This window comes from Cervus elaphus, chromosome 32, assembly GCF_910594005.1.
Source record: "Cervus elaphus chromosome 32, mCerEla1.1, whole genome shotgun sequence".
NCBI classification, from domain to species: domain Eukaryota; kingdom Metazoa; phylum Chordata; class Mammalia; order Artiodactyla; family Cervidae; genus Cervus; species Cervus elaphus.
In genome coordinates this window covers 6,796,971-6,869,059 of record NC_057846.1, presented here as the reverse complement: position 1 = coordinate 6,869,059, position 72,089 = coordinate 6,796,971, and positions in this window count along the sequence as shown.

The following is a 72,089-nucleotide window of genomic DNA, read 5'->3' as shown; positions in this document are numbered from 1 at the left end:
AGGTTAGTCCCTGGCTTCGACTCCAGAGGAATTCCACCTTACCACAAGCACCTCAAGAGGAGGCTTCTCTCAGCTCTAGGTATGTGAGAGGGACCCTGAGTTTGCGGCCTCAAGTGGAATGGACACCGCGATGCCCTGACTCGAAATAAGGCCGGATATCCATACAGTGACTAGAATGCAGATTCGTCTTGCGTCTCCCAAGACGAAAGGTTGTCTGAATCCCCAGTGGAGACCACAGAGAAAGACCTAGTTCCCCACCTCATCGCGACCGGAGGCCTCACATCCTTTGAAAACTCCAGTGGTACGCGTAGATCAGTGCCTCCAAAGGAGACGATGCCTGACTCCTCGTGAACCTTGATATGAGTCCCAGGATTCCTGTGGCACGTGGAAAGGGACCCTTGGTCTCCCGCCTCAGCTGGAGAGGCGTCCCAATTGCCCTGCCAAGCCTCGAGGAGAATCCCGAGTTGTCCCTCGCAAATAGGCAGGAGTCCTGACGTCGCTGAACAAACACGTGGGTGGAAGGGCCATCCCCATCGTAACTCGAGAATATACCCCATTTTCCCGCCGCAACTCGAGAAAAACCATGAGACTTCCCCCTCGCCGCGAGATGAGGCCCGATTCCCCTGCACTGCGTGCAGAGCAATTCCGTGTTGCACATCACACATGAAAGGAACCTTGATTTCCTTGATGGCACTCCAGAGAAAGCCCAAGAACACTGTTTCCAGGCTAGAGGGATCCTGAGGTCACTGTAGCAACATGAAAGAGCTCCGTGGACCAAAAATCAACTCGAGATGAGAGGGTAGTCCCAGGCTTCGACTCCAGAGGAATTCCACCTTACCACAAGCACCTCAAGAGGAGGCTTCTCTCAGCTCTAGGTATGTGAGAGGGACCCTGAGTTTGCGGCCTCAAGTGGAATGGACATCACGATGCCCTGACTCGAAATAAGGCCGGATATCCCTGCAGTGACTTGAATGCAGGCTCGTCTTGCATCTCCCAAGATGAAAGGATGTCTGAATCCCCTGTGGAGACCACAGAGAAAGACCTATTTCCCCACCTCACCGCGACCGGAGGCCTTACATCCTTTGAAAACTCCAGAAGTAGGCGGAGATCAGTGCCTCCAAAGGAGACGATGCCTGACTCCTCGTGAAAGTTGATAGGAGCCCCAGGATTCCTTTGGCACGTGGAAAGGGACCCTTGGTCTCCCGCCTCAGCTGGAGAGGCGTTCCAATTGCCCTGCCAAGCCTCGAGGAGAATCCCGAGTTGTCCCTCGCAACTAGGCAGGAGTCCTGACGTCGCTGAACAAACACGTAGGTGGAAGGGCCATTCCCGTCGTAACTCGAGAATATACACCAGGTTCCCGCCGCAACTCGAGAAAAACCATGAGATTTCCCCCTCGTCGCAAAATGAGGCCCGATACCCTGCACTGCATGCAGAGCAATTCCGTGTTGCACATCACACATGAAAGGAGCCTTGATTTCCTTGATGGCACTCCAGAGAAACCCCAAGAACACTGTTTCAAGGCTAGAGGGATCCTGAGGTCACTGTAGCAACACAAAAGAGCTCCGTGGACCAAAAATCAACTCGAGATGAGAGGTTAGTCCCTGTATTCGACTCCAGAGGAATACCACCTCACCACAAGCACCTCAAGACTAGGCTTCTCTCAGCTCTAGGTATGTGAGAGGGACCCTGAGTTTGCGGCCTCAAGTGGAATGGACACCGCGATGCCCTGACTCGAAATAAGGCCGGATATCCCTGCAGTGACTTGAATGCAGACTCGTCTTGCATCTCCCAAGACGAAAGGATGTCTGCATCCCCTGTGGAGACCACAGAGAAAGACCTAGTTCCCCACCTCATCGCGACCGGAGGCCTCACATCCTTTGAAAACTCCAGGTATGCAGAGATCAGTGCCTCCAAAGGAGACGATGCCTGACTCCACGTGAAACTTGATAGGAGTCCCAGGATTCCTGTGGCACGTGGAAAGGGACCCTTGGTCTCCCGCCTCAGCTGGAGAGGCGTCCCAATTCCCCTGCCAAGCCTCGAGGAGAATCCCGAGTTGTCCCTTGCAACTAGGCAGGAGTCCTGACGTCGCTGAACAAACACGTAGGTGGAAGGGCCATCCCCGTCGTAACTCGAGAATATACACCAGGTTCCCGCCGCAACTCGAGAAAAACCATGAGACTTCCCCCTCGCCGCGAGATGAGACCCGATTCCCCTGCACTGCGTGCAGAGCAATTCCGTGTTGCACATCACACATGAAAGGAGCCTTGATTTCCTTGATGGCACTCCAGAGAAACCTCAAGAACACTGCTTCAAGGCTAGAGGGATCCTGAGGTCACTGTAGCAACACAAAAGAGCTCCGTGGACCAAAAATCAACTCGAGATGAGAGGTTAGTCCCTGGCTTCGACTCCAGAGGAATACCACCTTACCACAAGCACCTCAAGAGGAGGCTTCTCTCAGCTCTAGGTATGTGATAGGGACCCTGAGTTTGTGGCCTCAAGTGGAATGGACACCGCGATGCCCTGACTCGAAATAAGGCCGGATATCCCTGCAGTGACTTGAATGCAGGCTCGTCTTGCATCTCCCAAGATGAAAGGATGTCTGAATCCCCTGTGGAGACCACAGAGAAAGACCTAGTTCCCCACCTCATCGCGACCGGAGGCCTCACATCCTTTGAAAACTCCAGAGGTACCCGGAGATCAGTGCATCCAAAGGAGACGATGCCTGACTCCTCGTGAAACTTGATAGGAGTCCTAGGATTCCTGTGGCACGTGGAAAGGGACACTTGGTCTCCCGCCTCAGCTGGAGAGGCGTTCCAATTCCCCTGCCAAACCTCGAGGAGAATCCCAGGTTGTTCCTCGCAACTAGGCAGGAGTCCTGACGTCGCTGAATAAACACGTGGGTGGAAGGGCCATCCCCGTCGTAACTCGAGAAGATACCCCAGGTTCTCGCCGCAACTCGAGAAAAACCATGAGACTTCCCACTCGCCGTGAGATGAGGCCCGATTTCCCTGCACTGCATGCAGAGCAATTCCGTGTTGCACATCAAACATGAAAGGAGCCTTGATTTCCTTGATGGCACTCCAGAGAAACCCCAAGAACACTGTTTCAAGGCTACAGGGATCCCGAGGTCACTGTAGCAAGAAGAAAGAGCTCCGTGGACCAAAAATCAACTCGAGATGAGAGGTTAGTCCCTGGCTTCGGCTCCAGAGGAATTCCACCTTACCACAAGCACCTCAAGAGGAGGCTTCTCTCAGCTCTAGCTATGTGAGAGGGACCCTGAGTTTGCAGCCTCAAGTGGAATGGACACCGCGATGCCCTGACTCGAAATAAGGCCGGATATCCCTGCAGTGACTTGAATGCAGGCTCGTCTTGCATCTCCCAAGACGAAAGGATGTCTGAATCCCCTGTGGAGACCACAGAGAAAGACCTAGTTCCCCACCTCATCGCGACCGGAGGCCTCACATCCTTTGAAAACTCCAGAGATACGCGGAGATCAATGCCTCAAAAGGAGACGATGCCTGACTCCTCGTGAAACTTGATAGGATTCCCAGGTTTCCTGTGGCACGTGGAAAGGGACCCTTGGTCTCCCGCCTCAGCTGCAGAGGCATCCCAATTGCCCTGGCAAGCCTCGAGGAGAATCCCGAGTTGTCCCTCGCAACTAGGCAGGAGTCCTGACGTCGCTGAACAAACACGTGGGTGGAAGGGCCATCCCCGTCGTAACTCGAGAATATACCCCAGGTTCCCGCCGCAACTAGAGAAAAACCATGAGACTTCCCCCTCGCCGCAAGATGACGCCCGATTCCCCTGCACTGCATGCAGAGCAATCCGTGTTGCACATCAAACATGAAAGGAGCCTTGATTTCCTTGATGGCACTCCAGAGAAACCCCAAGAACACTGTTTCAAGGCTAGAGGGATCCTAAGGTCACTGTAGCAACACGAAACAGCTCCGTGGACCAAAAATCAACTCGAGATGAGAGGTTAGTCCCTGGCTTCGACTCCAAAGGAATACCACCTTACCACAAGCACCACAAGAGGAGGCTTCTCTCAGCTCTAGGTATGTGAGAGGGACCCTGATATTGCGGCCTCAAGTGGAATGGACACCGCGATGCCCTGACGCGAAATAAGGCCGGATATCCCTGCAGTGACTTGCATGCAGGCTTGTCTTGCATCTCCAAAGATGAAAGGATGTCTGAATCCCCTGTGGAGACCACAGAGAAAGACCTAGTTCCCCACCTCATCGCGACCGGAGTCCTCTCATCCTTTGAAAACTCCAGAGGTACGCGGAGATCAGTGCCTCCAAAGGAGACGATGCCTGACTCCTCGTGAAACTTGATAGGAGTCCCAGGATTCCTGTGGCACGTGGAAAGAGACCCTTGGTCTCCCGCCTCAGCTGGAGAGGTGTCCCAATTGCCCTGCCAAGCCTCGAGGAGAATCCCGAGTTGTCCCTCGTAACTAGGCAGGAGTCCTGACATGGCTGAACAAACACGTGGGTGGAAGGGCCCTCCCCGTCGTAACTCGAGAATATACCCCAGGTTCCCGCCGCAACTCGAGAAAAACCATGAGACTTCTCCCTCGCCGCAAAATGAGGCCCGATTCCCCTGCACTGCATGCAGAGTAATTCCGTGTTGCACATCACACATGAAAGGAGCCTTGATTTCCTTGATGGCACTCCAGAGAAACCCAAAGAACACTGTTTCAGGGCTAGAGGGATCCTGAGGTCACTGTAGCAACACGAAAGATCTCCGTGGACCAAAAATCAACTCGAGATGAGAGGTTAGTCCCTGGCTTCGACTCCAGAGGAATTCCACCTTACCACAAGCACCTCATGAGGAGGCTTCTCTCAGCTCTAGGTATGTGAGAGGGACCCTGAGTTTGCGGCCTCAAGTGGAATGGACAGCGCGATGCCCTGACTCGAAATAAGGCCGGATATCCCTACAGTGACTAGAATGCAGATTCGTCTTGCGTCTCCCAAGACGAAAGGTTGTCTGAATCCCCAGTGGAGACCACAGAGAAAGACCTAGTTCCCCACCTCATCGCGACCGGAGGCCTCACATCCTTTGAAAACTCCAGTGGTACGCGTAGATCAGTGCCTCCAAAGGAGACGATGCCTGACTCCTCGTGAACCTTGATATGAGTCCCAGGATTCCTGTGGCACGTGGAAAGGGACCCTTGGTCTCCCGCCTCAGCTGGAGAGGCGTCCCAATTGCCCTGCCAAGCCTCGAGGAGAATCCCGAGTTGTCCCTCGCAACTAGGCAGGAGTCCTGACGTCGCTGAACAAACACGTGGGTGGAAGGGCCTTCCCCATCGTAACTCGAGAATATACCCCATTTTCCCGCCGCAACTCGAGAAAAACCATGAGACTTCCCCCTCGCCACGAGATGAGGCCCGATTCCGCTGCACTGCATGCAGAGCAATTCCGTGTTGCACATCACACATGAAAGGAACCTTGATTTCCTTGATGGCACTCCAGAGAAACCCCAAGAACACTGTTTCCAGGCTAGAGGGATCCTGAGGTCACTGTAGCAACATGAAAGAGCTCCGTGGACCAAAAATCAACTCGAGATGAGAGGTTAGTCCCAGGCTTCGACTCCAGAGGAATTCCACCTTACCACAAGCACCTCAAGAGGAGGCTTCTCTCAGCTCTAGGTATGTGAGAGGGACCCTGAGTTTGCGGCCTCAAGTGGAATGGACATCACGATGCCCTGACTCGAAATAAGGCCGGATATCCCTGCAGTGACTTGAATGCAGGCTCGTCTTGCATCTCCCAAGATGAAAGGATGTCTGAATCCCCTGTGGAGACCACAGAGAAAGACCTAGTTCCCCACCTCACCGCGACCGGAGGCCTTACATCCTTTGAAAACTCCAGAAGTAGGCGGAGATCAGTGCCTCCAAAGGAGACGATGCCTGACTCCTCGTGAAAGTTGATAGGAGCCCCAGGATTCCTTTGGCACGTGGAAAGGGACCCTTGGTCTCCCGCCTCAGCTGGAGAGGCGTTCCAATTGCCCTGCCAAGCCTCGAGGAGAATCCCGAGTTGTCCCTCGCAACTAGGCAGGAGTCCTGACGTCGCTGAACAAACACGTAGGTGGAAGGGCCATTCCCGTCGTAACTCGAGAATATACACCAGGTTCCCGCCGCAACTCGAGAAAAACCATGAGACTTCCCCCTCGTCGCAAAATGAGGCCCGATACCCTGCACTGCATGCAGAGCAATTCCGTGTTGCACATCACACATGAAAGGAGCCTTGATTTCCTTGATGGCACTCCAGAGAAACCACAAGAACACTGTTTCAAGGCTAGAGGGATCCTGAGGTCACTGTAGCAACACAAAAGAGCTCCGTGGACCAAAAATCAACTCGAGATGAGAGGTTAGTCCCTGTATTCGACTCCAGAGGAATACCACCTTACCACAAGCACCTCAAGACTAGGCTTCTCTCAGCTCTAGGTATGTGAGAGGGACCCTGAGTTTGCAGCCTCAAGTGGAATGGACACCGCGATGCCCTGACTCGAAATAAGGCCGGATATCCCTGCAGTGACTTGAATGCAGGCTCGTCTTGCATCTCCCAAGACGAAAGGATGTCTGCATCCCCTGTGGAGACCACAGAGAAAGACCTAGTTCCCCACCTCATCGCGACCGGAGGCCTCACATCCTTTGAAAACTCCAGAGGTATGCAGAGATCAGTGCCTCCAAAGGAGACGATGCCTGACTCCTCGTGAAACTTGATAGGAGTCCCAGGATTCCTGTGGCACGTGGAAAGGGACCCTTGGTCTCCCGCCTCAGCTGGAGAGGCGTCCCAATTGCCCTGCCAAGCCTCGAGGAGAATCCCGAGTTGTCCCTTGCAACTAGGCAGGAGTCCTGACGTCGCTGAACAAACACGTAGGTGGAAGGGCCATCCCCGTCGTAACTCGAGAATATACACCAGGTTCCCGCCGCAACTCGAGAAAAACCATGAGACTTCCCCCTCGCCGCGAGATGAGACCCGATTCCCCTGCACTGCGTGCAGAGCAATTCCGTGTTGCACATCACACATGAAAGGAGCCTTGATTTCCTTGATGGCACTCCAGAGAAACCTCAAGAACACTGCTTCAAGGCTAGAGGGATCCTGAGGTCACTGTAGCAACACAAAAGAGCTCCGTGGACCAAAAATCAACTCGAGATGAGAGGTTAGTCCCTGGCTTCGACTCCAGAGGAATACCACCTTACCACAAGCACCTCAAGAGGAGGCTTCTTTCAGCTCTAGGTATGTGATAGGGACCCTGAGTTTGCGGCCTCAAGTGGAATGGACACCGCGATGCCCTGACTCGAAATAAGGCCGGATATCCCTGCAGTGACTTGAATGCAGGCTCGTCTTGCATCTCCCAAGATGAAAGGATGTCTGAATCCCCTGTGGAGACCACAGAGAAAGACCTAGTTCCCCACCTCATCGCGACCGGAGGCCTCACATCCTTTGAAAACTCCAGAGGTACCCGGAGATCAGTGCCTCCAAAGGAGACGATGCCTGACTCCTCGTGAAACTTGATAGGAGTCCTAGGATTCCTGTGGCACGTGGAAAGGGACCCTTGGTCTCCCGCCTCAGCTGGAGAGGCGTTCCAATTCCCCTGCCAAGCCTCGAGGAGAATCCCAGGTTGTTCCTCGCAACTAGGCAGGAGTCCTGACGTCGCTGAATAAACACGTGGGTGGAAGGGCCATCCCCGTCGTAACTCGAGAAGATACCCCAGGTTCTCGCCGCAACTCGAGAAAAACCATGAGACTTCCCACTCGCCGTGAGATGAGGCCCGATTTCCCTGCACTGCATGCAGAGCAATTCCGTGTTGCACATCAAACATGAAAGGAGCCTTGATTTCCTTGATGGCACTCCAGAGAAACCCCAAGAACACTGATTCAAGGCTAGAGGGATCCTGAGGTCACTGTAGCCACACGAAAGTGCTCCGTGGACCAAAAATCAACTCGAGATGAGAGGTTAGTCCCTGGATTCGACTCCAGAGGAATACCACCTTACCACAGGCACCTCAAGACGAGACTTCTCTCAGCTCTAGCTATGTGAGAGGGACCCTAGGTTTGCGGCCTCAAGTGGAATGGACACCGCGATGCCCTGACTCGATATAAGGCCGGATATCCCTGCAGTGACTTGAATGCAGGCTCGTCTTGCATCTCCCAAGATGAAAGGATGTCTGAATCCCCTGTGGAGACCACAGAGAAAGACGTAGTTCCCCACCTCATCTCGACCGGAGGCCTTACATCCTTTGAAAACTCCAGAGGTACGTGGAGATCAGTGCCTCCAAAGGAGACGATGCCTGTCTCCTCGTGAAACTTGATAGGAGTCCCAGGATTCCTGTGGCACGTGGAAAGGGACCCTTGGTCTCCCGCCTCAGCTGGAGAGGCGTCCCAATTGCCCTGCCAAGCCTCGAGGTGAATCCCGAGTTGTCCCTCGCAACTAGGCAGGAATCCTGACATGGCTGAACAAACACGTGGGTGGAAAGGCCATCCCCGTTGTAACTCGAAAATATACCCCAGGTTCCCGCCGCAACTCGAGAAAAACCATGAGACTTCCCCCTCGCCGCAAAATGAGGCCCGAAGCCCCTGCACTGCATGCAGGGTAATTCCGTGTTGCACATCAAACATGAAAGGAGCCTTATTTTCCTTGATGGCACTCCAGAGAAACCCCAAGACCACTGTTTCAAGGCTAGAGGTATCCTGAGGTCACTGTAGCCACACTAAAGAGCTCCGTGGACCAAAAATCAACTCGAGATGAGAGGTTAGTCCCTGGCTTAAACTCCAGAGGAATACCACCTTACCACAAGCACCTCAAGAGGACGCTTCTCTCAGCTCTAGGTATCTGAGAGGGACCCTGAGTTTGCAGCTTCAAGTGGAATGGACACCGTGATGTCCTGACTCGAAATAAGGCAAGATATCCTTGCAGTGACTTGAATGCAGGCTCGTCTTGCATCTCCCAAGACGAAAGTATCTCTGAATCCCCTGTGGAGACCTTAGAAAAAGACCTAGCTCCCCACCTCATCACGACCCGAGGCCTCACATCCTTTGAAAACTCCAGAGGTACGCGGAGATCAGTGCCTCCAAAGGAGACGATGGCTGACTCCTCGTGAAACTTGATAGGAGTCCCAGGTTTCCTGTGGCACGTGGAAAGGGACCCTTGGTCTCCCGCCTCAGCTGCAGAGGCATCCCAATTGCCCTGGCAAGCCTCGAGGAGAATCCCGAGTTGTCCCTCGCAACTAGGCAGGAGTCCTGACGTCGCTGAACAAACACGTGGGTGGAAGGGCCATCCCCGTCGTAACTCGAGAATATACCCCAGGTTCCCGCTGCAACTAGAGAAAAACCATGAGACTTCCCCCTCGCCGCAAGATGACGCCCGATTCCCCTGCACTGCATGCAGAGCAATCCGTGTTGCACATCAAACATGAAAGGAGCCTTGATTTCCTTGATGGCACTCCAGAGAAACCCCAAGAACACTGTTTCAAGGCTAGAGGGATCCTGAGGTCACTGTAGCAACACGAAACAGCTCCGTGGACCAAAAATCAACTCGAGATGAGAGGTTAGTCCCTGGCTTCGACTCCAGAGGAATACCACCTTACCACAAGCACCTCAAGAGGAGGCTTCTCTCAGCTCTAGGTATGTGAGAGGGACCCTGATATTGCGGCCTCAAGTGGAATGGACACCGCGATGCCCTGACGTGAAATAAGGCCGGATATCCCTGCAGTGACTTGCATGCAGGCTTGTCTTGCATCTCCAAAGATGAAAGGATGTCTGAATCCCCTGTGGAGACCACAGAGAAAGACCTAGTTCCCCACCTCATCGCGACCGGAGTCCTCTCATCCTTTGAAAACTCCAGAGGTACGCGGAGATCAGTGCCTCCAAAGGAGACGATGCCTGACTCCTCGTGAAACTTGATAGGAGTCCCAGGATTCCTGTGGCACGTGGAAAGGGACCCTTGGTCTTCCGCCTCAGCTGGAGAGGTGTCCCAATTTCCCTGCCAAGCCTCGAGGAGAATACCGAGTTGTCCCTCGTAACTAGGCAGGAGTCCTGACATGGCTGAACAAACACGTGGGTGGAAGGGCCCTCCCCGTCGTAACTCGAGAATATACCCCAGGTTCCCGCCGCAACTCGAGAAAAACCATGAGACTTCTCCCTCGCCGCAAAATGAGGCCCGATTCCCCTGCACTGCATGCAGAGTAATTCCGTGTTGCACATCACACATGAACGGAGCCTTGATTTCCTTGATGGCACTCCAGAGAAACCCAAAGAACACTGTTTCAGGGCTAGAGGGATCCTGAGGTCACTGTAGCAACACGAAAGATCTCCGTGGACCAAAAATCAACTCGAGATGAGAGGTTAGTCCCTGGCTTCGACTCCAGAGGAATTCCACCTTACCACAAGCACCTCAAGAGGAGGCTTCTCTCAGCTCTAGGTATGTGAGAGGGACCCTGAGTTTGCGGCCTCAAGTGGAATGGACACCGCGATGCCCTGACTCGAAATAAGGCCGGATATCCCTACAGTGACTAGAATGCAGATTCGTCTTGCGTCTCCCAAGACGAAAGGTTGTCTGAATCCCCAGTGGAGACCACAGAGAAAGACCTAGTTCCCCACCTCATTGCGACCGGATGCCTCACATCCTTTGAAAATTCCAGTGGTACGCGTAGATCAGTGCCTCCAAAGGAGACGATGCCTGACTCCTCGTGAACCTTGATATGAGTCCCAGGATTCCTGTGGCACGTGGAAAGGGACCCTTGGTCTCCCGCCTCAGCTGGAGAGGCGTCCCAATTGCCCTGCCAAGCCTCGAGGAGAATCCCGAGTTGTCCCTCGCAACTAGGCAGGAGTCCTGACGTCGCTGAACAAACACGTGGGTGGAAGGGCCATCCCCATCGTAACTCGAGAATATACCCCATTTTCCCGCCGCAACTCGAGAAAAACCATGAGACTTCCCCCTCGCCGCGAGATGAGGCCCGATTCCCCTGCACTGCGTGCAGAGCAATTCCGTGTTGCACATCAAACATGAAAGGAACCTTGATTTCCTTGATGGCACTCCAGAGAAACCCCAAGAACACTGTTTCCAGGCTAGAGGGATCCTGAGGTCACTGTAGCAACATGAAAGAGCTCCGTGGACCAAAAATCAACTCGAGATGAGAGGTTAGTCCCTGGCTTCGACTCCAGAGGAATACCACCTTACCACAAGCAACTCAAGAGGAGGCTTCTCTCAGCTCTAGGTATGTGAGAGGGACCCTGAGTTTGCGGCCTCAAGTGGAATGGACACCAAGATGCCCTGACGTGAAATAAGGCCGGATATCCCTGCAGTGACTTGAATGCAGGCTCGTCTTGCATCTCCCAAGATGAAAGGATGTCTGAATCCCCTGTGGAGACCACAGAGAAAGACCTAGTTCCCCACCTCACCGCGACCGGAGGCCTTACATCCTTTGAAAACTCCAGAAGAAGGCGGAGATCAGTGCCTCCAAAGGAGACGATGCCTGACTCCTCGTGAAAGTTGATAGGAGCCCCAGGATTCCTTTGGCACGTGGAAAGGGACCCTTGGTCTCCCGCCTCAGCTGGAGAGGCGTTCCAATTGCCCTGCCAAGCCTCGAGGAGAATCCCGAGTTGTCCCTCGCAACTAGGCAGGGGTCCTGACGTCGCTGAACAAACACGTAGGTGGAAGGGCCATCCCCGTCGTAACTCGAGAATATACCCCAGGTTCCCGCCGCAACTCGAGAAAAACCATGAGACTTCCCCCTCGCCGCGAGATGAGGCCCGATTCCCCTGCACTGCGTGCAGAGCAATTCCGTGTTGCACATCACACATGAAAGGGACCTTGATTTCCTTGATGGCACTCCAGAGAAACCCCAAGAACACTGATTCAAGGCTAGAGGGATCCTGAGGTCACTGTAGCCACACGAAAGAGCTCCGTGGACCAAAAATCAACTCGAGATGAGAGGTTAGTCCCTGGCTTCGACTCCAGAGGAATACCACCTTACCACAAGCACCTCAAGACGAGACTTCTCTCAGTTCTAGCTATGTGAGAGGGACCCTGATTTTGCGGCCTCAAGTGGAATGGACACCGCCATGCCCTTACTCAAAATAAGGCCGGATATCCCTGCAGTGACTTGAATGCAGGCTCGTCTTGCATCTCCCAAGACGAAAGGATGTCTGAATAACCTGTGGAGACCACGGAGAAAGACCTAGTTCCCCACCTCATCGCGACCGGAGGCCTCACATCCTTTGAAAACTCCAGAGGTACGCGGAGATCAGTGCCTCCAAAGGAGACGATGCCTGACTCCTCGTGAACCTTGATAGGAGTCCTAGGATTCCTGTGGCACGTGGAAAGGGACCCTTGGTCTCCCGCCTCAGCTGGAGAGGCGTTCCAATTCCCTTGCCAAGCCTCGAGGAGAATCCCAGGTTGTCCCTCGCAACTAGGCAGGAGTCCTGACGTCGCTGAATAAACACGTGGGTGGAAGGGCCATCCCCGTCGTAACTCGAGAAGATACCCCAGGTTCTCGCCGCAACTCGAGAAAAACCATGAGACTTCCCACTCGCCGTGAGATGAGGCCCGATTTCTCTGCACTGCATGCAGAGCAATTCCGTGTTGCACATCAAACATGAAAGGAGCCTTGATTTCCTTGATGGCACTCCAGAGAAACCCCAAGAACACTGTTTCAAGGCTACAGGGATCCTGAGGTCACTGTAGCAACACGAAAGAGCTCCGTGGACCAAAAATCAACTCGAGATGAGAGGTTAGTCCCTGGCTTCGACTCCAGAGGAATACCACCTTACCACAAGCACCTCAAGAGCAGGCTTCTCTTAGCTCTAGGTATGTGAGTGGGACCCTGAGTTTGCGGCCTCAAGTGGAATGGACACCGCGATACCCTGACTCGAAATAAGGCCGGTTATCCCTGCAGTGTCTTGAATGCAGGCTCGTCTTGCATCTCCCAAGACGAAAGGATGTCTGAATCCCCTGTGGAGACCACAGAGAAAGACCTAGTTCCCCACCTCATCGCGACTGGAGGCCTCACATCCTTTGAAAACTCCAGAGGTACGCGGAGATCAGGGCCTCCACAGGAGATGATGCCTGACTTCACGTGAAACTTGATAGGAGTCCCAGGATTCCTGTGGCACTTGGAAAGGGACCCTTGGTCTCCCGCCTCAGCTGGAGAGGCGTCCCAATTGCCCTGCCAAGCCTCGAGGAGAATCCCGAGTTGTCCCTCACAACTAGGCAGGGGTCCTGACGTCGCTGAACAAACACGTAGGTGGAAGGGCCATCCCCGTCGTAACTCGAGAATATACCCCAGGTTCCCGCCGCAACTCGAGAAAAAGCATGAGACTTCCCCCTCGCCGCGAGATGAGGCCCGATTCCCCTGCACTGCGTGCAGAGCAATTCCGTGTTGCACATCACACATGAAAGGGACCTTGATTTCCTTGATGGCACTCCAGAGAAACCCCAAGAACACTGATTCAAGGCTAGAGGGATCCTGAGGTCACTGTAGCCACACGAAAGAGCTCCGTGGACCAAAAATCAACTCGAGATGAGAGGTTAGTCCCTGGCTTCGACTCCAGAGGAATACCACCTTACCACAAGCACCTCAAGACGAGACTTCTCTCAGCTCTAGGTATGTGAGAGGGACCCTGATTTTGCGGCCTCAAGTGGAATGGACACCGCCATGCCCTTACTCGAAATAAGGCCGGATATCCCTGCAGTGACTTGAATGCAGGCTCGTCTTGCAACTCCCAAGACGAAAGGATGTCTGAATCCCCTGTGGAGACCACAGAGAAAGACCTAGTTCCCCACCTCATCGCGACCGGAAGCCTCACATCCTTTGAAAACTCCAGAGGTACGCGGAGATCAGTGCCTCCAAAGGAGACGATGCCTGACTCCTCGTGAAACTTGATAGGAGTCCCAGGATTCCTGTGGCACGTGAAAAGGGTCACTTGGTCTCCCGTCTCAGCTGGAGAGGCGTTCCAATTGCCCTGCCAAGCCTCGAGGAGAATCCCGAGCTGTCCCTCCCAACTAGGCAGGAGTCCTGACGTCGCTGAACAAACACGTGTGTGGAAGGGCCATCCCCATCGTAACTCGAGAATATACCCCAGGTTCTCGACGCAACTCGAGAAAAATCATGAGACTTCCCCCTCGCCGTGAGATGAGGCCCGATTCCCCTGCACTGCATGCAGAGCAATCCCGTGTTGCACATCAAACATGAAAGGAGCCTTGATTTCCTTGATGGCACTCCAGAGAAACCCCAAGAACACTGCTTCAAGGCTAGAGGGATCCTGAGTTCACTGTAGCAACACGAAAGAGCTCCGTGGACCAAAAATCAACTCGAGATGAGAGGTTAGTCCCTGGCTTCCACTCCAGAGGAATACCACCTTACCACAAGCACCTCAAGAGCAGGCTTATCTCACCTCTAGGTATGTGAGAAGGACCCTGAGTTTGCGGCCTCAAGTGGAATCTAGACCGCGATACCCTGACTCGAAATAAGGCCGGTTATCCCTGCAGTGACTTGAATGCAGGCTCGTATTGCATCTCCCAAGATGAAAGGATGTCTGAATCCCCTGTGGAGACCACAGTGAAAGTCCAATTCCCCACCTCATCACGACGGATGCCTCACATCCTTTGAAAACTCCAGAGGTACGCGGAGATCAGTGCCTCCAAAGGAGACGATGCCTGACTCCTCGTGAAACTTGATAGGAGTCCCAGGATTCCTGTGGCATGTGGAAAGGGACCCTTGGTCTCCCGCCTCAGCTGGAGAGGCGTCCCAATTGCCCTGCCAAGCCTCGAGGAGAATCCCGAGTTGTCCCTCGCAACTAGGCAGGAGTCTGACGGCGCTGAACAAACACGTGGGTGGAAGGGCCATCCCCGTCGTAACTCGAGAATATACCCCAGGTTCCCATCGCAACTCGAGAAAAACCATGAGACTTCCCCCTCGCCGCGAGATGAGGCCCGATTCCCCTGCACTGCGTGCAGAGCAATTCCGTGTTGCACATCACACATGAAAGGAGCCTTGATTTCCTTGATGGCACTCCAGAGAAACCCCAAGAACACTGTTTCAAGGCTAGAGGGATCCTGAGGTCACTGTAGTAACACGAAAGAGCTCCGTGGGCCAAAAATCAACTCGAGATGAGAGGTTAGTCCCTGGCTTCGTCTCCAGAGGAATACCACCTTACCACAAGCACCTCAAGAGCAGGCTTCTCTCAGCTCTAGGTATGTGAGTGGGACCCTGAGTTTGCGGCCTCAAGTGGAATGGACACCGCGATACCCTGACTCGAAATAAGGCCGGTTATCCCTGCAGTGACTTGAATGCAGGCTCGTCTTGCATCTCCCAAGACGAAAGGATGTCTGAATCCCCTGTGGAGACCACAGAGAAAGACCTAGTTCCCCACCTCATCGCGACCGGAGGCCTCACATCCTTTGAAAACTCCAGAGGTACGCGGAGATCAGTGTCTCCACAGGAGACGATGCCTGACTCCTCGTGAAACTTGATAGGAGTCCCAGGATTCCTGTGGCACGTGGAAAGGGACACTTCGTCTCCCGCCTCAGCTGGAGAGGCGTCCCAATTGCCGTGCCAAGCCTCGAGGAGAATCCCGAGTTGTCCCTCGCAACTAGGCAGGAGTCCTGACGTCGCTGAACAAACACGTAGGTGGAAGGGCCATCCCCGTCGTAACTCGAGAATATACCCCAGGTTCCCGCCGCAACTCGAGAAAAACCATGAGACTTCCCCCTCGCCACGAGATGAGGCCCGATTCCCCTGCACTGCGTGCAGAGCAATTCCGTGTTGCACATCACAAAAAGGAGCCTTGATTTCCTTGATGGCACTCCAGAGAAACCCCAAGAACACTGATTCAAGGCTAGAGGGATCCTGAGGTCACTGTAGCCACACGAAAGAGCTCCGTGGACCAAAAATCAACTCGAGATGAGAGGTTAGTCCCTGGCTTCGACTCCAGAGGAATACCACCTTACCACAAGCACCTCAAGAAGAGACTTCTCTCAGCTCTAGCTATGTGAGAGGGACCCTGATTTTGCGGCCTCAAGTGGAATGGACACCGCCATGCCCTTACTCGAAATAAGGCCGGATATCCCTGCAGTGACTTGAATGCAGGCTCGTCTTGCATCTCCCAAGACGAAAGGATGTCTGAATCCCCTGTGGAGACCACAGAGAAAGATCTAGTTCCCCTCGTCATCGCGACCGGCGGCCTCACATCCTTTGAAAACTCGAGAGGTACGCGGAGATCAGTGCCTCCAAAGGAGACGATGCCTGACTCCTCGTGAAACTTGATAGGAGTCCCAGGATTCCTGTGGCACGTGGAAAGGGACCCTTGGTCTACCGCCTCAGCTGAAGAGGCATCCTAATTGCCCTGCTAAGCCTCGAAGAGAATCCCGAGCTGTCCCTCCCAACTAGGCAGGAGTCCTGACGTCGCTGAACAAACACGTGTGTGGAAGGGCCATCCCCGTCGTAACTCGAGAATATACCCCAAGTTCTCGACGCAACTCGAGAAAAATCATGAGACTTCCCCCTCGCCGTGAGATGAGGCCCGATTCCCCTGCACTGCATGCAGAGCAATTCCGTGTTGCACATCAAACATGAAAGGAGCCTTGATTTCCTTGATGGCACTCCAGAGAAACCCCAAGAACACTGTTTCAAGGCTAGAGGGATCCTGAGGTCACTGTAGCAACACGAAAGAGCTCCGTGGACCAAAAATCAACTCGAGATGAGAGGTTAGTCCCTGGCTTCGACTCCAGAGGAATACCACCTTACCACAAGCACCTCAAGAGCAGGCTTATCTCAGCTTTAGGTATGTGAGAAGGACCCTGAGTTTGCGGCCTCAAGTGGAATGGAGACCGCGATACCCTGACTCGAAATAAGGCCGGTTATCCCTGCAGTGACTTGAATGCAGGCTCGTCTTGCATCTCCCAAGATGAAAGGATGTCTGAATCCCCTGTGCAGACCACAGTGAAAGTCCAATTCCCCACCTCATCACGACGGATGCCTCACATCCTTTGAAAACTCCAGAGGTACGCGGAGATCAGTGCCTCCAAAGGAGACGATGCCTGACTCCTCGTGAAACTTGATAGGAGTCCCAGGATTCCTGTGGCACGTGAAAAGGGTCACTTGGTCTCCCGTCTCAGCTGGAGAGGCGTTCCAATTGCCCTGCCAAGCCTCGAGGAGAATCCCGAGCTGTCCCTCCCAACTAGGCAGGAGTCCTGACGTCGCTGAACAAACACGTGTGTGGAAGGGTCATCCCCGCCGTAACTCGAGAATATACCCCAAGTTCTCGACGCAACTCGAGAAAAATCATGAGACTTCCCCCTCGCCGTGAGATGAGGCCCGATTCCCCTGCACTGCATGCAGAGCAATTCCGTGTTGCACATCAAACATGAAAGGAGCCTTGATTTCCTTGATGGCACTCCAGAGAAACCCCAAGAACACTGTTTCAAGGCTAGAGGGATCCTGAGGTCACTGTAGCAACACGAAAGAGCTCCGTGGACCAAAAATCAACTCGAGATGAGAGGTTAGTCCCTGGCTTCGACTCCAGAGGAATACCACCTTACCACAAGCACCTCAAGAGCAGGCTTATCTCAGCTCTAGGTATGTGAGAAGGACACTGAGTTTGCGGCCTCAAGTGGAATGGAGACCGCGATACCCTGACTCGAAATAAGGCCGGTTATCCCTGCAGTGACTTGAATGCAGGCTCGTCTTGCATCTCCCAAGATGAAAGGATGTCTGAATCCCCTGTGGAGACCACAGTGAAAGTCCAATTCCCCACCTCATCACGACGGATGCCTCACATCCTTTGAAAACTCCAGAGGCACGCGGAGATCAGTGCCTCCAAAGGAGACGATGCCTGACTCCTCGTGAAACTTGATAGGAGTCCCAGGATTCCTGTGGCACGTGGAAAGGGACCCTTGGTCTCCCGCCTCAGCTGGAGAGGCGTCCCAATTGCCCTGCCAAGCCTCGAGGAGAATCCCGAGTTGTGCCTCGCAACTAGGCAGGAGTCCTGACGTCGCTGAACAAACACGTAGGTGGAAGGGCCATCCCCGTCGTAACTCGAGAATATACCCCAGGTTCCCGCCGCAACTCGAGAAAAACCATGAGACTTCCCCCTCGCCACGAGATGAGGCCCGATTCCCCTGCACTGCGTGCAGAGCAATTCCGTGTTGCACATCACACATGAAAGGAGCCTTGATTTCCTTGATGGCACTCCAGAGAAACCCCAAGAACACTGATTCAAGGCTAGAGGGATCCTGAGGTCACTGTAGCCACACGAAAGAGCTCCGTGGACAAAAAATCAACTCGAGATGAGAGGTTAGTCCCTGGCTTCCACTCCAGAGGAATACCACCTTACCACAGGCACCTCAAGACGAGACTTCTCTCAGCTCTAGCTATGTGAGAGGGACCCTGATTTTGCGGCCTCAAGTGGAATGGACACCGCGATGCCCTTACTCGAAATAAGGCCGGATATCCCTGCAGTGACTTGAATGCAGGCTCGTCTTGCATCTCCCAAGACGAAAGGATGTCTGAATCCCCTGTGGAGACCACAGAGAAAGACCTAGTTCCCCACCTCATCGCGACCGGAGGCCTCACATCCTTTGAAAACTCCAGAGGTATGCGGAGATCAGTGCCTCCAAAGGAGACGATGCCTGACTCCTCGTGAAACTTGATAGGAGTCCCAGGATTCCTGTGGCACGTGGAAAGGGTCACTTGGTCTCCCGCCTCAGCTGGAGAGGCGTTCCAATTGCCCGGCCAAGCCTCGAGGAGAATCCCGAGTTGTCCCTTGCAACTAGGCAGGAGTCCTGACGTCGCTGAACAAACACGTGGGTGGAAGGGCCATCCCCGTCGTAACTCGAGAATATTCCCCAGGTTCTCGACGCAACTCGAGAAAAATCATGAGACTTCCCCCTCGCCGTGAATGAGGCCCGATTCCCCTGCACTGCATGCAGAGCAATTCTGTGTTGCACGTCAAACATGAAAGGAGCCTTGATTTCCTTGATGGCACTCCAGAGAAACCCCAAGAACACTGTTTCAAGGCTAGAGGGATCCTGAGGTCACTGTAGCAACAAGAAAGAGCTCCGTGGACCAAAAATCGACTAGAGATGAGAGGTTAGTCCCTGGCTTCGATTCCAGAGGAATACCACCTTACCACAAGCACCTCAAGAGGAGGCTTCTCTCAGCTCTAGGTATGTGAGAGGGACCCTGAGTTTGCGGCCTCAAGTGGAATGGACACTGCGATGCCCTGCCTCGAAATAAGGCCGGAAATCCCTGCAGTGACTTGAATGCAGGCTCGTCTTGCATCTCCCAAGACGAAAGGATGTCTGAATCCCCTGTGGAGACCACAGAGAAAGACATAGTTCCCCACCTCATCGCGACCGGCGGCCTCACATCCTTTGAAAACTCGAGAGGTACGCGGAGATCAGTGCCTCCAAAGGAGACGATGCCTGACTCCTCGTGAAACTTGATAGGAGTCCCAGAATTCCTGTGGCACGTGGAAAGGGACCCTTGGTCTCCCGCCTCAGCTGAAGAGGCTTCCCAATTGCCCTGCTTAGCCTCGAAGAGAATCCCGAGTTGTCCCTCGCAACTAGGCAGGAGTCTGACGTCGCTGAACAAACACGTGGGTGGAAGGGCCATCCCCGTCGTAACTCGAGAATATACCCCAGGTTCCCATCGCAACTCGAGAAAAACCATGAGACTTCCCGCTCACCGCAAAAGGAGGCCCGATACCCTGCACTGCATGCAGAGCAATTCCGTGTTGCACATCAAACATGAAAGGAGCCTTGATTTCCTTGATGGCACTCCAGAGAAACCCCAAGGACACTGTTTCAAGGCTAGAGGGATCCTGAGGTCCCTGTAGCAACAAGAAAGAGCTCCGTGGACCAAAAATCAACTCGAGATGAGAGGTTAGTCCCTGGCTTCGATTCCAGAGGAATACCACCTTACCACAAGCACCTCAAGAGGAGGCTTCTCTCAGCTCTAGGTATGTGAGAGGGACCCTGAGTTTGCGGCCTCAAGTGGAATGGACACTGGGATGCCCTGACTCGAAATAAGGCCGGATATCCCTGCAGTGACTTGAATGCAGGCTCGTCTTGCATCTCCCAAGACGAAAGGATGTCTGAATCCCCTGTGGAGACTACAGAGAAAGACCTAGTTCCCCAGCTCATCGCGACCGGAGGCCTTACATCCTTTGAAAACTCCAGAGGTACGCGGAGATCAGTGCCTCCAAAGGAGACGATGCCTGACTCCTCGTGAAACTTGATAGGAGTCCCAGGATTCCTGTGGCACGTGGAAAGGGGACCCTTGTTCTCCCCGCCTCAGCTGGAGAGGCGTCCCAATTGCCCTGCCAAGCCTCGAGGAGAATCCCGAGCTGTCCCTCCCAACTAGGCAGGAGTCCTGACGTCGCTGAACAAACACGTGGGTGGAAGGGCCATCCCCGTCGTAACTCGAGAATATACCCCAGGTTCCCGCCGCAACTCGAGAAAAACCATGAGACTTCCCCCTCGCCTTGAGATGAGGCCCGATTCCCCTGCACTGTGTGCAGAGCAATTTCGTGTTGCACATCACACATGAAAGGAGCCTTGATTTTCTTGGTGGCACTCCAGAGAAACCCCAAGAACACTGTTTCAAGGCTAGAGGGATCCTGAGGTCACTGTAGCAACATGAAAGAGCTCCTTGGACCAAAAATCAACTCGAGATGAGAGGTTAGTCCCTGGCTTCGACTCCAGAGGAATACCACCTTACCACAAGCACCTCAAGAGGAGGCTTCTCTCAGCTCTAGGTATGTGAGAGGGACCCTGAGTTTGCGGCCTCAAGTGGAATGGACAGCGCGATGCCCTGACTCGAAATAAGGCTGGATATCCCTGCAGTGACTTGAATGCAGGCTCGTCTTGCATCTCCCAAGACGAAAGGATGTTTGAATCCCCTGTGGAGACCACAGAGAAAGACCTAGTTCCCCACCTCATTGCGACCGGAGGCCTCACATCCTTTGAAAACTCCAGAGGTACGCGGAGATCAGTGCCTCCAAAGGAGACGATGCCTGACTCCTCGTGAAACTTGATAGGAGTCCCAGGATTTCTGTGGCACATGGAAGGGGACCCTTGGTCTCCCGCCTCAGCTGGAGAGGCGTCCCAATTGCCCTGCCAAGCCTCGAGGAGAATCCCGAGTTGTTCCTTGCAACTAGGCAGGAGTCCTGACGTCGCTGAACAAACACGTGGGTGGAAGGGTCATTCCCGTCGTAACTCGAGAATATACCCCAGGTTACCGCCGCAACTCGAGAAAAACCATGAGACTTCCCCCTCGCCGCGAGATGACGCCCGATTCCCCGGCACTGCCTGCAGAGCAATTCCGTGTTGCACATCACACCTGAAAGGAGCCTTGATTTCCTTGATGGCACTCCAGAGAAACCCCAAGAACACTGTTTCAAGGGTAGAGGGATTCTGAGGTCGCTGTAGCAACAGGAAAGAGCTCCGTGGACCAAGAATCAACTCGAGATGAGAGGTTAGTCCCTGGCTTCGACTCCAGAGGAATACCACCTTACCACAAGCACCTCAAGAGGAGGCTTCTCTCATCTCTAGGTATGTGAGAGGGACCCTGAGTTTGCAGCCTCAAGTGGAATGGACACCGCGATGCCCTGACTCGAAATAAGGTCGGATATCCCTGCAGTGACTTGAATGCAGGCTCGTCTTGCATCTCCCAAGACGAAATGATGTCTGAATCCCCTGTGGAGACCACAGAGAAAGACCTAGTTCCCCACCTCATCGCGACAGGGGGACTCACATCCTTTGAAAACTCCAGAGGTATGCAGAGATCAGTGCCTTCAAAGGAGACGATGCCTGACTCCTCATGAAACTTGATAGGAGTCCCAGGATTCCTGTGCACGTGGAAAGGGACCCGTGGTCTCCCGCCTCAGCTGGAGAGGCGTCCCAATTGCCCTGCCAAGCCTCGAGGAGAATCCCGAGTTGTCCCTCACAACTAGGCAGCAGTCCTGACGTCGCTGAACAAACACGTGGGTGGAAGGGCCATTTCCGTCGTAACTCGAGAATATACCCCAGGTTCCCACCGCATCTTGAGAAAAACCATGAGACTTCCCCCTCGCCGCAAAATGAGACCCAATTCCCCTGCACTGCGTGCAGAGCAATTCCGTGTTGCACATCACACATGAAAGGAGCCTTGATTTCCTTGATGGCACTCCAGAGAAAAGCCAAGAACACTGTTTCAAGGCTAGAGGGATCCTGAGGTCACTGTAGCAACACGAAAGAGCTCCGTGGCCCAAAAATCAACTCGAGATGAGAGGTTAGTCCCTGGCTTCGACTCCAGAGGAATACCACGTTACCACAAGCACCTCAAGAGGAGGCTTCTCTCAGCTCTAGGTATGTGAGAGGGACCCTGACTTTGCGGCCTCAAGTGGAATGGACACCGTGATGCCCTGATTTGAAATTAGGCCGTATATCCCTGCATTGACTTGAATGCAGGCTCGTCTTGCATCTCCCAAGACGAAAGGATGTCTGAATCCCCTGTGGAGACCACAGAGAAACACCTAGTTCCCCACCTCATCGCGACCGGAGGCCTCATATCCTTTGAAAATTCCAGAGGTACGTGGAGATCAGTGCCTCCAAAGGAGACGATGCCTGACTCCTCGTGAAACTTGATAGGAGTCCCAGAATTCCTGTGGCACGTGGAAAGGGACCCTTGGTCTCCCGCCTCAGCTGGGGAGGCGTCTCAATTGCCCTGCCAAGCCTCGAGGAGAATCCCGAGTTGCCCCTCGCAACTAGGCAGGAGTCTGACGTCGCTGAACAAACACGTGGGTGGAAGGGCCATCCCCGTCGTAACTCGAGAATATACCCCAGGTTCCCATCGCAACTCGAGAAAAACCATGAGACTTCCCCCTCGCCGCAAAATAAGGCCGGATACCCTGCACTGCATGCAAAGCAATTCCGTGTTGCACATCACACATGAAAGGAGCCTTGATTTCCTTGATGGCACTCCAGAGAAACCCCAAGAACACTGTTTCAAGGCTAGAGGGATCCTGAGGTCATTGTAGCAACACGAAAGAACTCCGTGGACCAAAAATCAACTCGAGATGAGAGGTTAGTTCCTGGCTTCGACTCCAGAGGAATACCACCTTACCACAAGCACCTCAAGAGGAGGCTTCTCTCAGCTCTAGGTATGTGAGAGGGACCCTGAGTTTGCGGCCACAAGTGGAATGGACACCGCGATGCCCTGACTCGAAATAAGGCCGGAAATCCTTGCAGTGACTTGAATGCAGGCTCTCCTTCCATCTCCCAAGAGGAAAGGATGTCTGAATCCCCTGTGGAGACCACAGAGAATGACCTAGTTCCCCACCTCATCGCGACCGGAGGCCTCATATCCTTTGAAAACTCCAGAGGTACGCGGAGATCAGTGCCTCCAAAGGAGACGATGCCTGAATCCTCGTGAAACTTGATAGGAGTCCCAGGATTCCTGTGGCACGTGGAAAGGGACCCTTGGTCTCCCGCCTCAGTTGGAGAAGCATCCCAATTGCCCTGCCAAGCCTCGAGGAGAATCCCGAGTTGTCCCTCGCAACTAGGCAGGAGTCCTGACGTCGCTGAACAAACACGTGTGTGGAAGGGCCATCCCCGTCGTAACTCGAGAATATACCCCAGGTTCCCGCCGCAACTCGAGAAAAACCATGAGACTTCCCCCTCGTCGCGAGATGAGGCCCGATTCCCCTGCATTGTGTGCAGAGCAATTCCGTGTTGCACATCACACATGAAAGGAGCCTTGATTTTCTTGGTGGCACTCCAGACAAACCCCAAGAACACTGTTTCAAGGCTAGAGGGATCCTGAGGTCACTGTAGCAACACGAAAGAGCTCCGTGGACCAAAAATCAACTCAAGATGAGAGGTTAGTCCCTGGCTTCGACTCCAGAGGAATACCACCTTACCACAAGCACCTCAAGAGGAGGCTTCTCTCAGCTCTAGGTATGTAAGAGGGACCCTGAGTTTGCGGCCTCAAGTGGAATGGACACCGCGATGCCCTGACTCGAAATAAGGCTGGATATCCCTGCAGTGACTTGAATGCAGGCTCGTCTTGCATCTCCCAAGACGAAAGGATGTTTGAATCCCCTGTGGAGACCACAGAGAAAGACCTAGTTCCCCACCTCATCGCGACCGGAGGCCTCACATCCTTTGAAAACTCCAGAGGTACGCGGAGATCAGTGCCTCCAAAGGAGACGATGCCTGACTCCTCGTGAAACTTGATAGGAGTCCCAGGATTCCTGTGGCACGTGGAAAGGGACCCTTGGTCTCCCGCCTCAGCTGGAGAGTCGTTCCAATTGCCCTGCCAAGCCTCGAGGAGAATCCCGAGTTGTCCCTCGCAACTAGGCAGGGGTCCTGACTTCGCTGAACAAACACGTGTGTGGAAGGGCCATTCCCGTCGTAACTCGAGAATATACACCAGGTTCCCGTCGCAACTCGAGAAAAACCATGAGACTTCCCCATCACCGCGAGATGAGGCCCGTTTCCCCTGCACTGTGTGCAGAACAATTCCGTGTGGCACATCACACATGAAAGGAGCCTTGATTTCCTTGATGGCACTCCCGAGAAACCCCAAGAACACTGTTTCAAGGCTAGAGGGATCCTGAGGTCACTGTAGCAACACGAAAGAGCTCCGTGGACCAAAAATCAACTCGAGATGAGAGGTTAGTCCCTGGCTTCGACTCCAGAGGAATACCACCTTACCACAAGCACCTCAAGAGCAGGCTTATCTCAGCTCTAGGTATGTGAGAGGGACCCTGAGTTTGCGGCCTCAAGTGGAATGGAGACCGCGATGCCCTGACTCGAAATAGGGCCGGATATCCCTGCAGTGACTTGAATGCAGGCTCGTCTTGCATCTCCCAAGACGAAAGGATGTCTGAATCCCCTGTGGAGACCACAGAGAAAGACCTAGTTCCCCACCACATCGCGACCGAAGGCCTCACATCCTTTGAAAACTCCAGAGGTACGAGGAGATCAGTGCCTCCAAAGGAGACGATGCCTGAATCCTCGTGAAACTTGATAAGAGTCCCAGGATTTCTGTGGCACGTGGAAGGGGACCCTTGGTCTCCCACCTCAGCTGGAGAGGCGTCCCAATTGCCCTGCCAAGCCTCGAGGAGAATCCCGAGTTGTCCCTTGCAACTAGGCAGGAGTCCTGACGCCGCTGAACAAACACGTGGGTGGAAGGGTCATTCCCGTCGTAACTCAAGAATATTCCACAGGTTCCCGCCGCAACTCGAGAAAAACCATGAGACTTCCCCCTCGCCGCGAGATGAGGCCCGATTCCCCGGCACTGCGTGCAGAGCAATTCCGTGTTGCACATCACACATGAAAGGAGCCTTGATTTCCTTGATGGCACTCCAGAGAAACCCCAAGAACACTGTTTCAAGGGTAGAGGGATCCTGAGGTCACTGTAGCAACAGGAAAGAGCTCCGTGGACCAAAAATCAACTCGAGATGAGAGGTTAGTCCCTGGCTTCGACTCCAGAGGAATACCACCTTACCACAAGCACCTCAAGAGGAGGCTTCTCTCAGCTCTAGGTATGTCAGAGGGACCCTGAGTTTGCGGCCTCAAGTGGAATGGACACCGCGATGCCCTGACTCGAAATAAGGCTGGATATCCCTGCAGTGACTTGAATGCAGGCTCGTCTTGCATCTCCCAAGACGAAAGGATGTTTGAATCCCCTGTGGAGACCACAGAGAAAGACCTAGTTCCCCACCTCATCGCGACCGGAGGCCTCACATCCTTTGAAAACTCCAGAGGTACGCGGAGATCAGTGCCTCCAAAGGAGACGATGCCTGACTCCTCGTGAAACTTGATAGGAGTCCCAGGATTCCTGTGGCACGTGGAAAGGGACCCTTGGTCTCCCGCCTCAGCTGGAGAGGCGTTCCAATTGCCCTGCCAAGCCTCGAGGAGAATCCCGAGTTGTCCCTCTCAACTAGGCAGGAGTCCTGACTTCGCTGAACAAACACGTGTGTGGAAGGGCCATTCCCGTCGTAACTCGAGAATATACACCAGGTTCCCGCCGCAACTCGAGAAAAACCATGAGACTTCCCCCTCGCCGCGAGATGAGGCCCGATTCCCCGGCACTGCGTGCAGAGCAATTCCGTGTTGCACATCACACATGAAAGGAGCCTTGATTTCCTTGATGGCACTCCAGAGAAACCCCAAGGACACTGTTTCAAGGCTAGAGGGATCCTGAGGTCACTGTAGCAACAAGAAAGAGCTCCGTGGACCAAAAATCAACTCGAGATGAGAGGTTAGTCCCTGGCTTCGATTCCAGAGGAATACCACCTTACCACAAGCACCTCAAGAGGAGGCTTCTCTCAGCTCTAGGTATGTGAGAGGGACCCTGAGTTTGCGGCCTCAAGTGGAATGGACACTGGGATGCCCTGACTCGAAATAAGGCCGGATATCCCTGCAGTCACTTGAATGCAGGCTCGTCTTGCATCTCCCAAGACGAAATGATGTCTGAATCCCCTGTGGAGACCACAGAGAAAGACCTAGTTCCCCACCTCATCGCGACCGGAGGCCTCACATCCTTTGAAAACTCCAGAGGTACGCGTAGATCAGTGCCTCCAAAGGAGACGATGCCTGACTCCTCGTGAACCTTGATAGGAGTCCCAGGATTCCTTTGGCACGTGGAAAGGGACCCTTGGTCTCCCGCCTCAGCTGGAGAGGGGTCCCAATTGCCCTGCCAAGCCTCGAGGAGAATCCCGAGTTGTCCCTCGCAACTAGGCAGGAGTCCTGACGTCGCTGAACAAACACGTGGGTGGAAGGGCCATCCCCGACGTAACTCGAGAATATACCCCAGGTTCCCGCCGCAACTCGAGAAAAACCATGAGACTTCCCCCTCGCCGCGAGATGAGGCCCGATTCCCCTGCACTGCGTGCAGAGCAATTCCGTGTTGCACATCACACATGAAAGGAACCTTGATTTCCTTGATGGAACTCCAGAGAAACGCCAAGAACACTGTTTCCAGGCTAGAGGGATCCTGAGGTCACTGTAGCAACACGAAAGAGCTCCGTGGACCAAAAATCAACTCGAGATGAGAGGTTAGTCCCTGGCTTCGATTCCAGAGGAATACCACCTTACCACAAGCACCTCAAGAGGAGGCTTCTCTCAGCTCTAGGTATGTGAGAGGGACCCTGATTTTGCGGCCTCAAGTGGAATGGACACTGCGATGCCCTGATGCGAAATAAGGACGGATATCCCTGCAGTGACTTGAAAGAAGGCTTGTCTTGCATCTCCCAAGATGAAAGGATTTCTGAATCCCCTGTGGAGACCACAGAGAAAGACCTAGTTCCCCACCTCATCGCGACCGGAGGCCTCACATCCTTTGAAAACTCCAGAGGTACGCGGAGATCAGTGCCTCCAAAGGAGACGATGCCTGACTCCTCGTGAACCTTGATAGGAGTCCCAGGATTCCTGTGGCACGTGGAAAGGGACCCTTGGTCTCCCGCCTCAGCTGGAGAGGCGTCCCAATTGCCCTGCCAAGCCTCGAGGAGAATCCCGAGTTGTCCCTCGCAACTAGGCAGGAGTCTGACGTCGCTGAACAAACACGTAGGTGGAAGGGCCATCCCCGTCGTAACTCGAGAATATACCCCAGGTTCCCATCGCAACTCGAGAAAAACCATGAGACTTCCCGCTCACCGCAAAATGAGGCCCGATACCCTGCACTGCGTGCAGAGCAATTCCGTGTTGCACATCAAACATGAAAGGAGCCTTGATTTCCTTGATGGCTCTCCAGAGAAACCCCAAGGACACTGTTTCAAGGCTAGAGGGATCCTGAGGTCACTGTAGCAACAAGAAAGAGCTCCGTGGACCAAAAATCAACTCGAGATGAGAGGTTAGTCCCTGGCTTCGATTCCAGAGGAATACCACCTTACCACAAGCACCTCAAGAGGAGGCTTCTCTCAGCTCTAGGTATGTGAGAGGGACCCTGAGTTTGCAGCCTCAAGTGGAATGGACACCGCGATGCCCTGACTCAAAATAAGGCCGGATATCCCTGCAGTGACTTAAATGCAGGCTCGTCTTGCATCTCCCAAGACGAAATGATGTCTGAATCCCCTGTGGAGACCACAGAGAAAGACCTAGTTCCCCACCTCATCGCGACAGGGGGACTCACATCCTTTGAAAACTCCAGAGGTATGCAGAGATCAGTGCCTTCAAAGGAGACGATGCCTGACTCCTCATGAAACTTGATAGGAGTCCCAGGATTCCTGTGGCACGTGGAAAGGGACCCTTGGTCTCCCGCCTCAGCTGGAGAGGCGTCCCAATTGCCCTGCCAAGCCTCGAGGAGAATCCCGAGTTGTCCCTCACAACTAGGCAGGAGTCCTGACGTCGCTGAACAAACACGTGGGTGGATGGGCCATCCCCGTCGTAACTCGAGAATATACCCCAGGTTCCCATCGCAACTCGAGAAAAACCATGAGACTTCCCCCTCGCCGCAAAATGAGGCCTGATACCCTGCACTGCGTGCAGAGCAATTCCGTGTTGCACATCACACATGAAAGGAGCCTTGATTTCCTTGATGGCACTCCAGAGAAACCCCAAGAACACTGTTTCAAGGCTAGAGGGATCCTGATGTCACTGTAGCAACACGAAAGATCTCCGTGGGCCAAAAATCAACTCGAGATGAGAGGTTAGTCCCTGGCTTCGACTCCAGAGGAATACCACCTTACCACAAGCACCTCAAGAGCAGGCTTCTCTCAGCTCTAGGTATGTGAAAGGGACCCTGAGTTTGCGGCCTCAAGTGGAATGGACACTGCGATGCCCTGCCTCGAAATAAGGCCGGATATCCCTGCAGTGACTTGAATGCAGGCTCCTCTTGCATTTCCCAAGACGAAAGGATGTCTGAATCCCCTGTGGAGACCACAGAGAAAGACCTAGTTCCCCACCTCATCGCGACCGGCGGCCTCACATCCTTTGAAAACTCGAGAGGTACGTGGAGATCAGTGCCTCCAAAGGAGACGATGCCTGACTCCTCGTGAAACTTGATAGGAGTCCCAGGATTCCTGTGGCAAGTGGAAAGGGACCCTTGGTCTCCCGCCTCAGCTGGAGAGGCGTCCCAATTGCCCTACCAAGCCTCGAGGAGAATCCCGAGTTGTCCCTCGCAACTAGGCAGGAGTCCTGATGTCGCTGAACAAACACGTGTGTGGAAGGGCCATTCCCATCGTAACTCGAGAATATACCCCAGGTTCCCTCCGCAACTCGAGAAAAACCATGAGACTTCCCCCTCGCCGCGAGATGAGGCCCGATTCCCCTGCACTGCGTGCAGAGCAATTCCGTGTTGCACATCACACATGAAAGGAGCCTTGATTTCCTTGATGGCACTCCAGAGAAACCCCAAGAACACTGTATCAAGGCTAGAGGGATCCGGAGGTCACTGTAGCAACACGAAAGAGCTCCGTGGCCCAAAAATCAACTCGAGATGAGAGGTTAGTCCCTGGCTTCGACTCCAGAAGAATACCACCTTACCACAAGCACCTCAAGAGGAGGCTTTTCTCAGCTCTAGGTATGTGAGAGGGACCCTGATTTTGCGGCCTCAATTGGAATGGACACTGCGATGCCCTGACGCGAAATAAGTCCGGTTATCCCTGCAGTGACTTGAATGCAGGCTTGTCTTGCATCTCCCAAGATGAAAGGATGTCTGAATCCCCTGTGGAGACCACAGAGAAAGACCTAGTTCCCCACCTCATCGCGACCGGAGGCCTCACATCCTTTGAAAACTCCAGAGGTACGCGTAGATCAGTGCCTCCAAAGGAGACGATGCCTGACTCCTCGTGAACCTTGATAGGAGTCCCAGGATTCCTTTGGCACGTGGAAAGGGACCCTTGGTCTCCCGCCTCAGCTGGAGAGGGGTCCCAATTGCCCTGCCAAGCCTCGAGGAGAATCCCGAGTTGTCCCTCGCAACTAGGCAGGAGTCCTGACGTCGCTGAACAAACACGTGGGTGGAAGGGCCATCCCCGTCGTAACTCGAGAATATAGCCCAGGTTCCCGCCGCAACTCGAGAAAAACCATGAGACTTCCCCCTCGCCGCGAGATGAGGCCCGATTCCCCTGCACTGCGTGCAGAGCAATTCCGTGTTGCACATCACACATGAAAGGAACCTTGATTTCCTTGATGGAACTCCAGAGAAACGCCAAGAACACTGTTTCCAGGCTAGAGGGATCCTGAGGTCACTGTAGCAACACGAAAGAGCTCCGTGGACCAAAAATCAACTCGAGATGAGAGGTTAGTCCCTGGCTTCGATTCCAGAGGAATACCACCTTACCACAAGCACCTCAAGAGGAGGCTTCTCTCAGCTCTAGGTATGTGAGAGGGACCCTGATTTTGCGGCCTCAAGTGGAATGGACACTGCGATGCCCTGATGCGAAATAAGGACGGATATCCCTGCAGTGACCTGAAAGAAGGCTTGTCTTGCATCTCCCAAAATGAAAGGATTTCTGAATCCCCTGTGGAGACCACAGAGAAAGACCTAGTTCCCCACCTCATCGCGACCGGAGGCCTCACATCCTTTGAAAACTCCAGAGGTACGCGTAGATCAGTGCCTCCAAAGGAGACGATGCCTGACTCCTCGTGAACCTTGATAGGAGTCCCAGGATTCCTGTGGCACGTGGAAAGGGACCCTTGGTCTCCCGCCTCAGCTGGAGAGGCGTCCCAATTGCCCTGCCAAGCCTCGAGGAGAATCCCGAGTTGTCCCTCGCAACTAGGCAGGAGTCTGACGTCGCTGAACAAACACGTAGGTGGAAGGGCCATCCCCGTCGTAACTCGAGAATATACCCCAGGTTCCCATCGCAACTCGAGAAAAACCATGAGACTTCCCGCTCACCGCAAAATGAGGCCCGATACCCTGCACTGCATGCAGAGCAATTCCGTGTTGCACATCAAACATGAAAGGAGCCTTGATTTCCTTGATGGCACTCCAGAGAAACCCGAAGGACACTGTTTCAAGGCTAGAGGGATCCTGAGGTCACTGTAGCAACAAGAAAGAGCTCCGTGGACCAAAAATCAACTCGAGATGAGAGGTTAGTCCCTGGCTTCGATTCCAGAGGAATACCACCTTCCCACAAGCACCTCAAGAGGAGGCTTCTCTCAGCTCTAGGTATGTGAGAGGGACCCTGAGTTTGCGGCCTCAAGTGGAATGGACACTGGGATGCCCTGACTCGAAATAAGGCCGGATATCCCTGCAGTGACTTGAATGCAGGCTCGTCTTGCATCTCCCAAGACGAAAGGATGTCTGAATCCCCTGTGGAGACCACAGAGAAAGACCTAGTTCCCCACCACATCGCGACCGGAGGCCTCACATCCTTTGAAAACTCCAGAGGTACGCGGAGATCAGTGCCTCCAAAGGAGACGATGCCTGACTCCTCGTGAAACTTGATAGGAGTCCCAGGATTCCTGTGGCACGTGGAAAGGGACCCTTGTTCTACCGCCTCAGCTGGAGAGGCGTCCCAATTGCCCTGCCAAGCCTCGAGAAGAATCCCGAGCTGTCCCTCCCAACTAGGCAGTAGTCCTGACATCGCTGAATAAACACGTGGGTGGAAGGGCCATCCCCGTCGTAACTCGAGAATATACCCCAGGTTCTCACCGCAACTCGAGAAAAATCCTGAGACTTCCCCCTCGCCGCGAGATGAGGCCCGATTCCCCTGCACTGCATGCAGAGCAATTCCGTGTTGCACATCAAACATGAAAGGAGCCTTGATTTCCTTGATGGCACTCCAGAGAAACCCCAAGGGCACTGTTTCAAAGCTAGAGGGATCCTGAGGTCACTGTAGCAACACGAAAGACCTCCGTGGACCAAAAATCAACTCGAGATGAGAGGTTAGTCCCTGGCTTCGATTCCAGAATAATACCACCTTACCACAAACACCTCAAGAGGAGGCTTCTCTCAGCTCTAGGTATGTGAGAGGGACCCTGAGTTTGCGGCCTCAAGTGGAATGGACACCGCGATGCCCTGACTCGAAATAAGGCCGGATATCCCTGCAGTGACTTGAATGCAGGCTCGTCTTGCATCTCCCAAGACGAAAGGATGTCTGAATCCCCTGTGGAGACCACAGAGAAACACCTAGTTCCCCACCTCATCGCGACCGGAGGCCTCACATCCTTTGAAAATTCCAGAGGTACGTGGAGATCAGTGCCTCCAAAGGAGACGATGCCTGACTCCTCGTGAAACTTGATAGGAGTTCCAGAATTCCTGTGGCACGTGGAAAGGGACCCTTGGTCTCCCGCCTCAGCTGGAGAGGCGTCTCAATTGCCCTGCCAAGCCTCGCGGAGAATCCCGAGTTGCCCCTCGCAACTAGGAAGGAGTCTGACGTCGCTGAACAAACACGTGGGTGGAAGGGCCATCCCCGTCGTAACTCGAGAATATACCCCAGGTTCCCATCGCAACTCGAGAAAAACCATGAGACTTCCCCCTCGCCGCAAAATAAGGCCGGATACCCTGCACTGCATGCAAAGCAATTCCGTGTTGCACATCACACATGAAAGGAGCTTTGATTTCCTTGATGGCACTCCAGAGAAACCCCAAGAACACTGTTTCAAGGCTAGAGGGATCCTGAGGTCACTGTAGCAACACGAAAGAGCTCCATGGACCCAAAATCAACTCGAGATGAGAGGTTAGTTCCTGGCTTCGACTCCAGAGGAATACCACCTTACCACAAGCACCTCAAGAGGAGGCTTCTCTCAGCTCTAGGTATGTGAGAGGGACCCTGAGTTTGCGGCCACAAGTGGAATGGACACCGCGATGCCCTGACTCGAAATAAAGCCGGAAATCCTTGCAGTGACTTGAATGCAGGCTCGCCTTGCATCTCCCAAGACGAAAGGATATCTGAATCCCCTGTGGAGACCACAGAGAAAGACCTAGTTCCCCACCTCATCGCGACCGGAGGCCTCACATCCTTTGAAAACTCCAGAGGTACGCGGAGATCAGTGCCTCCAAAGGAGACGATGCCTGACTCCTCGTGAAACTTAATAGGAGTCCCAGGATTCCTGTGGCACGTGGAAAGGGAACCTTGGTCTCCCCCCTCAGCTGGAGAGGCGTCCCAATTGCCCTGCCAAGCCTCGAGGAGAATCCCGAGTTGTCCCTCGCAACTAGGCAGGAGTCCTGACGTCGCTGAACAAACACGTGTGTGGAAGGGCCATCCCCGTCGTAACTCGAGAATATACCCCAGGTTCCCGCCGCAACTCGAGAAAAACCATGAGACTTCCCCCTCGCCGCGAGATGAGGCCCGATTCCCCGGCACTGCCTGCAGAGCAATTCCGTGTTGCACATCACACATGAAAGGAGCCTTGATTTCCTTGATGGCACTCCAGAGAAACCCCAAGAACACTGTTTCAAGGCTACAGGGATCCTGAGGTCACTGTAGCAACAGGAAAGAGCTCCGTGGACCAAGAATCAACTCGAGATGAGAGGTTAGTCCCTGGCTTCGACTCCAGAGGAATACCACCTTACCACAAGCACCTCAAGAGGAGGCTTCTCTCATCTCTAGGTATGTGAGAGGGACCCTGAGTTTGCAGCCTCAAGTGGAATGGACACCGCGATGCCCTGACTCAAAATAAGGCCGTATATCCCTGCAGTGACTTGAATGCAGGCTCGTCTTGCATCTCCCAAGACGAAATGATGTCTGAATCCCCTGTGGAGACCACAGAGAAAGACCTAGTTCCCCACCTCATCACGACAGGGGGACTCACATCCTTTGAAAACTCCAGAGATATGCAGAGATCAGTGCCTTCAAAGGAGACGATGCCTGACTCCTCATGAAACTTGATAGGAGTCCCAGGATTCCTGTGGCACGTGGAAAGGGACCCTTGGTCTCCCGCCTCAGCTGGAGAGGCGTCCCAATTGCCCTGCCAAGCCTCGAGGAGAATCCCGAGTTGTCCCTCACAACTAGGCAGGAGTCCTGACGTCGCTGAACAAACACGTGGGTGGATGGGCCATCCCCGTCGTAACTCGAGAATATACCCCAGGTTCCCACCGCATCTTGAGAAAAACCATGAGACTTCCCCCTCGCCGCAAAATGAGGCCCAATTCCCCTGCACTGCGTGCAGAGCAATTCCGTGTTGCACATCACACATGAAAGGAGCCTTGATTTCCTTGATGGCACTCCAGAGAAAACCCAAGAACACTGTTTCAAGGCTAGAGGGATCCTGAGGTCACTGTAGCAACACGAAAGAGCTCCGTGGCCCAAAAATCAACTCGAGATGAGAGGTTAGTCCCTGGCTTCGACTCCAGAGGAATACCACCTTACCACAAGCACCTCAAGAGGAGGCTTCTCTCAGCTCTAGGTATGTGAGAGGGACCCTGACTTTGCGGCCTCAAGTGGAATGGACACCGCGATGCCCTGACTCGAAATAAGGCCGGATATCCCTGCAGTGACTTGAATGCAGGCTCGTCTTGCATCTCCCAAGACGAAAGGATGTCTGAATCCCCTGTGGAGACCACAGAGAAACACCTAGTTCCCCACCTCATCGCGACCGGAGGCCTCACATCCTTTGAAAATTCCAGAGGTACGTGGAGATCAGTGCCTCCAAAGGAGACGATGCCTGACTCCTCGTGAAACTTGATAGGAGTCCCAGGATTCCTGTGGCACGTGGAAAGGGACCCTTGGTCTCCCGCCTCAGCTGGGGAGGCGTCTCAATTGCCCTGCCAAGCCTCGAGGAGAATCCCGAGTTGCCCCTCGCAACTAGGAAGGAGTCTGACGTCGCTGAACAAACACGTGGGTGGAAGGGCCATCCCCGTCGTAACTCGAGAATATACCCCAGGTTCCCATCGCAACTCGAGAAAAACCATGAGACTTCCCCCTCGCCGCAAAATAAGGCCGGATACCCTGCACTGCATGCAAAGCAATTCCGTGTTGCACATCACACAAGAAAGGAGCCTTGATTTCCTTGATGGCACTCCAGAGAAACCCCAAGAACACTGTTTCTAGGCTAGAGGGATCCTGAGGTCACTGTAGCAACACGAAAGAACTCCGTGGACCACAAATCAACTCGAGATGAGAGGTTAGTTCCTGGCTTCGACTCCAGAGGAATACCACCTTACCACAAGCACCTCAAGAGGAGGCTTCTCTCAGCTCTAGGTATGTGAGAGGGACCCTGAGTTTGCGGCCACAAGTGGAATGGACACCGCGATGCCCTGACTCGAAATAAGGCCGGAAATCCTTGCAGTGACTTGAATGCAGGCTCGCCTTGCATCTCCCAAAAGGAAAGGATGTCTGAATCCCCTGTGGAGACCACAGAGAATGACCTAGTTCCCCACCTCATCGCGACCGGAGGCCTCACATCCTTTGAAAACTCCAGAGGTACGCGGAGATCAGTGCCTCCAAAGGAGACGATGCCTGACTCCTCGTGAAACTTGATAGGAGTCCCAGGATTCCTGTGGCACGTGGAAACGGACCCTTGGTCTCCCGTCTCAGTTGGAGAAGCATCCCAATTGCCCTGCCAAGCCTCGAGGAGAATCCCGAGTTGTCCCTCGTAACTAGGCAGGAGTCCTGACGTCGCTGAACAAACACGTGGGTGGAAGGGCCATCCCCGTCGTAACTCGAGAATATACCCCAGGTTCCCGCCGCAACTCGAGAGAAACCATGATACTTCCCCCTCGCCGCGAGATGAGGCGCGATTCCCCTGCACTGCGTGCAGAGCAATTCCGTGTTGCACATCACACATGAAAGGAGCCTTGATTTCCTTGATGGCACTCCAGAGAAACCCCAATAACACTGTTTCAAGGCTAGAGGGATCCTGAGGTCACTGTAGCAACATGAAAGAGCTCCGTGGCCCAAAAATCAACTCGAGATGAGAGGTTAGTCCCTGGCTTCGACTCCAGAGGAATACCACCTTACCACAAGCACCTCAAGAGGAGGCTTCTCTCAGCTCTAGCTATGTGAGAGGGACCCTGATTTTGCGGCCTCAAGTGGAATGGACACCGCGATGCCCTGACTCGAAATAAGGCCGGATATCCCTGCAGTGACTTGAATGCAGGCTCGTCTTGCATCTCCCAAGACGAAAGGATGTCTGAATCCCCTGTGGAGACCACAGAGAAAGACCTAGTTCCCCACCTCATCGCGACCGGAGGCCTCACATCCTTTGAAAACTCCAGAGGTACGCGGAGATCAGTGCCTCCAAAGGAGACAATGCCTGACTCCTCGTGAAACTTGATAGGAGTCCCAGGATTCCTGTCGCACGTGGAAAGGGATCCTTGGTCTCCCGCCTCAGCTGGAGAGGCGTCCCAATTGCCCTGCCAAGCCTCGAGGAGAATCCCGAGCTGTCCCTCCCAACTAGGCAGGAGTCCTGACGTCGCTGAAGAGACACGTGGGTGGAAGGGCCATCCCCGTCGTAACTCGAGAATATACCCCAGGTTCCCGCCGCAACTCGAGAAAAATCCTGAGACTTCCCCCTCGCCGCGAGATGAGGCCCGATTCCCCTGCACTGCATGCAGAGCAATTCCGTGTTGCACATCAAACATGAAAGGAGCCTTGATTTCCTTGATGGCACTCCAGAGAAACCCCAAGGACACTATTGCAAGGCTAGAGGGATCCTGAGGTCACTGTAGCAACACGAAAGACCTCCGTGGACCAAAAATCAACTCGAGATGAGAGGTGAGTCCCTGGCTTCGATTCCAGAGGTATACCACCTTACCACAAGCACCTGAAGAGGAGGCTTCTCTCAGCTCTAGGTTTGTGAGAGGGACCCTGAGTTTGCGGCCTCAAGTGGAATGGACACTGCGATGCCCTGACTCGAAATAAGGCCGGATATCCCTGCAGTGACTTGAATGCAGGCTCGTCTTGCATCTCCCAAGACGAAAGGATGTCTGAATCCCCTGTGGAGACCACAGAGAAAGACCTAGTTCCCCACCTCATCGCGACCGGAGGCCTCACATCCTTTGAAAATTCCAGAGGTACGTGGAGATCAGTGCCTCCAAAGGAGACGATGCCTAACTCCTCGTGAAACTTGATAGGAGTCCCAGGATTCCTGTGGCACGTGGAAAGGGACCCTTGGTCTCCCGCCTCAGCTGGGGAGGCGTCTCAATTACCCTGCCAAGCCTCGAGGAGAATCCCGAGTTGCCCCTCGCAACTAGGAAGGAGTCTGACGTCGCTGAACAAACACGTGGGTGGAAGGGCCATCCCCGTCGTAACTCGAGAATATACCCCAGGTTCCCATCGCAACTCGAGAAAAACCATGAGACTTCCCCATCGCCGCAAGATGAGGACGGATACCCTGCACTGCATGCAAAGCAATTCCGTGTTGCACATCACACATGAAAGGAGCCTTGATTTCCTTGATGGCACTCCAGAGAAACCCCAAGAACACTGTTTCAAGGCTAGAGGGATCCTGAGGTCATTGTAGCAACACGAAAGAACTCCGTGGACCACAAATCAACTCGAGATGAGAGGTTAGTTCCTGGCTTCGACTCCAGAGGAATACCACCTTACCACAAGCACCTCAAGAGGAGGCTTCTCTCAGCTCTAGGTATGTGAGAGGGACCCTGAGTTTTCGGCCACAAGTGGAATGGACACCGCGATGCCCTGACTCGAAATAAGGCCGGAAATCCTTGCAGTGACTTGAATGCAGGCTCGCCTTGCATCTCCCAAGAGGAAAGGATGTCTGAATCCCCTGTGGAGACCACAGAGAATGACCTAGTTCCCCACCTCATCGCGACCGGAGGCCTCACATCCTTTGAAAACTCCAGAGGTACGCGGAGATCAGTGCCTCCAAAGGAGACGATGCCTGACTCCTCGTGAAACTTGATAGGAGTCCCAGGATTCCTGTGGCACGTGGAAACGGACCCTTGGTCTCCCGCCTCAGTTGGAGAAGCATCCCAATTGCCCTGCCAAGCCTCGAGGAGAATCCCGAGTTGTCCCTCGTAACTAGGCAGGAGTCCTGACGTCGCTGAACAAACACGTGGGTGGAAGGGCCATCCCCGTCGTAACTCGAGAATATACCCCAGGTTCCCGCCGCAACTCGAGAAAAACCATGAGACTTCCCCCTCGCCGCGAGATGAGGCCCGATTCCCCTGCACTGCATGCAGAGCAATTCCGTGTTGCACATCACACATGAAAGGAGCCTTGATTTCCTTGATGGCACTCCAGAGAAACCCCAAGAACACTGTTTCCAGGCTAGAGGGATCCTGAGGTCAGTGTAGCAACACGAAAGAGCTCCGTGGACCAAAAATCAACTCGAGATGAGAGGTTAGTCCCTGGCTTCGACTCCAGAGGAATACCACCTTACCACAAGCACCTCAAGAGGAGGCTTCTCTCAGCTCTAGGTATGTGAGAGGGACCCTGATTTTGCGGCCTCAAGTGGAATGGACACTGCGATGCCCTGACGCGAAATAAGGACGGATATCCCTGCAGTGACTTGAAAGAAGGCTTGTCTTGCATCTCCCAAGATGAAAGGATTTCTGAATCCCCTGTGGAGACCACAGAAAAAGACCTAGTTCCCCACCTCATCGCGACCGGAGGCCTCACATCCTTTGAAAACTCCAGAGGTACGCGTAGATCAGTGCCTCCAAAGGAGACGATGCCTGACTCCTCGTGAACCTTGATAGGAGTCCCAGGATTCCTGTGGCACGTGGAAAGGGACCCTTGGTCTCCCGCCTCAGCTGGAGAGGCGTCCCAATTGCCTTGCCAAGCCTCGAGGAGAATCCCGAGTTGTCCCTCGCAACTAGGCAGGAGTCCTGACGTCGCTGAACAAACACGTAGGTGGAAGGGCCATCCCCGTCGTAACTCGAGAATATACCCCAGGTTCCCATCGCAACTCGAGAAAAACCATGAGACTTCCCGCTCACCGCAAAATGAGGCCCGATACCCTGCACTGCATGCAGAGCAATTCCGTGTTGCACATCAAACATGAAAGGAGCCTTGATTTCCTTGATGGCACTCCAGAGAAACCCCAAGGACACTGTTTCAAGGCTAGAGCGATCCTAAGGTCACTGTAGCAACAAGAAAGAGCTCCGTGGACCAAAAATCAACTCGAGATGAGAGGTTAGTCCCTGGCTTCGATTCCAGAGGAATACCACCTTACCACAAGCACCTCAAGAGGAGGCTTCTCTCAGCTCTAGGTATGTGAGAGGGACCCTGAGTTTGCAGCCTCAAGTGGAATGGACACCGCGATGCCCTGACTCAAAATAAGGCCGGATATCCCTGCAGTGACTTGAATGCAGGCTCGTCTTGCATCTCCCAAGACGAAAGAATGTCTGAATCCCCTGTGGAGACCACAGAGAAAGACCTAGTTCCCCACCTCATCGCGACCGGAGGCCTCACATCCTTTGAAAACTCCAGAGGTACGCGGAGATCAGTGCCTCCAAAGGAGACGATGCCTGACTCCTCGTGAAACTTGATAGGAGTCCCAGGATTCCTGTGGCACGTGGAAAGGGACCCTTGGTCTCCCGCCTCAGCTGGAGAGGCGTCCCAATTGCCCTGCCAAGCCTCGAGGAGAATCCCGAGCTGTCCCTCCCAACTAGGCAGGAGTCCTGACGTCGCTGAATAAACACTTGGGTGGAAGGGCCATCCCCGTCGTAACTCGAGAATATACCCCAGGTTCTCACCGCAACTCGAGAAAAATCCTGAGACTTCCCCCTCGCCGCGAGATGAGGCCCGATTCCCCTGCACTGCATGCAGAGCAATTCCGTGTTGCACATCAAACATGAAAGGAGCCTTTATTTCCTTGATGGCACTCCAGAGAAACCCCAAGGACACTGTTTCAAGGCTAGAGGGATCCTGAGGTCACTGTAGCAACACGAAAGAGCTCCGTGGACCAAAAATCAACTCGAGATGAGAGGTTAGTCCCTGGCTTCGATTCCAGAATAATACCACCTTACCACAAACACCTCAAGAGGAGGCTTCTCTCAGCTCTAGGTATGTGAGAGGGACCCTGAGTTTGCGGCCTCAAGTTGAATGGACACCGCGATGCCCTGACTCGAAATAAGGCCGGAAATCCTTTCAGTGACTTGAATGCAGGCTCGCCTTGCATCTCCCAAGACGAAAGGATGTCTGAATCCCCTGTGGAGACCACAGAGAAAGACCTAGTTCCCCACCTCATCGCGACCGGAGGCCTCACATCCTTTGAAAACTCCAGAGGTACGCGGAGATCAGTGCCTCCAAAGGAGACGATGCCTGACTCCTCGTGAAACTTAATAGGAGTCCCAGGATTTCTGTGGCACGTGGAAAGGGAACCTTGGTCTCCCCCCTCAGCTGGAGAGGCGTCCCAATTGCCCTGCCAAGCCTCGAGGAGAATCCCGAGTTGTCCCTCGCAACGAGGCAGGAATTCTGACGTCGCTGAACAAACACGTGTGTGGAAGGGCCATCCCCGTCGTAACTCGAGAATATACCCCAGGTTCCCGTCGCAACTCGAGAAAAACCATGAGACTTCCCCCTCGCCGCGAGATGAGGCCCGATTCCCCGGCACTGCCTGCAGAGCAATTCCGTGTTGCACATCACACATGAAAGGAGCCTTGATTTCCTTGATGGCACTCCAGAGAAACCCCAAGAACACTGTTTCAAGGGTAGAGGGATTCTGAGGTCACTGTAGCAACAGGAAAGAGCTCCGTGGACCAAGAATCAACTCGAGATGAGAGGTTAGTCCCTGGCTTCGACTCCAGAGGAATACCACCTTACCACAAGCACCTCAAGAGGAGGCTTCTCTCATCTCTAGGTATGTGAGAGGGACCCTGAGTTTGCGGCCTCAAGTGGAATGGACACCGCGATGCCCTGACTCGAAATAAGGCCGGATATCCCTGCAGTGACTTGAATGCAGGCTCGTCTTGCATCTCCCAAGACGAAAGGATGTCTGAATCCCCTGTGGAGACCACAGAGAAACACCTAGTTCCCCACCTCATCGCGACCGGAGGCCTCACATCCTTTGAAAATTCCAGAGGTACGTGGAGATCAGTGCCTCCAAAGGAGACGATGCCTGACTCCTCGTGAAACTTGATAGGAGTTCCAGAATTCCTGTGGCACGTGGAAAGGGACCCTTGGTCTCCCGCCTCAGCTGGAGAGGCGTCTCAATTGCCCTGCCAAGCCTCGAGGAGAATCCCGAGTTGCCCCTCGCAACTAGGAAGGAGTCTGACGTCGCTGAACAAACACGTGGGTGGAAGGGCCATCCCCGTCGTAACTCGAGAATATACCCCAGGTTCCCATCGCAACTCGAGAAAAACCATGAGACTTCCCCCTCGCCGCAAAATAAGGCCGGATACCCTGCACTGCATGCAAAGCAATTCCGTGTTGCACATCACACATGAAAGGAGCTTTGATTTCCTTGATGGCACTCCAGAGAAACCCCAAGAACACTGTTTCAAGGCTAGAGGGATCCTGAGGTCACTGTAGCAACACGAAAGAGCTCCATGGACCCAAAATCAACTCGAGATGAGAGGTTAGTTCCTGGCTTCGACTCCAGAGGAATACCACCTTACCACAAGCACCTCAAGAGGAGGCTTCTCTCAGCTCTAGGTATGTGAGAGGGACCCTGAGTTTGCGGCCACAAGTGGAATGGACACCGCGATGCCCTGACTCGAAATAAAGCCGGAAATCCTTGCAGTGACTTGAATGCAGGCTCGCCTTGCATCTCCCAAGACGAAAGGATGTCTGAATCCCCTGTGGAGACCACAGAGAAAGACCTAGTTCCCCACCTCATCGCGACCGGAGGCCTCACATCCTTTGAAAACTCCAGAGGTACGCGGAGATCAGTGCCTCCAAAGGAGACGATGCCTGACTCCTCGTGAAACTTAATAGGAGTCCCAGGATTCCTGTGGCACGTGGAAAGGGAACCTTGGTCTCCCCCCTCAGCTGGAGAGGCGTCCCAATTGCCCTGCCAAGCCTCGAGGAGAATCCCGAGTTGTCCCTCGCAACTAGGCAGGAGTCCTGACGTCGCTGAACAAACACGTGTGTGGAAGGGCCATCCCCGTCGTAACTCGAGAATATACCCCAGGTTCCCGCCGCAACTCGAGAAAAACCATGAGACTTCCCCCTCGCCGCGAGATGAGGCCCGATTCCCCGGCACTGCCTGCAGAGCAATTCCGTGTTGCACATCACACATGAAAGGAGCCTTGATTTCCTTGATGGCACTCCAGAGAAACCCCAAGAACACTGTTTCAAGGCTACAGGGATCCTGAGGTCACTGTAGCAACAGGAAAGAGCTCCGTGGACCAAGAATCAACTCGAGATGAGAGGTTAGTCCCTGGCTTCGACTCCAGAGGAATACCACCTTACCACAAGCACCTCAAGAGGAGGCTTCTCTCATCTCTAGGTATGTGAGAGGGACCCTGAGTTTGCAGCCTCAAGTGGAATGGACACCGCGATGCCCTGACTCAAAATAAGGCCGTATATCCCTGCAGTGACTTGAATGCAGGCTCGTCTTGCATCTCCCAAGACGAAATGATGTCTGAATCCCCTTTGGAGACCACAGAGAAAGACCTAGTTCCCCACCTCATCACGACAGGGGGACTCACATCCTTTGAAAACTCCAGAGATATGCAGAGATCAGTGCCTTCAAAGGAGACGATGCCTGACTCCTCATGAAACTTGATAGGAGTCCCAGGATTCCTGTGGCACGTGGAAAGGGACCCTTGGTCTCCCGCCTCAGCTGGAGAGGCGTCCCAATTGCCCTGCCAAGCCTCGAGGAGAATCCCGAGTTGTCCCTCACAACTAGGCAGGAGTCCTGACGTCGCTGAACAAACACGTGGGTGGATGGGCCATCCCCGTCGTAACTCGAGAATATACCCCAGGTTCCCACCGCATCTTGAGAAAAACCATGAGACTTCCCCCTCGCCGCAAAATGAGGCCCAATTCCCCTGCACTGCGTGCAGAGCAATTCCGTGTTGCACATCACACATGAAAGGAGCCTTGATTTCCTTGATGGCACTCCAGAGAAAACCCAAGAACACTGTTTCAAGGCTAGAGGGATCCTGAGGTCACTGTAGCAACACGAAAGAGCTCCGTGGCCCAAAAATCAACTCGAGATGAGAGGTTAGTCCCTGGCTTCGACTCCAGAGGAATACCACCTTACCACAAGCACCTCAAGAGGAGGCTTCTCTCAGCTCTAGGTATGTGAGAGGGACCCTGACTTTGCGGCCTCAAGTGGAATGGACACCGCGATGCCCTGACTCGAAATAAGGCCGGATATCCCTGCAGTGACTTGAATGCAGGCTCGTCTTGCATCTCCCAAGACGAAAGGATGTCTGAATCCCCTGTGGAGACCACAGAGAAACACCTAGTTCCCCACCTCATCGCGACCGGAGGCCTCACATCCTTTGAAAATTCCAGAGGTACGTGGAGATCAGTGCCTCCAAAGGAGACGATGCCTGACTCCTCGTGAAACTTGATAGGAGTCCCAGGATTCCTGTGGCACGTGGAAAGGGACCCTTGGTCTCCCGCCTCAGCTGGGGAGGCGTCTCAATTGCCCTGCCAAGCCTCGAGGAGAATCCCGAGTTGCCCCTCGCAACTAGGAAGGAGTCTGACGTCGCTGAACAAACACGTGGGTGGAAGGGCCATCCCCGTCGTAACTCGAGAATATACCCCAGGTTCCCATCGCAACTCGAGAAAAACCATGAGACTTCCCCCTCGCCGCAAAATAAGGCCGGATACCCTGCACTGCATGCAAAGCAATTCCGTGTTGCACATCACACAAGAAAGGAGCCTTGATTTCCTTGATGGCACTCCAGAGAAACCCCAAGAACACTGTTTCTAGGCTAGAGGGATCCTGAGGTCACTGTAGCAACACGAAAGAACTCCGTGGACCACAAATCAACTCGAGATGAGAGGTTAGTTCCTGGCTTCGACTCCAGAGGAATACCACCTTACCACAAGCACCTCAAGAGGAGGCTTCTCTCAGCTCTAGGTATGTGAGAGGGACCCTGAGTTTGCGGCCACAAGTGGAATGGACACCGCGATGCCCTGACTCGAAATAAGGCCGGAAATCCTTGCAGTGACTTGAATGCAGGCTCGCCTTGCATCTCCCAAAAGGAAAGGATGTCTGAATCCCCTGTGGAGACCACAGAGAATGACCTAGTTCCCCACCTCATCGCGACCGGAGGCCTCACATCCTTTGAAAACTCCAGAGGTACGCGGAGATCAGTGCCTCCAAAGGAGACGATGCCTGACTCCTCGTGAAACTTGATAGGAGTCCCAGGATTCCTGTGGCACGTGGAAACGGACCCTTGGTCTCCCGTCTCAGTTGGAGAAGCATCCCAATTGCCCTGCCAAGCCTCGAGGAGAATCCCGAGTTGTCCCTCGTAACTAGGCAGGAGTCCTGACGTCGCTGAACAAACACGTGGGTGGAAGGGCCATCCCCGTCGTAACTCGAGAATATACCCCAGGTTCCCGCCGCAACTCGAGAGAAACCATGATACTTCCCCCTCGCCGCGAGATGAGGCGCGATTCCCCTGCACTGCGTGCAGAGCAATTCCGTGTTGCACATCACACATGAAAGGAGCCTTGATTTCCTTGATGGCACTCCAGAGAAACCCCAATAACACTGTTTCAAGGCTAGAGGGATCCTGAGGTCACTGTAGCAACATGAAAGAGCTCCGTGGCCCAAAAATCAACTCGAGATGAGAGGTTAGTCCCTGGCTTCGACTCCAGAGGAATACCACCTTACCACAAGCACCTCAAGAGGAGGCTTCTCTCAGCTCTAGCTATGTGAGAGGGACCCTGATTTTGCGGCCTCAAGTGGAATGGACACCGCGATGCCCTGACTCGAAATAAGGCCGGATATCCCTGCAGTGACTTGAATGCAGGCTCGTCTTGCATCTCCCAAGACGAAAGGATGTCTGAATCCCCTGTGGAGACCACAGAGAAAGACCTAGTTCCCCACCTCATCGCGACCGGAGGCCTCACATCCTTTGAAAACTCCAGAGGTACGCGGAGATCAGTGCCTCCAAAGGAGACAATGCCTGACTCCTCGTGAAACTTGATAGGAGTCCCAGGATTCCTGTCGCACGTGGAAAGGGATCCTTGGTCTCCCGCCTCAGCTGGAGAGGCGTCCCAATTGCCCTGCCAAGCCTCGAGGAGAATCCCGAGCTGTCCCTCCCAACTAGGCAGGAGTCCTGACGTCGCTGAAGAGACACGTGGGTGGAAGGGCCATCCCCGTCGTAACTCGAGAATATACCCCAGGTTCCCGCCGCAACTCGAGAAAAATCCTGAGACTTCCCCCTCGCCGCGAGATGAGGCCCGATTCCCCTGCACTGCATGCAGAGCAATTCCGTGTTGCACATCAAACATGAAAGGAGCCTTGATTTCCTTGATGGCACTCCAGAGAAACCCCAAGGACACTATTGCAAGGCTAGAGGGATCCTGAGGTCACTGTAGCAACACGAAAGACCTCCGTGGACCAAAAATCAACTCGAGATGAGAGGTGAGTCCCTGGCTTCGATTCCAGAGGTATACCACCTTACCACAAGCACCTGAAGAGGAGGCTTCTCTCAGCTCTAGGTTTGTGAGAGGGACCCTGAGTTTGCGGCCTCAAGTGGAATGGACACTGCGATGCCCTGACTCGAAATAAGGCCGGATATCCCTGCAGTGACTTGAATGCAGGCTCGTCTTGCATCTCCCAAGACGAAAGGATGTCTGAATCCCCTGTGGAGACCACAGAGAAAGACCTAGTTCCCCACCTCATCGCGACCGGAGGCCTCACATCCTTTGAAAATTCCAGAGGTACGTGGAGATCAGTGCCTCCAAAGGAGACGATGCCTAACTCCTCGTGAAACTTGATAGGAGTCCCAGGATTCCTGTGGCACGTGGAAAGGGACCCTTGGTCTCCCGCCTCAGCTGGGGAGGCGTCTCAATTACCCTGCCAAGCCTCGAGGAGAATCCCGAGTTGCCCCTCGCAACTAGGAAGGAGTCTGACGTCGCTGAACAAACACGTGGGTGGAAGGGCCATCCCCGTCGTAACTCGAGAATATACCCCAGGTTCCCATCGCAACTCGAGAAAAACCATGAGACTTCCCCATCGCCGCAAGATGAGGACGGATACCCTGCACTGCATGCAAAGCAATTCCGTGTTGCACATCACACATGAAAGGAGCCTTGATTTCCTTGATGGCACTCCAGAGAAACCCCAAGAACACTGTTTCAAGGCTAGAGGGATCCTGAGGTCATTGTAGCAACACGAAAGAACTCCGTGGACCACAAATCAACTCGAGATGAGAGGTTAGTTCCTGGCTTCGACTCCAGAGGAATACCACCTTACCACAAGCACCTCAAGAGGAGGCTTCTCTCAGCTCTAGGTATGTGAGAGGGACCCTGAGTTTTCGGCCACAAGTGGAATGGACACCGCGATGCCCTGACTCGAAATAAGGCCGGAAATCCTTGCAGTGACTTGAATGCAGGCTCGCCTTGCATCTCCCAAGAGGAAAGGATGTCTGAATCCCCTGTGGAGACCACAGAGAATGACCTAGTTCCCCACCTCATCGCGACCGGAGGCCTCACATCCTTTGAAAACTCCAGAGGTACGCGGAGATCAGTGCCTCCAAAGGAGACGATGCCTGACTCCTCGTGAAACTTGATAGGAGTCCCAGGATTCCTGTGGCACGTGGAAACGGACCCTTGGTCTCCCGCCTCAGTTGGAGAAGCATCCCAATTGCCCTGCCAAGCCTCGAGGAGAATCCCGAGTTGTCCCTCGTAACTAGGCAGGAGTCCTGACGTCGCTGAACAAACACGTGGGTGGAAGGGCCATCCCCGTCGTAACTCGAGAATATACCCCAGGTTCCCGCCGCAACTCGAGAAAAACCATGAGACTTCCCCCTCGCCGCGAGATGAGGCCCGATTCCCCTGCACTGCATGCAGAGCAATTCCGTGTTGCACATCACACATGAAAGGAGCCTTGATTTCCTTGATGGCACTCCAGAGAAACCCCAAGAACACTGTTTCCAGGCTAGAGGGATCCTGAGGTCAGTGTAGCAACACGAAAGAGCTCCGTGGACCAAAAATCAACTCGAGATGAGAGGTTAGTCCCTGGCTTCGACTCCAGAGGAATACCACCTTACCACAAGCACCTCAAGAGGAGGCTTCTCTCAGCTCTAGGTATGTGAGAGGGACCCTGATTTTGCGGCCTCAAGTGGAATGGACACTGCGATGCCCTGACGCGAAATAAGGACGGATATCCCTGCAGTGACTTGAAAGAAGGCTTGTCTTGCATCTCCCAAGATGAAAGGATTTCTGAATCCCCTGTGGAGACCACAGAAAAAGACCTAGTTCCCCACCTCATCGCGACCGGAGGCCTCACATCCTTTGAAAACTCCAGAGGTACGCGTAGATCAGTGCCTCCAAAGGAGACGATGCCTGACTCCTCGTGAACCTTGATAGGAGTCCCAGGATTCCTGTGGCACGTGGAAAGGGACCCTTGGTCTCCCGCCTCAGCTGGAGAGGCGTCCCAATTGCCTTGCCAAGCCTCGAGGAGAATCCCGAGTTGTCCCTCGCAACTAGGCAGGAGTCCTGACGTCGCTGAACAAACACGTAGGTGGAAGGGCCATCCCCGTCGTAACTCGAGAATATACCCCAGGTTCCCATCGCAACTCGAGAAAAACCATGAGACTTCCCGCTCACCGCAAAATGAGGCCCGATACCCTGCACTGCATGCAGAGCAATTCCGTGTTGCACATCAAACATGAAAGGAGCCTTGATTTCCTTGATGGCACTCCAGAGAAACCCCAAGGACACTGTTTCAAGGCTAGAGCGATCCTAAGGTCACTGTAGCAACAAGAAAGAGCTCCGTGGACCAAAAATCAACTCGAGATGAGAGGTTAGTCCCTGGCTTCGATTCCAGAGGAATACCACCTTACCACAAGCACCTCAAGAGGAGGCTTCTCTCAGCTCTAGGTATGTGAGAGGGACCCTGAGTTTGCAGCCTCAAGTGGAATGGACACCGCGATGCCCTGACTCAAAATAAGGCCGGATATCCCTGCAGTGACTTGAATGCAGGCTCGTCTTGCATCTCCCAAGACGAAAGAATGTCTGAATCCCCTGTGGAGACCACAGAGAAAGACCTAGTTCCCCACCTCATCGCGACCGGAGGCCTCACATCCTTTGAAAACTCCAGAGGTACGCGGAGATCAGTGCCTCCAAAGGAGACGATGCCTGACTCCTCGTGAAACTTGATAGGAGTCCCAGGATTCCTGTGGCACGTGGAAAGGGACCCTTGGTCTCCCGCCTCAGCTGGAGAGGCGTCCCAATTGCCCTGCCAAGCCTCGAGGAGAATCCCGAGCTGTCCCTCCCAACTAGGCAGGAGTCCTGACGTCGCTGAATAAACACTTGGGTGGAAGGGCCATCCCCGTCGTAACTCGAGAATATACCCCAGGTTCTCACCGCAACTCGAGAAAAATCCTGAGACTTCCCCCTCGCCGCGAGATGAGGCCCGATTCCCCTGCACTGCATGCAGAGCAATTCCGTGTTGCACATCAAACATGAAAGGAGCCTTTATTTCCTTGATGGCACTCCAGAGAAACCCCAAGGACACTGTTTCAAGGCTAGAGGGATCCTGAGGTCACTGTAGCAACACGAAAGAGCTCCGTGGACCAAAAATCAACTCGAGATGAGAGGTTAGTCCCTGGCTTCGATTCCAGAATAATACCACCTTACCACAAACACCTCAAGAGGAGGCTTCTCTCAGCTCTAGGTATGTGAGAGGGACCCTGAGTTTGCGGCCTCAAGTGGAATGGACACCGCGATGCCCTGACTCGAAATAAGGCCGGAAATCCTTTCAGTGACTTGAATGCAGGCTCGCCTTGCATCTCCCAAGACGAAAGGATGTCTGAATCCCCTGTGGAGACCACAGAGAAAGACCTAGTTCCCCACCTCATCGCGACCGGAGGCCTCACATCCTTTGAAAACTCCAGAGGTACGCGGAGATCAGTGCCTCCAAAGGAGACGATGCCTGACTCCTCGTGAAACTTAATAGGAGTCCCAGGATTTCTGTGGCACGTGGAAAGGGAACCTTGGTCTCCCCCCTCAGCTGGAGAGGCGTCCCAATTGCCCTGCCAAGCCTCGAGGAGAATCCCGAGTTGTCCCTCGCAACGAGGCAGGAATTCTGACGTCGCTGAACAAACACGTGTGTGGAAGGGCCATCCCCGTCGTAACTCGAGAATATACCCCAGGTTCCCGTCGCAACTCGAGAAAAACCATGAGACTTCCCCCTCGCCGCGAGATGAGGCCCGATTCCCCGGCACTGCCTGCAGAGCAATTCCGTGTTGCACATCACACATGAAAGGAGCCTTGATTTCCTTGATGGCACTCCAGAGAAACCCCAAGAACACTGTTTCAAGGGTAGAGGGATTCTGAGGTCACTGTAGCAACAGGAAAGAGCTCCGTGGACCAAGAATCAACTCGAGATGAGAGGTTAGTCCCTGGCTTCGACTCCAGAGGAATACCACCTTACCACAAGCACCTCAAGAGGAGGCTTCTCTCATCTCTAGGTATGTGAGAGGGACCCTGAGTTTGCGGCCTCAAGTGGAATGGACACCGCGATGCCCTGACTCAAAATAAGGCCGGATATCCCTGCAGTGACTTGAATGCAGGCTCGTCTTGCATCTCCCAAGACGAAATGATGTCTGAATCCCCTGTGGAGACCACAGAGAAAGACCTAGTTCCCCACCTCATCGCGACAGGGGGACTCACATCCTTTGAAAACTCCAGAGGTATGCAGAGATCAGTGCCTTCAAAGGAGACGATGCCTGACTCCTCATGAAACTTGATAGGAGACCCAGGATTCCTGTGGCACGTGGAAAGGGACCCTTGGTCTCCCGCCTCAGCTGGAGAGGCGTCCCAATTGCCCTGCCAAGCCTCGAGGAGAATCCCGAGTTGTCCCTCACAACTAGGCAGGAGTCCTGACGACGCTGAACAAACACGTGGGTGGATGGGCCATCCCCGTCGTAACTCAAGAATATACCCCAGGTTCCCACCGCATCTTGAGAAAAACCATGAGACTTCCCCCTCGCCGCAAAATGAGGCCCAATTCCCCTGCACTGCGTGCAGAGCAATTCCGTGTTGCACATCACACATGAAAGGAGCCTTGATTTCCTTGATGGCACTCCAGAGAAAACCCAAGAACACTGTTTCAAGGCTAGAGGGATCCTGAGGTCACTGTAGCAACACGAAAGAGCTCCGTGGCCCAAAAATCAACTCGAGATGAGAGGTTAGTCCCTGGCTTCGACTCCAGAGGAATACCACCTTACCACAAGCACCTCAAGAGGAGGCTTCTCTCAGCTCTAGGTATGTGAGAGGGACCCTGACTTTGCGGCCTCAAGTGGAATGGACACCGCGATGCCCTGATTTGAAATTAGGCCGGATATCCCTGCAGTGACTTGAATGCAGGCTCGTCTTGCATCTCCCAAGACGAAAGGATGTCTGAATCCCCTGTGGAGACCACAGAGAAAGACCTAGTTCCCCACCTCATCGCGACCGGAGGCCTCACATCCTTTGAAAACTCCAGAGGTACGCGGAGATCAGTGCCTCCAAAGGAGACGATGCCTGACTCCTCATGAAACTTGATAGGAGTCCCAAAATTCCTGTGGCACATGGAAAGGGACCCTTGGTCTCCCGCCTCAGGTGGAGAGGCGTCCCAATTGCCCTGCCAAGCCTCGAGGAGAATCCCGAGTTGTCCCTCACAACTAGGTAGGAGTCCTGACGTTGCTGAACAAACACGTGGGTGGAAGGGCCATCCCCGTCGTAACTCGAGAATATACCCCAGGTTCCCGCCGCAACTCGAGAGAAACCATGATACTTCCCCCTCGCCGCGAGATGAGGCACGATTCCCCTGCACTGCATGCAGAGCAATTCCGTGTAGCACATCACACATGAAAGGAGCCTTGATTTCCTTGATGGCACTCCAGAGAAACACCAATAACACTGTTTCAAGGCTAGAGGGATCCTGAGGTCACTGTAGCAACATGAAAGAGCTCCGTGGCACAAAAATCAACTCGAGATGAGAGGTTAGTCCCTGGCTTCGACTCCAGAGGAATACCACCTTACCACAAGCACCTCAAGAGGAGGCTTCTCTCAGCTCTAGCTATGTGAGAGGGACCCTGATTTTGCGGCCTCAAGTGGAATGGACACCGCGATGCCCTGACTCGAAATAAGGCCGGATATCCCTGCAGTGACTTGAATGCAGGCTCGTCTTGCATCTCCCAAGACGAAAGGATGTCTGAATCCCCTGTGGAGACCACAGGGAAAGACCTAGTTCCCCACCTCATCGCGACCGGAGGCCTCACATCCTTTGAAAACTCCAGAGGTACGCGGAGATCAGTGCCTCCAAAGGAGACAATGCCTGACTCCTCGTGAAACTTGATAGGAGTCCCAGGATTCCTGTCGCACGTGGAAAGGGATCCTTGGTCTCCCGCCTCAGCTGGAGAGGCGTCCCAATTGCCCTGCCAAGCCTCGAGGAGAATCCCGAGCTGTCCCTCCCAACTAGGCAGGAGTCCTGACGTCGCTGAATAAACACGTGGGTGGAAGGGCCATCCCCGTCGTAACTCGAGAATATACCCCAGGTTCCCGCCGCAACTCGAGAAAAATCCTGAGACTTCCCCCTCGCCGCGAGATGAGGCCCGATTCCCCTGCACTGCATGCAGAGCAATTCCGTGTTGCACATCAAACATGAAAGGAGCCTTGATTTCCTTGATGGCACTCCAGAGAAACCCCAAGGACACTATTGCAAGGCTAGAGGGATCCTGAGGTCACTGTAGCAACACGAAAGACCTCCGTGGACCAAAAATCAACTCGAGATGAGAGGTGAGTCCCTGGCTTCGATTCCAGAGGTATACCACCTTACCACAAGCACCTCAAGAGGAGGCTTCTCTCAGCTCTAGGTATGTGAGAGGGACCCTGAGTTTGCGGCCTCAAGTGGAATGGACACTGCGATGCCCTGACTCGAAATAAGGCCGGATATCCCTGCAGTGACTTGAATGCAGGCTCGTCTTGCATCTCCCAAGACGAAAGGATGTCTGAATCCCCTGTGGAGACCACAGAGAAACACCTAGTTCCCCACCTCATCGCGACCGGAGGCCTCACATCCTTTGAAAACTCCAGAGGTACGTGGAGATCAGTGCCTCCAAAGGAGACGATGCCTGACTCCTCGTGAAACTTGATAGGAGTCCCAGGATTCCTGTGGCACGTGGAAAGGGACCCTTGGTCTCCCGCCTCAGCTGGGGAGGCGTCTCAATTGCCCTGCCAAGCCTCGAGGAGAATCCCGAGTTGCCCCTCACAACTAGGAAGGAGTCTGACGTCGCTGAACAAACACGTGGGTGGAAGGGCCATCCCCGTCGTAACTCGAGAATATACCCCAGGTTCCCATCGCAACTCGAGAAAAACCATGAGACTTCCCCCTCGCCGCAAAATAAGGCCGGATACCCTGCACTGCATGCAAAGCAATTCCGTGTTGCACATCACACATGAAAGGAGCCTTGATTTCCTTGATGGCACTCCAGAGAAACCCCAAGAACACTGTTTCAAGGCTAGAGGGATCCTGAGGTCATTGTAGCAACACGAAAGAACTCCGTGGACCACAAATCAACTCGAGATGAGAGGTTAGTTCCTGGCTTCGACTCCAGAGGAATACCACCTTACCACAAGCACCTCAAGAGGAGGCTTCTCTCAGCTCTAGGTATGTGAGAGGGACCCTGAGTTTGCGGCCACAAGTGGAATGGACACCGCGATGCCCTGACTCGAAATAAGGCCGGAAATCCTTGCAGTGACTTGAATGCAGGCTCGCCTTGCATCTCCCAAGAGGAAAGGATGTCTGAATCCCCTGTGGAGACCACAGAGAATGACCTAGTTCCCCACCTCATCGCGACCGGAGGTCTCACATCCTTTGAAAACTCCACAGGTACGCGGAGATCAGTGCCTCCAAAGGAGACGATGCCTGACTCCTCGTGAAACTTGATAGGAGTCCCAGGATTCCTGTGGCACGTGGAAACGGACCCTTGGTCTCCCGCCTCAGTTGGAGAAGCATCCCAATTGCCCTGCCAAGCCTCGAGGAGAATCCCGAGTTGTCCCTCGTAACTAGGCAGGAGTCCTGACGTCGCTGAACAAACACGTGTGTGGAAGGGCCATCCCCGTCGTAACTCGAGAATATACCCCAGGTTCCCGCCGCAACTCGAGAAAAACCATGAGACTTCCCCCTCGCCGCGAGATGAGGCCCGATTCCCCTGCACTGTGTGCAGAGCAATTCCGTGTTGCACATCACACATGAAAGGAGCCTTGATTTTCTTGGTGGCACTCCAGAGAAACCCCAAGAACACTGTTTCAAGGCTAGAGGGATCCTGAGGTCACTGTAGCAACACGAAAGAGCTCCGTGGACCAAAAATCAACTCGAGATGAGAGGTTAGTCCCTGGCTTCGACTCCAGAGGAATACCACCTTACCACAAGCACCTCAAGAGGAGGCTTCTCTCAGCTCTAGGTATGTGAGAGGGACCCTGAGTTTGCGGCCTCAAGTGGAATGGACACCGCGATGCCCTGACTCGAAATAAGGCTGGATATCCCTGCAGTGACTTGAATGCAGGCTCGTCTTGCATCTCCCAAGACGAAAGGATGTTTCAATCCCCTGTGGAGACCACAGAGAAAGACCTAGTTCCCCACCTCATCGCGACCGGAGGCCTCACATCCTTTGAAAACTCCAGAGGTATGCGGAGATCAGTGCCTCCAAAGGAGACGATGCCTGACTCCTCGTGAAACTTGATAGGAGTCCCAGGATTCCTGTGGCACGTGGAAAGGGACCCTTGCTCTCCCGCCTCAGCTGGAGAGGCGTCCCAATTGCCCTGCCAAGCCTCGAGGAGAATCCCGAGTTGTCCCTCGCAACTAGGCAGCAGTCCTGACGTCGCTGAACAAACACGTGTGTGGAAGGGCCATCCCCGTCGTAACTCGAGAATATACCCCAGGTTCCTGCCGCAACTCGAGAAAAACCATGAGACTTCCCCCTCACCGCGAGATGAGGCCCGTTTCCCCTGCACTGCGTGCAGAGCAATTCCGTGTTGCACATCACACATGAAAGGAGCCTTGATTTCCTTGATGGCACTCCAGAGAAACCCCAAGAACACTGTTTCAAGGCTAGAGGGATCCTGAGGTCACTGTAGCAACACGAAAGAGCTCCGTGGACCAAAAATCAACTCGAGATGAGAAGTTAGTCCCTGGCTTCGACTCCAGAGGAATACCACCTTACCACAAGCACCTCAAGAGGAGGCTTCTCTCAGCTCTAGCTATGTGAGAGGGACCCTGATTTTGCGGCCTCAAGTGGAATGGACACCGCGATGCCCTGACTCGAAATAAGGCCGGATATCCCTGCAGTGACTTGAATGCAGGCTCGTCTTGCATCTCCCAAGACGAAAGGATGTCTGAATCCCCTGTGGAGACCACAGAGAAAGACCTAGTTCCCCACCTCATCGCGACCGGAGGCCTCACATCCTTTGAAAACTCCAGAGGTACGCGGAGATCAGTGCCTCCAAAGGAGACAATGCCTGACTCCTCGTGAAACTTGATAGGAGTCCCAGGATTCCTGTCGCACGTGGAAAGGGATCCTTGGTCTCCCGCCTCAGCTGGAGAGGCGTCCCAATTGCTCTGCCAAGCCTCGAGGAGAATCCCGAGCTGTCCCTCCCAACTAGGCAGGAGTCCTGTCGTCGCTGAATAAACACGTGGGTGGAAGGGCCATCCCCGTCGTAACTCGAGAATATACCCCAGGTTCCCGCCGCAACTCGAGAAAAATCCTGAGACTTCCCCCTCGCCGCGAGATGAGGCCCGATTCCCCTGCACTGCATGCAGAGCAATTCCGTGTTGCACATCAAACATGAAAGGAGCCTTGATTTCCTTGATGGCACTCCAGAGAAACCCCAAGGACACTATTGCAAGGCTAGAGGGATCCTGAGGTCACTGTAGCAACACGAAAGACCTCCGTGGACCAAAAATCAACTCGAGATGAGAGGTGAGTCCCTGGCTTCGATTCCAGAGGTATACCACCTTACCACAAGCACCTCAAGAGGAGGCTTCTCTCAGCTCTAGGTATGTGAGAGGGACCCTGAGTTTGCGGCCTCAAGTGGAATGGACACTGCGATGCCCTGACTCGAAATAAGGCCGGATATCCCTGCAGTGACTTGAATGCAGGCTCGTCTTGCATCTCCCAAGACGAAAGAATGTCTGAATCCCCTGTGGAGACCACAGAGAAACACCTAGTTCCCCACCTCATCGCGACCGGAGGCCTCACATCCTTTGAAAATTCCAGAGGTACGTGGAGATCAGTGCCTCCAAAGGAGACGATGCCTGACTCCTCGTGAAACTTGATAGGAGTCCCAGGATTCCTGTGGCACGTGGAAAGGGACCCTTGGTCTCCCGCCTCAGCTGGGGAGGCGTCTCAATTGCCCTGCCAAGCCTCGAGGAGAATCCCGAGTTGCCCCTCGCAACTAGGAAGGAGTCTGACGTCGCTGAACAAACACGTGGGTGGAAGGGCCATCCCCGTCGTAACTCGAGAATATACCCCAGGTTCCCATCGCAACTCGAGAAAAACCATGAGACTTCCCCCTCGCCGCAAAATAAGGCCGGATACCCTGCACTGCATGCAAAGCAATTCCGTGTTGCACATCACACATGAAAGGAGCCTTGATTTCCTTGATGGCACTCCAGAGAAACCCCAAGAACACTGTTTCAAGGCTAGAGGGATCCTGAGGTCATTGTAGCAACACGAAAGAACTCCGTGGACCACAAATCAACTCGAGATGAGAGGTTAGTTCCTGGCTTCGACTCCAGAGGAATACCACCTTACCACAAGCACCTCAAGAGGAGGCTTCTCTCAGCTCTATGTATGTGAGAGGGACCCTGAGTTTGCGGCCACAAGTGGAATGGACACCGCGATGCCCTGACTCGAAATAAGGCCGGAAATCCTTGCAGTGACTTGAATGCAGGCTCGCCTTGCATCTCCCAAGAGGAAAGGATGTCTGAATCCCCTGTGGAGACCACAGAGAATGACCTAGTTCCCCACCTCATCGCGACCGGAGGTCTCACATCCTTTGAAAACTCCACAGGTACGCGGAGATCAGTGCCTCCAAAGGAGACGATGCCTGACTCCTCGTGAAACTTGATAGGAGTCCCAGGATTCCTGTGGCACGTGGAAACGGACCCTTGGTCTCCCGCCTCAGTTGGAGAAGCATCCCAATTGCCCTGCCAAGCCTCGAGGAGAATCCCGAGTTGTCCCTCATAACTAGGCAGGAGTCCTGACGTCGCTGAACAAACACGTGTGTGAAAGGGCCATCCCCGTCGTAACTCGAGAATATACCCCAGGTTCCCGCCGCAACTCGAGAAAAACCATGAGACTTCCCCCTCGCCGCGAGATGAGGCCCGATCCCCCTGCACTGCGTGCAGAGCAATTCCGTGTTGCACATCACACATGAAAGGAGCCTTGATTTTCTTGGTGGCACTCCAGAGAAACCCCAAGAACACTGTTTCAAGGCTAGAGGGATCCTGAGGTCACTGTAGCAACACGAAAGAGCTCCGTGGACCAAAAATCAACTCGAGATGAGAGGTTAGTCCCTGGCTTCGACTCCAGAGGAATACCACCTTACCACAAGCACCTCAAGAGGAGGCTTCTCTCAGCTCTAGGTATGTGAGAGGGACCCTGAGTTTGCGGCCTCAAGTGGAATGGACACCGCGATGCCCTGACTCGAAATAAGGCTGGATATCCCTGCAGTGACTTGAATGCAGGCTCGTCTTGCATCTCCCAAGACGAAAGGATGTTTGAATCCCCTGTGGAGACCACAGAGAAAGACCTAGTTCCCCACCTCATCGCGACCGGAGGCCTCACATCCTTTGAAAACTCCAGAGGTATGCGGAGATCAGTGCCTCCAAAGGAGACGATGCCTGACTCCTCGTGAAACTTGATAGGAGTCCCAGGATTCCTGTGGCACGTGGAAAGGGACCCTTGGTCTCCCGCCTCAGCTGGAGAGGCGTCCCAATTGCCCTGCCAAGCCTCGAGGAGAATCCCGAGTTGTCCCTCGCAACTAGGCAGCAGTCCTGACGTCGCTGAACAAACACGTGTGTGGAAGAGCCATCCCCGTCGTAACTCGAGAATATACCCCAGGTTCCTGCCGCAACTCGAGAAAAACCATGAGACTTCCCCCTCACCGCGAGATGAGGCCCGTTTCCCCTGCACTGCGTGCAGAGCAATTCCGTGTTGCACATCACACATGAAAGGAGCCTTGATTTCCTTGATGGCACTCCAGAGAAACCCCAAGAACACTGTTTCAAGGCTAGAGGGATCCTGAGGTCACTGTGGCAACATGAAAGATCTCCGTGGACCAAAAATCAACTCGAGATGAGAGGTTAGTCCCTGGCTTCGAATCCAGAGGAATACCACCTTACCACAAGCACCTCAAGACGAGGCTTCTCTCAGCTCTAGGTATGTGAGAGGGACCCTGATTTTGCGCCCTCAAATGGAATGGACACCACGATGCCCTGACGCGAAATAAGGCCGGATATCCCTGCAGTGACTTGAATGCAGGCTCGTCTTGCATCTCCCAAGATGAAAGGATGTCTGAATCCCCTGTGGAGACCACAGAGAAAGACCTAGTTCCCCACCTCATCGCGACAGGGGGCCTCACATCCTTTGAAAACTCCAGAGGTGTGCAGAGATCAGTGCCTCCAAAGGAGACGATGCCTGACTCCTCGTGAAACTTGATAGGAGTCCCAGGATTCCTGTGGCACGTGGAAATGGACCCTTGGTCTCCCGCCTCAGCTGGAGAGGCGTCCCAATTGCCCTGCCAAGCCTCGAGGAGAATCCCGAGTTGTCCCTCACAACTAGACAGGCGTCCTGACGTCGCTGAAAAAAACGTGGGTGGAAGGGCCATCCCCGTCGTAACTCTAGAATATACCCCAGGTTCCCGCCGCAACTCGAGAAAAACCATGAGACTTCCCCCTCGCCGCAAAATGAGGCCCGATTCCCCTGCACTGCGAACAGAGCAATTCCGTGTTGCACATCACACATGAAAGGAGCCTTGATTTCCTTGATGGCACTCCAGAGAAACCCCAAGAACACTGTTTCAAGGCTAGAGGGATCCTGAGGTCACTGTAGCAACACGAAAGAGCTCCGTGGCCCAAAAATCAACTCGAGATGAGAGGTTAGTCCCTGGCTTCGACTCCAGAGGAATACCACCTTACCACAAGCACCTCAAGAGGAAGCTTCTCTCAGCTCTAGGTATGTGAGAGGGACCCTGATTTTGCGGCCTCAAGTGGAATGGACACTGCGATGCCCTGACGCGAAATAAGGCCGGATATCCCTGCAGTGACTTGAATGCAGGCTCGTCTTGCATCTCGCAAGATGAAAGGATGTCTGAATCCCCTGTGGAGACCACAGAGAAAGACCTAGTTCCACACCTCATGGCGACCGGAGGCCTCACATCCTTTGAAAAATCCAGAGGTACGCGGAGATCAGTGCCTCCAACGGAGACGATGCCTGACTCCTCGTGAAACTTGACAGGAGTCACAGGATTCCTGTGGCACGTGGAAAGGGACACTTGGTGTCCCGCCTCAGCTGGAGAGGCGTCCCAATTGCCCTGCCAAGCCTCGAGGAGAATCCCGAGTTGTCCCTCGCAACTAGGCAGGAGTCCTGACGTCGCTGAACAAACACGTGGGTGGAAGGGCCATCCCCGTCGTAACTCGAGAATATACCCCAGGTTCCCGCCGCAACTCGAGAAAAACCATGAGACTTCCCCTCGTCGCGAGATGAGGCCCGATTCCCCTGCACTGCGTGCAGAGCAATTCCTTGTTGCACATCACACATGAAAGGAGCCTTGATTTCCATGATGGCACTCCAGAGAAACCCCAAGAACACTGTTTCAAGGCTAGAGGGATCCTGAGGTCACTGTAGCAACACGAAAGAGCTCCGTGGACCAAAAATCAACTCGAGATGAGAGGTTAGTCCCTGGCTTCGACTCCAGAGGAATACCACCTTACCACAAGCACCTCAAGAGGAGGCTTCTCTCAGCTCTAGCTATGTGAGAGGGACCCTGAGTTTGCGGCCTCAAGTGGAATGGACACTGTGATGCCCTGACGCGAAATAAGGCCAGATATCCCTGCAGTAACTTGAATGCAGGCTCGTCTTGCATCTCCCAAGACGAAAGGATGTCTGAATCCCCTGTGGAGACCACAGAGAAAGACCTAGTTCCCCACCTCATTGCGACCGGAGGCCTCACATCCTTTGAAAACTCCAGAGGTACGCGGAGATCAGTGCCTCCAAAGGAGACGATGCCTGACTCCTCGTGAAACTTGATAGGAGTCCCAAGCCTCCTGTGGCACATGGAAAGGGACACTTGGTCTCCCGGCTCAGCTGGAGAGGAGTCCCAATTGCCCTGCCAAGCCTCGAGGAGAATCCCGAGTTGTCCCTTGCAACTAGGCAGGAGTCCTGACGTCGCTGAACAAACACGTGGCTGGAAGGGCCATCCCCGTCGTAACTCGAGAATATACCCCAGGTTCCCGCCGCAACTCGAGAAAAACCATGAGACTTCCCCCTCGCCGCGAGATGAGGCCCGATTCCCCTGCACTGTGTGCAGAGCAATTCCGTGTTGCACATCACACAAGAAAGGAGCCTTGATTTCCTTAATGGCACTCCAGAGAAACCCCAAGAACACTGTTTCAAGGCTAGAGGGATCCTGAGGTCACTGTAGCCACACGAAGGAGCTCCGTGGACCAAAAATCAACTCGAGATGAGAGGTTAGTCCCTGGCTTCGACTCCAGAGGAATACCACCTTACCACAAGCACCTCAATAGGAGGCTTCTCTCAGCTCTAGGTATGTGAGAGGGACCCTGAATTTGCGGCCTCCAGTGGAATGGACACTGCGATGCCCTGTAGCGAAGTAAGGCCGGATATCCCTGCAGTGACTTGAATGCAGGCTCGTCTTGCATCTCCCAAGACGAAAGGATGTCTGAATCCCCTGTGGAGACCACAGAAAAAGACCTAGTTCCCCACCTCATCGCGACCAGAGGCCTCACATCCTTTGAAAACTCCAGAGGTACGCGGAGATCAGTGACTCCAAAGGAGACGATGCCTGACTCCTCGTGAAACTTGATAGGAGTCCCAGGATTCCTGTGGCACGTGGAAAGGGACCCTTGGTCTCCCGCCTCAGCTGGAGAGGCGTCCCAATTGCCCTGCCAAGCCTCGAGGAGAATCCCGAGTTGTCCCTCGCAACTTGGCAGGAGTTCTGCCGTCGCTGAACAAACACGTGTGTGGAAGGGTCATCCCCGCCGTAACTCGAGAATATACACCAGGTTCCCGCCGCAACTCGCGAAAAACCATGAGACTTCCCCCTCGCCGCGAGATGAGGCCCAATTCCCCTGCACTGCGTGCAGAGCAATTCCGTGTTGCACATCACACATGAAAGGAGCCTTGATTTCCTTGATGGCACTCCAGAGAAAACCCAAGAACACTGTTTCAAGGCTAGAGGGATCCTGAGGTCACTGTAGTAACACGAAACAGCTCCGTGGACCAAAAATCAACTCGAGATGACAGGTTAGTCCTTGGCTTCGACTCCAGAGGAACACAACCTTACCACAAGCACCTCAAGAGGAGGCTTCTCTCAGCTCTAAGTATGTGAGAGGGACCCTGAGTTTGCGGCCTCAAGTGGAACGGACACCGCGATGCCCTGGCTCGAAATAAGGCCGGATATCTCTGCAGTGACTTGAATGCAGGCTCGTCTTGCATCTCCCAAGACGAAAGGATGTCTGAATACCCTGTGGAGACCACAGAGAAAGACCTAGTTCCCCACCTCATCGCGACCGGAGGCCTCACATTCTTTGACAACTTCAGAGGTACACGGAGATCAGTGCCTCCAAAGGAGACGATGCCTGACTCCTCGTGAAACTTGATAAGAGTCCCAGGATTCCTGTGGCACGTGGAAAGGGACCCTTGGTGTCCCGCCTCAGCTGGAGAGGCGTCCCAATTGCCCTGCGAAGCCTCGAGGAGAATCCCGAGTTGTCCCTCGCAACTAGGCAGGAGTCCTGACGTCGCTGAACAAACACGTGGGTGGAAGGGCCATCCCCGTCGTAACTCGAGAATATACACCAGGTTCCCGCCGCAACTCGAGAAAAACCATGAGACTTCCCCTCGCCGCGAGATGAGGCCCGATTCCCCTGCACTGCGTGCAGAGCAATTCCGTGTTGCACATCACACATGAAAGGAGCCTTGATTTCCATGATGGCACTCCAGAGAAACCCCAAGAACACTGTTTCAAGGCTAGAGGGATCCTGAGGTCACTGTAGCAACACGAAAGAGCTCCGTGGACCAAAAATCAACTCGAGATGAGAGGTTAGTCCCTGGCTTCGACTCCAGAGGAATACCACCTTACCACAAGCACCTCAAGAGGAGGCTTCTCTCAGGTCTAGCTATGTGAGAGGGACCCTGAGTTTGCGGCCTCAAGTGGAATGGACACTGTGATGCCCTGACGCGAAATAAGGCCAGATATCCCTGCAGTAACTTGAATGCAGGCTCGTCTTGCATCTCCCAAGACGAAAGGATGTCTGAATCCCCTGTGGAGACCACAGAGAAAGACTTAGTTCCCCACCTCATCGCGACCGGAGGCCTCACATCCTTTGAAAACTCCAGAGGTACGCGGAGATCAGTGCCTCCAAAGGAGACGATGCCTGACTCCTCGTGAAACTTGATAGGAGTCCCAAGCCTCCTGTGGCACATGGAAAGGGACACTTGGTCTCCCGGCTCAGCTGGAGAGGAGTCCCAATTGCCCTGCCAAGCCTCGAGGAGAATCCCGAGTTTTCCCTCGTAACTAGGCAGGAGTCCTGACGTCGCTGAACAAACACGTGTGTGGAAGGGCCATCCCCGTCGTAACTCGAGAATATACCCCAGGTTCCCGCCGCAACTCGAGAGAAACCATGATACTTCCCCCTCGCCGCGAGATGAGGCGCGATTCCCCTGCACTGCATGCGGAGCAATTCCGTGTTGCACATCACACATGAAAGGAGCCTTGATTTCCTTGATGGCACTCCAGAGAAACCCCTAGAGCACTGTTTCAAGGCTAGAGGGATCCTGATGTCACTGTAGCAACACGAAAGAGCTCCGTGGACTAAAAATCAACTCGAGATGAGAGGTTAGTCCCTGGCTTCGACTCCAGAGGAATACGACCTTACCACAAGCACCTCAAGAGGAGGCTTCTCTCAGCTCTAGCTATGTGGGAGGGACCCTGATTTTGCGGCCTCAAGTGGAATGGACACTGCGATGCCCTGACGCGAAATAAGGCCGGATTTCCCTGCAGTGACTTGAATGCAGGCTCGTCTTGCATCTCCCAAGATGAAAGGATGTCTGAATCCCCTGTGGAGACCACAGAGAACGACCTAGTTCCCCACCTCATGGCGACCGGAGGCCTCACATCCTTTGAAAACACCAGAGGTACGCGGAGATCGGTGCCTCCAAAGGAGACGATGCCTGACTCCTCGTGAAACTTGATAGGAGTCCCAGCATTCCTGTGGCACGTGGAAAGGGACCCTTGGTCTCCCCCCTCAGCAGGAGAGGCGTCCCAATTGCCCTGCCAAGCCTCGAGGAGAATCCCGAGTTGTCCCTCGCAACTAGGCAGGAGTCCTGACGTCGCTGAACAAACACGTGGCTGGAAGGGCCATCCCCGTCGTAACTCGAGAATATACCCCAGGTTCCCGCCGCAACTCGAGAAAAACCATGAGACTTCCCCCTCGCCGCGAGATGAGGCGCGATTCCCCTGCACTGTGTGCAGAGCAATTCCGTGTTGCACATCACACATGAAAGGAGTCTTGATTTCCTTAATGGCACTCCAGAGAAACCCCAAGAACACTGTTTCAAGGCTAGAGGGATCCTGAGGTCACTGTAGCCACACGAAGGAGCTCCGTGGACCAAAAATCAACTCGAGATGAGAGGTTAGTCCCTGGCTTCGACTCCAGAGGAATACCACCTTACCACAAGCACCTCAAGAGGAGGCTTCTCTCAGCTCTAGGTATGTGAGAGGGACCCTGAATTTGCGGCCTCCAGTGGAATGGACACTGCGATGCCCTGAAGCGAAGTAAGGCCGGATATCCCTGCAGTGACTTGAATGCAGGCTCGTCTTGCATCTCCCAAGACGAAAGGATGTCTGAATCCCCTGTGGAGACCACAGAAAAAGACCTAGTTCCCCACCTCATCGCGACCAGAGGCCTCACATCCTTTGAAAACTCCAGAGGTACGCGGAGATCAGTGCCTCCAAAGGAGACGATGCCTGACTCCTCGTGAAACTTGATAGGAGTCCCAGGATACCTGTGGCACGTGGAAAGGGTCCCTTGCTCTCCCGCCTCAGCTGGAGAGGCGTCCCAATTGCCCTGCCAAGCCTCGAGGAGAATCCCGAGTTGTCCCTCGCAACTAGGCAGGAGTCCTGACGTCGCTGAACAAACAAGTGGGTGGAAGGGCCATCCCCGTCGTAACTCGAGAATATACCCCAGGTTCCCGCCGAAACTCGAGAGAAACCATGATACTTCCCCCTCGCCGCGAGATGAGGCGCGATTCCCCTGCACTGCGTGCAGAGCAATTCCGTGTTGCACATCACACATGAAAGGAGCCTTGATTTCCATGATGGCACTCCAGAGAAACCCCAAGAACACTGTTTCAAGGCTAGAGGGATCCTGAGGTCACTGTAGCAACACGAAAGAGCTCCGTGGTCCAAAATTCAACTCGAGATGAGAGGTTAGTCCCTGGCTTCCACTCCAGAGGAATACCACCTTACCACAAGCACCTCAAGAGGAAGCTTCTCTCAGCTCTAGGTATGTGAGAGGGACCCTGATTTTGCGGCCTCAAGTGGAATGGACACTGCGATGCCCTGACTCGAAATAAGGCCGGATATCCCTGCAGTGACTTGAATGCAGGCTCGTCTTGCATCTCCCAAGACGAAAGGATGTCTGAATCCCCTGTGGAGACCACCGAGGAAGACCTAGTTCCCCACCTCATCGCGACCGGAGGCTTCACATCCTTTGAAAACACCAGAGGTACGCGGAGATCAGTGCCTCCAAAGGAGACGATGCCTGACTCCTCGTGAAACTTGATAGGAGTCCCAAGATTCCTGTGGCACATGGAAAGGGACCCTTGGTCTCCCGCCTCAGCTGGAGAGGCGTCCCAATTGCCCTGCCAAGCCTCGAGGAGAATCCCGAGTTGTCCCTCGCATCTAGGCAGGAGTCCTGACGTCGCTGAACAAACACGTGGGTGGAAGGGCCATCCCCGTCGTAACTCGAGAATATACCCCAGGTTCCCGCCGCAACTCGAGAAAAACCATGAGACTTCCCCTCGCCGCGAGATGAGGCCCGATTCCCCTGCACTGCGTGCAGAGCAATTCCGTGTTGCACATCACACATGAAAGGAGCCTTGATTTCCATGATGGCACTCCAGAGAAACCCCAAGAACACTGTTTCAAGGCTAGAGGGATCCTGAGGTCACTGTAGCAACATGAAAGAGCTCCGTGGACCAACAATCAACTCGAGATGAGAGGTTAGTCCCTGGCTTCGACTCCAGAGGAATACCACCTTACCACAAGCACCTCAAGAGGAGGCTTCTCTCAGCTCTAGGTATGTGAGAGGGACCCTGAGTTTGCGGCCTCAAGTGGAATGGACACCGCGATGCCCTGACTCGAAATAAGGCCGGATATCCCTGCAGTGATTTGAATGCAGGCTCGTCTTGCATCTCCCAAGATGAAAGGATGTCTGAATCCCCTGTGGAGACCACAGAGAAAGACCTAGTTCCCGACCTCATGGCGACCAGAGGCCTCACATCCTTTGAAAACTCCAGAGGTACGCGGAGATCAGTGCCTCCAAAGGAGACGATGCCTGACTCCTCGTGAAACTTGATAGGAGTCCCAGGATTCCTGTGGCACGTGGAAAGGGACCCTTGGTCTCCCGCCTCAGCTGGAGAGGCGTCCCAATTGCCCTGCCAAGCCTCGAGGAGAATCCCGAGTTGTCCCTCGCAACTAGGCAGGAGTCCTGACGTCGCTGAATAAACACGTGGGTGGAAGGGCCATCCCTGTCGTAACTCGAGAATATACCCCAGGTTCCCGCCGCAACTCGAGAAAAACCAGGAGACTTCCCCCTCGCCGCGAAATGAGGCCCGATTCCCCTGCACTGCGTGCAGAGCAATTCCGTGTTGCACATCACACATGAAAGGAGCCTTAATTTCCTTGATGGCACTCCAGAGAAACCCCAAGAACACTGTTTCAAGGCTAGAAGGATCCTGAGGTCATTGTAGCAACACGAAAGAGCTCCGTGGACCAAAAATCAACTCGAGATGAGAGGTTAGTCCCTGGCTTCGACTCCAGAGCAACACGACCTTACCATAAGCACCTCAAGAGGAGACTTCTCTCAGCTCTAGGTATGTGAGAGGGACCCTGATTTTGCGGCCTCAAGTGGAATGGACAACGCGATGCCCTGGTTCGAAATAAGGCCGGATATCCCTGCAGTGACTTGAATGCAGGCTCGTCTTGCATCTCCCAAGACGAAAGGATGTCTGAATCCCCTGTAGAGACCACAGAGAAAGACCTAGTTCCCCACCTCATCGCGACCGGAGGCCTCACATCCTTAGAAAACTCCAGAGGTACGCGGAGATCAGTGCCTCCAAAGGAGACGATGCCTGACTCCACGTGAAACTTGATAGGAGTCCCAGGATTCCTGTGGCACGTGGAAAGGGACACTTGGTCTCCCGCCTCAGCTGGAGAGGCGTCCCAATTGCCCTGCCAAGCCTCGAGGAGAATCCCGAGTTGTCCCTCGCAACTAGGCAGGAGTCCTGACGTCGCTGAACAAACACATGGGTGGAAGGGCCATCCCCGTCGTAACTCGAGAATATACCCCAGGTTCCCACCGCAACTCGAGAAAAACCATGAGACTTCCCCCTCGCCGCGAGATGAGGCCCGATTCCCCTGCACTGCGTGCAGAGCAATTCCGTGTTACACATCACACATGAAAGGAGCCTTGATTTCCTTGATGGCACTCCAGAGAAACCCCAAGAACACTGTTTCAAGGCTAGAGGGATCCTGAGGTCACTGTAGCAACAGGAAAGAGCTCCATGGACCAAAAATCAACTCGAGATGAGACGTTAGTCCCTGGCTTCGACTCCAGAGGAATACCACCTTACCACAAGCACCTCAAGAGGAGGCTTCTCTCAGCTCTAGGTATGTGAGAGGGACCCTGATTTTGCGGCCTCAAGTGGAATGGACACTGCGATGCCCTGACGCGAAATAAAGCCGGATATCCCTGCAGTGACTTGAATGCAGGCTCGTCTTGCATCTCCCAAGACGAAAGGATGTCTGAATCCCCTGTGGAGACCACAGAGAAAGACCTAGTTCCCAACCTCATCGCGACCGGAGGCCTCACATCCTTTGACAACTCCAGAGGTACACGGAGATCAGTGCTTCCAAAGGAGACGATGCCTGACTCCTCGTGAAACTTGATAGGAGTCCCAGGATTCCTGTGGCACATGGAAAGGGACACTTGGTCTCCCGCCTCAGCTGGAGAGGCGTCCCAATTGCCCTGCCAAGCCTCGAGGAGAATCCCGAGTTATCCCTCGTAACTAGGCAGGAGTCCTGACGTCGCTGAACAAACACGTGGGTGGAAGGGCCATCCCCGTCGTAACTCGAGAATATAACCCAGGTTCCCGCCGCAACTCGAGAGAAACCATGATACTTCCCCCTCGCCGCGAGATGAGGCGCGATTTCCCTGCACTGCATGCAGAGCAATTCCCTGTTGCACATCACACATGAAAGGAGCGTTGCTTTCCTTGATGGCACTCCAGAGAAAACCCAAGAACACTGTTTCAAGGCTAGAGGGATCCTGAGGTCACTGTAGCAACACGTAAGAGGTCCGTGGTCGAAAAATCAACTCGAGATGAGAGGTTAGTCCCTGACTTCGACTCCAGAGGAATACCAACTTACCACAAGCACCTCAAGAGGAAGCTTCTCTCAGCTCTAGGTATGTGAGAGGGACCCTGATTTTGCGGCCTCAAGTGGAATGGACACTGAGATGCCCTGACGCGAAATAAGGCCGGATATCCCTGCAGTGACTTGAATGCAGGCTCGTCTTACATCTCCCAAGATGAAAGGATGTCTGAATCCCCTGTGGAGACCACAGAGAAAAGCCTAGTTCCCCACCTCATGGCGACCAGAGGCCTCAAATCCTTTGAAAACTCCAGAGGTACGCGGAGATCACTGCCTCCAAAGGAGACGATGCCTGACTCCTCGTGAAACTTGATAGGAGTCCCAGGATTCCTGTGGCACGTGGAAAGGGACCCTTGGTCTCCCGCCTCAGCTGGAGAGGCGTCCCAATTGCCCTGCCAAGCCTCGAGGAGAATCCCGAGTTGTCCCTCGCAACTAGGCAGGAGTCCTGACGTCGCTGAATAAACACGTGGGTGTAAGGGCCATCCCTGTCGTAACTCGAGAATATACCCCAGGTTCCCGCCGCAACTCGAGAAAAACCAGGAGACTTCCCCCTCGCCGCGAAATGAGGCCCGATTTCCCTGCACTGCCTTCAGAGCAATTCCGTGTTGCACATCACACATGAAAGGAGCCTTGATTTCCTTGATGGCACTCCAGAGAAACCCCAAGAACACTGTTTCAAGGCTAGAAGGATCCTGAGGTCACTGTAGCAACACGAAAGAGCTCCGTGGACCAAAAATCAACTCGAGATGAGAGGTTAGTCCCTGGCTTCGACTCCAGAGCAACACGACCTTACCATAAGCACCTCAAGAGGAGACTTCTCTCAGCTCTAGGTATGTGAGAGGGACCCTGAGTTTGCGGCCTCAAGTGGAATGGACAACGCGATGCCCTGGTTCGAAATAAGGCCGGATATCCCTGCAGTGACTTGAATGCAGGCTCGTCTTGCATCTCCCAAGACGAAAGGATGTCTCAATCCCCTTTAGAGACCACAGAGAAAGACCTAGTTCCCCACCTCATCGCGACCGGAGGCCTCACATCCTTAGAAAACTCCAGAGGTACACGGAGATCAGTGCTTCCAAAGGAGACGATGCCTGACTCCTCGTGAAACTTGATAGGAGTCCCAGGATTCCTGTGGCACATGGAAAGGGACACTTGGTCTCCCGCCTCAGCTGGAGAGGCGTCCCAATTGCCCTGCCAAGCCTCGAGGAGAATCCCGTGTTGTCCCTCGTAACTAGGCAGGAGTCCTGACGTCGCTGAACAAACACGTGGGTGGAAGGGAAATCCCCGTCGTAACTCGAGAATATACCCCAGGTTCCCGCTGCAACTCGAGAAAATCCATGAGACTTCCCCCTCGCCGCGAGATGAGCCCCGATTCCCCTGCACTGCGTGCAGAGCAATTGCGTGTTGCACATCACACATGAAAGGAGCCTTGATTTCCTTGATGGCACTCCAGAGAAACCCCAATAACACTGTTTCAAGGCTAGAGGGATCCTGAGGTCACTGTAGCAACACGAAAGAGCTCCGTGGACCAAAAATCAACTCGAGATGAGAGGTTAGCCCCTGGCTTCGACTCCAGAGGAATACCACGTTACCACAAGCACCTCAAGACGAGGCTTCTCTCAGCTCTAGCTGTGTGAGAGGGACCCTGAGTTGGCGGCCTCAAGTGGAATGGACCCCATGATGCCCTGACGCGAAATAAGGCCAGATATCCCTGCAGTAACTTGAATGCAGTCTCGTCTTGCATCTACCAAGACGAAAGGTTGTCTGAATACCCTGTGGAGACCACAGAGAAAGACCTAGTTCCCCACCTCATCGCGACCGGAGGCCTCACATCCTTTGAAAACTCCAGAGGTACGCGGAGATCAGTGCCTCCAAAGGAGGCGATGCCTGACTCCTCGTGAAACTTGATAGGAGTCCCAGGATTCCTGTGGCACGTGGAAAGGGACCCTTGGTCTCCCGCCTCAGCTGGAGTGGCGTCCCAATTGCCCTGCCAAGCCTCGAGGAGAATCCCGAGTTGTCCCTCGCAACTAGGCAGGAGTCCTGACGTCGCTGAACAAACACGTGGGTGGAAGGGCCATCCCCGTCATAACTCGAGAATATAACCCAGGTTCCCGCCGCAACTCGAGAAAAACCATGAGACTTCCCCCTCGCCGCGAGATGAGGCCCGATTCCCCTGCACTGCGTGCAGAGCAATTCCGTGTTGCACATCACACATGAAAGGAGCCTTGATTTCCTTAATGGCACTCCAGAGAAACCCCAAGAACACTGTTTCAAGGCTAGAGGGATCCTGAGGTCACTGTAGCCACACGAAATAGCTCCGTGGACCAAAAATCAACTCGAGATGAGAGGTTAGTCCCTGGCTTCGACTCCAGAGGAATTCCACCTTACCACAAGCACCTCAAGAGGAGGCTTCTCTCAGCTCTAGGTATGTGAGAGGGACCCTGAGTTTGCGGCCTCCAGTGGAATGGACACTGCGATGCCCTGACGCGAAGTAAGGCCGGATATCCCTGCAGTGACTTGAATGCAGGCTCGTCTTGCATCTCCCAAGACGAAAGGATGTCTGAATCCCCTGTGGAGACCACAGAGAAAGACCTAGTTCCCCACCTCATCGCGACAGGAGGCCTCACATCCTTTGAAAACTCCAGAGGTACGCAGAGATCAGTGCCTCCAAAGGAGACGATGCCTGACTCCTCGTGAAACTTGATAGGAGTCCCAGGATTCCTGTGGCACGTGGAAAGGGACCCTTGTTCTCCCGCCTCAGCTGGAGAGGCGTCCCAATTGCCCTGCCAAGCCTCGAGGGGAATCCCGAGTTGTCCCTCGCAACTAGGCAGGAGTCCTGCCGTCGCTGAAGAAACACGTGGGTGGAAGGGCCATCCCCGTCGTAACTCGAGAATATACACCAGGTTCCCGCCGCAACTCGCGAAAAACCATGAGACTTCCCCCTCGCCGCGAGATGAGGCCCGATTCCCCTGCACTGCGTGCAGAGCAATTCCGTGTTGCACATCACACATGAAAGGAGCCTTGATTTCCTTGATGGCACTCCAGAGAAACCCCAAGAACACTGTTTCAAGGCTAGAGGGATCCTGAGGTCACTGTAGTAACACGAAACAGCTCCGTGGACCAAAAATCAACTCGAGATGACAGGTTAGTCCTTGGCTTCGACTACAGAGGAACACAACTTTACCACAAGCACCTCAAGAGGAGGCTTCTCGCAGCTCTAAGTATGTGAGAGGGACCCTGAGGTTGCGGCCTCAAGTGGAACGGACACCGCGATGCCCTGGCTCGAAATAAGGCCGGATATCCCTGCAGTGACTTGATTGTAGGCTCGTCTTGCATCTCCCAAAACGAAAGGATGTCTGAATCCCCTGTGGAGACCACAGAGAAAGACATAGTTCCCCACCTCATCGCGACCGGAGGCCTCACATCCTTTGAAAACTCCAGAGGTACGCGGAGATCAGTGCCTCCAAAGGAGAGGATGCCTGACTCCTCGTGAAACTTGATAGGAGTCCCAGGATTCCTGTGGCACGTGGAAAGGGTCCCTTGGTCTCCCGCCTCAGCTGGAGAGGCGTCCCAATTGCCCTGCCAAGCCTCGAGGAGAATCCCGAGTTGTCCCTCGCAACTAGGCAGGAGTCCTGACGTCGCTGAAGAAACACGTGGGTGGAAAGGCCATCCCCGTCGTAACTCGAGAATATACACCAGGTTCCCGCCGCAACTCGCGAAAAACCATGAGACTTCCCCCTCGCCGCGAGATGAGGCCCAATTCCCCTGCACTGCGTGCAGAGCAATTCCGTGTTGCACATCACACATGAAAGGAGCCTTGATTTCCTTGATGGCACTCCAGAGAAACCCCAAGAACACTGTTTCAAGGCTAGAGGGATCCTGAGGTCACTGTAGCAACACGAAAGAGCTCCGTGGCCCAAAAATCAACTCGAGATGAGAGGTTAGTCCCTGGCTTCGACTCCAGAGGAATACCACCTTACCACAAGCACCTCAAGAGGAGGCTTCTCTAAGCTCTAGCTATGTGAGAGGGACCCTGAATTTGCGGCCTCAAGTGGAATGGACACCGCGATGCCCTGACTCGAAATAAGGCCGGATATCCCTGCAGTGACTTGAATGCAGGCTCGTCTTGCATCTCCCAAGATGAAAGGATGTCTGAATCCCCTGTAGAGACCACAGAGAAAGACCTAGTTCCCCTCCTCATCGCGACCGGAGGCCTTACATCCTTTGAAAACTCCAGAGGTACGTGGAGATCAGTGCCTCCAAAGGAGACGATGCCTGACTCCTCGTGAAACTTGATAGGAGTCCCAGGATTCCTGTGGCACGTGGAAAGGGACCCTTGGTCTCCCGCCTCAGCTGGAGAGGTGTCCCAATTGCCCTGCCAAGCCTCGAAGAGAATCCCGAGTTGTCCCTCGCAACTAGGCAGGAGTCCTGCCGTCGCTGAACAAACACGTGGGTGGAAGGGCCATCCCTGTGGTAACTCGAGAATATACCCCAGGTTCCCGCCGCAACTCGAGAAAAACCAGGAGACTTCCCCCTCGCCGCGAAATGAGGCCCGATTCCCCTGCACTGCGTGCAGAGCAATTCCGTGTTGCACATCACACATGAAAGGAGCCTTGATTTCCTTGATGGCACTCCAGAGAAACCCCAAGAACACTGTTCCAAGGCTAGAAGGATCCTGAGGTCACTGTAGCAACACGAAAGAGCTCCGTGGACCAAAAATCAACTCGAGATGAGAGGTTAGTCCCTGGCTTCGACTCCAGAGCAACACGACCTTACCATAAGCACCTCAAGAGGAGACTTCTCTCAGCTCTAGGTATGTGAGAGGGACCCTGATTTTGCGGCCTCAAGTGGAATGGACAACGCGATGCCCTGGTTCGGAATAAGGCCGGATATCCCTGCAGTGACTTGAATGCAGGCTCGTCTTGCATCTCCCAAGACGAAAGGATGTCTGAATCCCCTGTAGAGACCACAGAGAAAGACCTAGTTCCCCACCTCATCGCGACCGGAGGCCTCACATCCTTAGAAAACTCCAGAGGTACGCGGAGATCAGTGCCTCCATAGGAGACGATGCCTGACTCCTCGTGAAACTTGATAGGAGTCCCAGGATTCCTGTGGCACGTGGAAAGGGACACTTGGTCTCCCGCCTCAGCTGGAGAGGCGTCCCAATTGCCCTGCCAAGCCTCGAGGAGAATCCCGAGTTGTCCCTCGCAACTAGGCAGGAGTCCTGACG